Raw genomic sequence first — 72,089 nt, 5'->3', positions numbered from 1 at the left:
GCCATTGCCATTTCCTCATATAGCTCTATAAAGAGTGTATGTGTCTTTAAATTAGTATATCAGAGACTTTCTTTCTTGCTTAAAAGATTGTAATAAAATACTGACATGTGATCCTAACTGAACTGGGAAAAATATTGTAAGCTGTTATTAGCAATGTAGAACTCCTAGAGAGAATTTGATGGTAGTCTAAGAATATTAGAATAAAGTTTTTCTAGTTCCGCATGTTAGGGAATCGTTATCCCTCTTCCTCTTCAGATATTTAAGAATAAGATTATTTTGATACTTAAGCAGCCTGATTCAGTTAGATGTTTTAGTTTTTTTGTTTTAGTTTTTGTTTGAGAGGGAATCTCGCTCTGTTGCCCAGGCTGGAGTGCAACAGTGTGATCTTGGCTCACTGCAACTTCCGCCTCCTGGGTTCAAGCGATTCTCCTGCCTCAGCCTCCTGAGTAGCTGGGATTACAGGTGCCTGCCACCACACCCAGCTAATTTTTGTATTTTTAGTAGAGATGGCGTTTCACCACGTTGGTCAGGCTGGTCTTGAACTCCTGACCTCAGGGAATCCATCCACCTCGGTCTCCCAAAGCGCTGGGATTATAGGTGTGAGCCACCATGCCTGACCAGATGTTCTAGTTTTAAATGTTGAGTTACTTAGTGTCTGTTTCCAAGCTAATTCTGGGTTCAGGGCTCTTAACAGAAGACAAATTGATAAGTCCATAGTTTATAGTTCAGGAACACATTGGTTTGAAGATAAGTAACTTCACAAAGCTAGTTAGAGAGACAGCCCACTTTGACACCAGTTCTTTTGGTCTCCTGTTTATAATGTGATGCTTAGGCACAAAGATAGGCAGAATTTTAGAGGTGAAAGGAGCCTAGTGATAAAAATTCAGTTTTGCAAGCAAGAACACTTGAGGGCTATGGAAGTATGGAATAGATTAGTGGCTTAATTTTAAATGGTAGATTCTTCATTAGTTCATTGCAGATGTTGCTGGCGTATGATTTCCTATTACATGGTTCCTGCTTTTTATTATATATGTATTTTATTAGAGGGAAACTGTCAAACATGGTAGTAGTGATAGAACAGTCTTAATTTCTGAGTTAGGAAAATAGTCACTAAACTTTTGAGAGATAACTTTTGAGTCACAACTGTCCGGAGCCATGAGGCCCGGAATTAGCCGACCTCTGTTGCTTGATCTCCGCAAAGCGGAGACAAGAGGGCACATTCCCGGGTTCTTTATTTACAAACACTTCCCGCGCGCGCCCAAAGCTTTTCCCGCGCGCGCCTAAGTTTCTCCCGCGCGCGCCTAAGTTTCTCCCGCGCGCGCCAAAACCTTTCCCGCGCGCGCCAAAACCTTTCCCGCGCGCGCCAACCTTTCCCGCGCGCGCCAACCTTTCCCGCGCCCGCGCAAACATTTTCCCGCCCAGGAAGATATGCAGCCCAGGGCGCAGGTGCGATCCCGCGCCCGGGAAAAGTACAAACCCACGGCGCATGCGCGATTGTAATTTGAGAAGACCGGCCCCCCATCACCGCCCTGGCCCAACCTCTTCCCCTGCCAGCCTATATAAGGCATGACCCTACACTCAATAAACGAGACTTGATCAGGCTGTTTGTCTTGTCTCCATTTCTTGTGTTTTCTTGTCTCCTCCATTCCCACTCCCCCTTCCAGGGCCCGTTCGACTGTCCTGCAGGTCGGGACACACAACTACATTAAATTTTTAAGAGAGGACTTTTAAGTCACAACTACCTGTGCTAATTTGTTAAAGCCCCAAAGCAGTTTTAAAAATCACAGTGTAACTTTTAAGCTCATGTCTACATGCCTGACTCTTCTAAGCATCTTTTTCTTTTTCTTTTTCTTTTTTTTTTTTTTTCTTGAGACAGAGTCTGGCTCTGTCGCCCAGGCTGGAGTTCAGTGGTGCGATCCACCTCCCGGATTCCAGCGATTCTCCTGCCTCAGCCTCTCGAGTAGCTGGGACTAAAGGCACCTGCCACCATGTCCGGCTAATTTTTGTATTTTTAGTAGAGACGGGGTTTCACCATGTTGGCCAGGTTGGTCTGGAACTCCTGACCTTGTGATCTGCCCTACTTGGCCTCCCATATTGCTGGGATTACAGGTGTGAACCAACACGCTTGACCCTGAGCATCTTTTTCTTACCAGTTTGCTTTAACAGTTTGACAGTCTGACTTGGCTTATGACTCTGGGCAAATCATTTAATCCTTTGTGCCCCATTTTGGGCTCATTTTACTCATTTAAAAATTAAGATGCCTAGAGATAGATAATCTCTAATGTTTCTTTTGGTTTTAAGGTTTTTGGCACTTTTTGAGTGGGTGATTTAGATTTGGATTTGGCCTCATGCTTAATCAAGATCTTACAAAGTCTATGTGAGTGTTACTGACTAAGGAATTTTCTTGAAACATCTAAAATGATTGAGCCTTGCAGGTGTCTGCCTATAGAGACTGCACCCCCTCCCATGTAGGTTACATCTTTACATACAGGATATACTTCATTCAGATGATCATAATTTCATTAACATTTTATAAATAAAGTAACTTGTAGGTTTTTTTTTTTTTAGTCCCACTCATGAGTTTTTTGGATAAGAGAACTGAAGAGTATCTTAAATGACTTTCTTTGAGCATGATCTGCGATGAGATAAACAGTTTGCCCCAATTCTTACACCTGCAGGTAAATTCGAGAGACACACAGGCTTGCATATGCCTAACTTTAACTAAAGTTGCTTTTCTTACATACTCTGCATACTACATACTCTTAATTAGTTTTCTATTGTATTATTTTTCATTATTTTTTAAATGTTGGGTCACAGCTTAAACTTCTCCCTTGCCGTTCATTTGATTGTTAACAGACCATAACAGCTGTTTGGTGGCTTAGCCAAACAACCTGAAAACACATGGGGCCATGATGGGGCTAAAAGGAAAGATTGACCTTGGAAAGCTAAGATTTTATTCTTATCAGTGGTTCATATACAGCAGGGTTTCTTAATGTCAGCTTTACTGACATTTTCTTGTAAGAAACTGTCCTGTATGTAGTATGATTAGTGGCATCTCTGACCTCTATCAAGTACCATATCTCTACCCCCAGTTGTGACAATGAAAAATGTCTTCAGACATTGCTAGTTTCTTTGTATTCTTTGTAGTCTTTTCCCACTTAAATTGATGTCAAAAATTATCTGTCCCAACTGGTGGCTCACGCCTGTGATCCCGGCACTTTGGGAGGCCAAGGTGGGCAGATCACCTGAGGTCGGGAGTTCAAGACCCCTCTGACTAACATGGAGAAACCCTGTCTCTACTAAAAATACAAAATTAGCCCGGCCTGGTGGCACATGCCTGTAATCCCAGCTACTCGGGAGGCTAAGGCAGGAGAATCACTTGAACTTGGGAGGCGGAGGTTGTGGTGAGCCAAGATTGTGCCATTGCACTCCAGCCTGGGCAACAAGAGCGACACTCCATCTCCAAAAAAAAAAGAGAGACAGAAAGAAAATCTGCCCAGTTTACCTTTTTTTTTTTTTTTTTGAGCCAATGTCTCACTCTCACCCAGGATGGAGTACAGTAGTGCAATCTTGGCTCACTGCAACCTCTGCCTCCTGGGTTCAAGTGATTCTCCCGCCTCAGCCTCCTGAGTAGCTGATACTACAGGCACACACCACCACGCCTGGCTAATTTTTGTATTTTTAGTAGAGATGGAGTTTTACCATGTTGGCCAGGCTGGTCTGGAACTCCTGACCTCAGGTGATCCGCTCACCTTAGCCTCCCAAAGTGCTGGGATTACAGGTGTGAGCCACTGCACCTGGCTTCATTCTTAATGATTATATAACACTCCCTATAGAGGTGTACAGTGATATACTCAGCCGTTCCCCTTTGGGATATATAATTGCTTTCAGTTACCTTGATAGTAAACATTATTGTATTGGTGCTCTTGTTTCTATGGGATCAAACCTTGAAAAGTGGATCAGAGAGCATGAGAATTTTTAATTAGATAATTTTCCAAAAAATAAACTTTTCTGGTTTCTGCTTTTCTTTGTTCTTTAAGAATGCCTCCCAATGCAGTGATTATGCTAAAGTCTTTAACACACTTCAGATTTATTTTTGTGTGTAGTGCGAGATAGGAAATAGATAGATAGTGCCTCTCCCTCCCAAATGCGTAGTTGTTTGTATCAATATCAGTAATTGAATACAACATTCTTTCCTCTGAGAATTGAGACGTCATCTTTGCGTATTACATTACTGTGTATACTTGGATGTATATGTTGTATTTTGTGGTCTGCTGATCTCTTTGTCTAGTCTGGTTCAAATACCATCCGTATCTATTGATTCTACTTGTTGTATAATGGCAATTTTAATAATTGGTTGGGCAGAGTCTTCCTTAATATTCTCTTTCGGTTGGGCATGGTGGCTCACACCTGTAATCCCAGCACTTTGGGAGGTGGAGGCAGGTGGAGCATCTGAGGTCATGAGTTCGAGACCAACCTGGCCAACATGGTGAAATCCCATCTCTAGTAAAAATACAAAAAATTAGCTGGGCTTGGCAGCACATGCCTGTAGTCCCAGCTACTTGCGAGGCTGAAGCAGGAGAATGACTTGAACCCGGGAGGTGGAGGTTGCAGTGAGCCGAGATCACACCACCGCACTACAGCCTGGACAACAGAGTGAGAGTCCGTCTCTAAAAATTATCTTTCAGTGTTTTCTTGGCAATGTTTGAACACTCATTCACATGAACTCAAATTACTGTGTCAAATTTATCATCACATATTCTATACCCTTCTTTAAAACCACTTAAGAAATGCATCAGACGTAAAATAACTGCTCCAAATTAAATTAATAATTTAAGGGAAAAAACTACAGTTATGATAGGTAGTTATCACAACTGAGAATATGACATGTTCTTTGTATTTCCATCTTGTTATTTGTTTCACTATAGTTTTAATTATTTTCATGTTCTCTTCAGTTATGCATTGAGTGCTGATAAGCTAGTGGCACTGCTGTTTTCGTAGTGCTCTTTCTACCTATTACTACTGCTTCGTGTCTAGGACATAGCTTTTTACTTCCTGACTGTGCACTTTTATTCATGCTCTATTCGCTGCTTGACCTGCTTTCCCCACCTCCCACCCCAACCTTATTTCTCTCCTTCCTTCAGAACTCAGCACAAATACTGGTGTTTCTTTTCTTGTCCACAGTGTTCTTTACCAGTAGTATTTCTGAATAGTGTATATTTGACAGTCAGATACTCTTTTTATGTGTTTCAGCATCTTTTCACAGAACCTTAGTGAATTCAGAGTGTCATCTCCCACCTTCCTCCACTTTGACGTATTTTTGAGAAAATTGATTTGGCAGTAACACTTGTAAATTTGTGTATTCCAACTGTTAACAGAAACTCTGGCCCAGAGCACCTATGTCAAGTCTTGGCTCTGCTTGTTAGTAGTGTGACCTTAGACAAGTTACTTAACCTTATTGTCTTAGTTTCCCTATTATAAAATGGGGCAATAATGATCCTAATACACACTTGACAGGGTTTTAATGAGGATTTTATGTGAATTAATATCTGTAATGTGCCAGAGCAGCGTTGTGCATGGAGTAAACACTTCATTTGTAATTCCTGTAATTTCTGTTACTTGATTCTCATGAGGAAACACTAGTAAAATGAGGTAAAACATAAACCTTTTTATATGACCACTGTGCTTTCTCTTATTAGACCAGTTAAAAATCTGAACTTTTAGCATAACTATATTACCCTTATTCAAGCACATAAAAGATTTTTCCTACATGCTAGGTGTTTTTGAAGGTGAGTATTGCCAGAAAGCTTTTTAACAACTTAAGATGAACTGTTACTGTGGTCACTTGCTCCTGTCAGTAGTCCTAAATTTAGGATGAGTTTATCATCATCACTGTTCTGCGTTTGAGGCACTACCACAGAATAATCTCCCATTGAAGCAGTCTCCCTAGTCACCCTGCCATCCCTCCACATGCACTTTGCTGTGCATGTTGGAACTTGATTCAGAACAAAAAGTACTTGGGTCTCCAGTTCCTGTTTCTCAAGTGTGTTTAAGGAGTATGCATTTTTCAAAACAAATATTTGTCATTAGATGTAAGGGCGTAGAGTACCTTGTGGTAACTGAGTTAGTTCATCCAGGTATAGTAGTCAGAAGCTGGCTGGTAAGAGCAGCAGCAACTTCCCATTTACTGAGCACTTATAATGGAATGCTAGACTTTAAAAATGTTATGTCATTGAAATCACACAGCAACCCTGGGAGTGATGTCTTCCAATTTTTAGGAGGGTAAAAATGTCCACCTTTGTGCTCTCAGTCATTCTTTACCGCAAACTAGCTTAACCTTTGAGGTCTATGTCATTAAAAATTATTTCTTAAAGTTTTTTTTTTGGCGGGGCAGGGGAGGACTTGTTGAGGGAGGCAAATTTATGTAATACATAGTGATGAACATGACAGAATATTTTTCAATTTGATGTGGCAGAATCAAAATCTGTCAGTAAAACTTAACTATCTTACGTGTATCATATAATTCACGATTCTGTTAGTAAGTGGTTTGCAAAAGCATAGAAATTGAGATGTGAGAATTTTGTGTTTTACCATGTGTAAAAGCGGAAATGTTTTTACTCTGGAACATCTATAGTACCCTCAGCAAGTTTCCATTCAAGTTGTGAATGGTTGGGATTAGACTGGGTACAGTGGCTCACGCCTGTAATGCCAGCACTTTGGAAGGCTGAGGCAGGAGAATCACCTAAGCCTAGGAGTTTGAGACCAGCCTGGACAACATTGTGAGACTCCATTTCTATGAAAAATAAAATTAGCTGGGCGTGGTGACACACATCTGAGATCACAGCTACTGCAGAGACTGAGGGTGAGAGTGGTTGCTTGAGCTCAGGTGATTGAGGCTGTAGTGAGCTGTGATTGCACCACTGCCCTTTAGCCCGGGTGACAGTGCAGATCCTATCTCCAAAGAAAGAAAAATGCTCAAATACCTTGTTGGTAGTTTTCACTTTGTAATATAGCTTTATTTTCCCTGGTTTGTGTATACTTGGACTAAGAGTGTGGACTGTAATTTCTTGACTCCTGCTTTCAGCATTAGAGGCCAGAGTTAGTTTATGAGGTCTGTTGGCACCAAATGAGAAAAGGGGTTAGCTTCAGTCTGGAATTACTTTGGTTTTAATCTTTTGCAAGGAAAAGTTAGAATCATAGTTCCAGCTTGTTATTCTCATTCCCTCTCTCTTCCTGCTTCCTTCCTTCCCTTTGAACAAATGTTTGAGTACCTGCCATTTGCTAGGCATTGTTCCAAGCACCCAGAGATATTATGGTGAACAAGACAAAAATCTCTGTTTTCCAGAGATGGTTCTAGTGGGGGAAACAGACAGTAAGAAAGATAGATAATTAAAAACAATTTTCACGAAGGTTCTATTAATAAAGCCAGGAAATGGGAAAGAAAGGTGTGTAGGGGGTGTTTGGAGAGGGGTTGCAATTTTATAGGATAGTTAAGGGAAGGCCTTAATAAAGTGTCATGTAAGGAAATGACCTGAAGAAAGTGAAGATAGTTGCCTTAATAAAAGGTCCTGTGGGTGACAGCTTGCCTAACATGTTCAGCAAACAACAGTGACCGGATTGGAATGAGCCAGGAGAACAGGAGATGAGGCCAGAGAGGTAGCAGGGATCGGGTGATAGAGGCTCTCTGAGGCCTTATAGGGTCATTGTCAGGACTTGGGTTTTCAGAGATGGTAAACAACTAGACTGGGTTTTTGGGTAGAGGAGAGACATGACTGAACTTATCCTTTTATACAATATTAGGCTGGCTGTTATGTTCATGATAATATCCTGAAAGTGGTCAAGGGTGAGAGCTAGAAGCCCGTTTAGGAGGCTCTTGGACTCATCTAGAAAGATTCAACCAAAGTACTAACAATGAAGTGGCAAGAAGTGGTTGAATACTGGATATATTTGAAGACAGTGCCAATAAGATTTGCCGATTGATTGAATGTCAGGTATATGTGTTTCTGTGTCTGTGTTTATGAGAGAGACAGCGAGAGGTGGTAGGGGGTTGAAATTAAGGATTACATGGAGGTTTTTGACCTGAACAGATTCATTCTAGTTGAAGCAGGTTTGGGATGGCATATAGGAGTTGGGGAGGGGAAAGTATCAGCTTCGTTTTGGTCATGTAAAGTTTGAGACATTTTTTAGACTTTCAAATAGAAGTGTTGAGTAGGCAGGTAGAAATAGGAATCTGGAGTTGAGGGGAGTGATTTCAGCTAGAGAGGAATTTGGGAGTCAGAAACATAGTTGGATACTTTAAGCCATGAGTTTGCGTGAGATCACCTAGGAAGGAAGTGTAAGAAAGAAGATTCAGTGATTTCACGCATGCAGTCTTACAAGGAATTCAAAAAGACAATAGAAAAGCCAGGTTAGTATGTCTTGAAAGAGTAGTGAAGAAAGTGTTTGAAGGAGGGAGTAACCACCTGTATTAGATACTGCTTATGGATCAAGCAAGGGTGGTAAGGACTGAAACGTGGACATTGGATTTAGTACAGTGGAGGTCATTGGTGACCTTGAGTAGCAGTTTTGCTGCAACGGTGGATTGAAAGCCTGTGTTGAAGAAATAATGAGAAGAGACAAATTAGACATAATGAGTATTTGCCGTCAAAGGAAATTGAGAAATGGGGCAATAACATTTCCTCTGGCTTCCTGTTATAGCAGACCTCCCAATCCATCTTCTTTGCTATTGCTACAGTGCTTCCCTGGTATTGAAGCAAATACTTCCCTTCCATGTGGGCAGGGAATGAGCCTGTCTGAGATGCTCTTTATTGCTCTCTTGGAAGCCAGGAAATGCCAGACTTGGGTTACCTTCTTTCGGTTGGATAGTGTTTATTAGATGCCTTTGTCACTGTGTTGTTCCTTTAGTCCTGGGGCCCTTAACTAGTTTGCCTTCCCTTTTCTACCTTTCAGAGTTTTCCTTTGATCAACTCTTGTGTTATTTGCAGGATTTATAATTGTGCTTAGAACAGGGATGAGCTGGGAGAAAGAATGGAGTCTACACCACCTGGCCTGTACCAGGGCTTCTTCTGTTTGTTCACTTGTTTGTTTGTTTTGTTCCTATATCTCCTCAATTCTTTTTTACCACATTTATTTTCAAGAACTAATGAGTTTATTAACAAATGAATTTTTGGTTCAACTTGTTTTCTTGAAGATGTGTTCTGTTGCTAAACCTCAGTGTCTTTAAGGACTATTTCTGAAAATATGGTCTCGGCCGGGCACATTGGCTCACACCTGTATTCCCAGCACTTTGGGAGACTGAGGTGGGTGGATCACCTGAAGTCAGGAGTTTGAGACCAGCCTGGCCAACATGGTACAACCCCATCTCTACTAAAAACACAAAAAACTAGGCATGGTAGTGGGCACCTGTAATCCCAGCTACTCGAGAGGCTGAGGCAAGAGAATCGCTTGAACCTGGGAGGCGGAGATTGCAGTGAGCCGAGCTCGCGCCACTGTACTCCAGCCTGGATGAAAGAGCGAAACTCCGTCTCAAAAACAAAAAACAGCAAAAAAAAAAAAAAAAAAAAAAAAAGTATGGTTTCGTACATATCTTACATAAGAACTAAGAGGCTTTTTCTTCATAAAGGTACATGAGACTTAACTCTCTCAGGCAATTCTTACACTTACTAAAGTTAGAGCATTATTCCTGGAGATTGTGCGTTGGAACTTTTTTGATTTCTCAATAGCTGACTGGGGGCTCAATGATAATAGCTAGCTAAGTGGTGGGGCGAGGATTTGGAACAGTGTTCACTGACTCCAAATACCATGCTGTTTTCCAATAAACTGTATTTTCAAAGTGAGAAAGAAGATGTTTTTCTATTGATTTAGTATTAAAATTCTCTCGTTCTTCTAGAGATAGCCAGAGGCAAATTCTTGCTATGGAATATGTGGGGCTGGTAGGGATGAAAGGGAGACTTTGTCTAAATACATTGTACTTTTCTAATCCTTCACTCTTCTGGTTGTTGTTGTTGTTGTTTTGGTGACAAGGTCTTGCTGTGCTGCCCAGGCTGGAGTGCAGTGGCACAATCTCGACTTATTGCAGCCTTGACCTCCCAGGCTCAAGCAGTCCTCTCTCCTCAGCCTACTGAGTAGCTGGAGCCCTAGGCTTGCATTACCATTCCTGGCTAATTTTTGTATTTTTTTTTTTGTAGAGACGAGGTTTCACCTGTTGCCCAGATTGGTCTCAAACTCTTGAACTCAAGCAATCTTTTTGGGTTTTTGTTTTGTTTTGTTTTGTCTGTTTGTTTTGAGACAGGGTTTCGCTCTTATCACCCAGGCTGGAGTGCAATGGCGTGATCTTGCTCACTTCAGCCACTGCCTCCTGGGTTCAAGCAATTCTCCTGCCTCAGCCTCCTAAGTAGCTGGAATTACAGGCACCCACCACCATTCCTTACTAATTTTCATATTTTTATTAGAGGTGGGGTTTCACCATGTTGGTCAGGCTGGTTTTGAACTCCTGACCTCAAGTCATCTGCCTGCCTCAGCCTCCCAAAGTGCTGGGATTACAGGCATGAGCCACCATGCCTGGCCTCAAGCGGTCTTTTTGAAAGAGAAATTAGTATCACATATATAATTTGAACATTCTAACCTCAATTTGACTTCTGAAAGGAAGAAAAGTAGACAGAAAATTAATTCACTCTGGAGGAGCTACTCTGGAATGGCAGGCAGTACTTTGAATAACTGAGAGCCTTTCACTATTTGTCATTTGCTTTATTCTTGAAACATAACAGTTTTATTCTCTAAAAAAGACACAGTAGGCCGTGCGCAGTTGCTCACACCTGTAATCCCAGCACTTTGGGAAGCCGAGGAGGGTGGATCACCTGAGGTCAGGAGTTTGAGACCAGCCTGTCCAAATGAAACCTCATTTCTATTAAAAATACAAAAGATTAGCGAGGCGTGGTGGTGGGCATCTGTAAGTAATCCCAGCTACTTGGAAGGCTGAGGCAAGAGAATCGCTTGAACCAGGGAGGCGGAGGTTGCAGTGAGCCGAGATCGTGCCATTGCACTTCAGCCTGGGTGACAAGAGCGAAACTTCATCTAAACAAAAATTTAAAAAATAAAAGACGGCCGGGCGCGGTGGCTCAAGCCTGTAATCCCAGCACTTTGGGAGGCCGAGACGGGCGGATCACGAGGTCAGGAGATCGAGACCATCCTGGCTAACACTGTGAAACCCCGTCTCCACTAAAAAATAGAAAAAAACTAGCCGGGCGAGGTGGCGGGCGCCTGTAGTCCCAGCTACTCGGGAGGCTGAGGCAGGAGAATGGCGTGAACCCGGGAGGCAGAGCTTGCAGTGAGCTGAGATCTGGCCACTGCACTCCAGCCTGGGCGACAGAGTGAGACTCCGTCTCAAAAAAAAAAAAAAAAATAAAAAAAAATAAAAAAATAAAAAAAAGTAACTAGCCTAGTATTTTGCTCAAAATTTTCATGCTCAAATTCCATGTTCAGTCCTACAGCCAGTCAAGAACTGTAAGCCGTTTCCATACTTCTTTGTCATGCCATTTTGTTCTCCGTTAGAACACTTCAGTTAAGTGTTTTTAAAATACAAACATTTGAGAATTAAACAGGATAAGGCATCAGCTAAATCTAATTTTGTTTATATTTTTTTGCAAATTTACTTGTAAACTACATGTGCGCAGACATCTTTAAAATTTGTTGTACAGTTAAAACACATGTAGTTCCTGTAAGGAGGGATGGATAATCTAGTTGGAGACCAGTTATATGTATGACATGACTTGGAAGTAATAGCACATAAAAATAACAAAATTAGAAGATCCAACTAAGCTTGAAGAGGGCAAACAGTGAATTGTGATGTATGATGCACAAGGAAAATCTTCCCTGGAGAGACGTAGGTTTTAGTGTTATAAAATGCTTCTGGGTATTTTCAGGTTGGAAATTTGCATAGGGTATGACAAACAATTACATTTCTTTCATTGTGCTAGGCAGGGTATATAATATGTATATGTTTACTGTGTTTGATGAAAAATCTGACTGATGGGTATTGAAAGGAGTTTAAAGTACCTTAAATGATTTTTAAGAGATTGAGTGTATTTTAAAACATATCTCAGTCTTAATCTTAAACATGTAAAAATTTAATGTACAAAAAATAATTTATCAGCTGACCTACAGAAAATGAAATGTATCAGACTACTAAAGGTTGTTTATTTATTTATTTTTGAGACAGAGTCTCACTCTGTCGCCCAGGCTAGAGTGCAGTGGTGTGATCTTGGCTCACTGCAGCCTCCGCCTCCTGGGTTCAAGCAATTCTCCTGCCTCAGCCTCCCATGTAGCTGGAACTGCAAGCCCATGCCACCACGCCTGGCCAATTTTTTTGTATTTTTAGTAGAGACGGGGGTTTCACCATATTGGTCAGGCTGGTCTCGAACTCCTGACCTCAAATGATCTACCCACCTCAGCCTCCCAAAGTGCTGAGATTACAGGCATGAGCCACCACGCCCAGCCTAGAGGTGTCAATTTATCAAGTTCAAAAGTATGGGCTTCGTGTTAAAGGCACAGTCAGTAAAATCCACAATGTAGGAAATTCTAGAGGACAGATAGTACTGTCTCTTCCACAGATTGTGAGGAAAGAAAAGGAGGAGGAAAGAGCATGTTACAAGCTTGAGATGTGTTAACCACATGAATTTTGTGGATCTTATTTGACTCTGATTTGGAGAAAACTGAGACATTACGGGAAATTTCACCAGCAACTGGATATTTAACATTAAGGAGTTACTGTTTTTTAGATAATAAAATATTTCTGTGTATATTCTTAAAGACCTTACATTTTAGAAACACATACTGAAATATTTAGAGGTAATGATGTGATGTTGGGAATTGACTTAAAAATAATTCATAGACGTGGGAGATAGATGTTATAGATGAGGTGGGATTTGCCAGAAGTTGATAGTTGAAATTAGTTGATGGTTATGTGGGAGTTTATTATCTTTTAGCTTGTATTTGTAAATTCTCATTTGAACAGGGTCTGAGATAAATAAAAGAGCATGAGGGAAGATGAGGATTACTTATATTGTTTTATGATTAACATGGATTGCCAGGTTCTGTGTGACCTGGCCCTGCCTACCTGTATCCATTGTCAAGTTGAGTGCATTCTTCTTGTTCACTGTTGGAGCTCTCACCATGAACCCATTGTATACATGTCGTTTCTTCTTTGTGACACCCTGCAGTTCCACCTAGTGTCTTCTGCTCCACATCCCCAACCACTATCAGTTTGTGCATCCAAGTCCTAATTTATGCTTTGGAGGTCTGTTTAAATGTTTATATCACAAGTCTTTCTAGATCCCCCAGTCCAAATCTGATATAGTTAGGATCTCTTATCTTATATTTTATATGATTATTAACATCTGTCTGCCCCATTAAATTGTGAACTCGAGCCACAGTTCTTGTTTTTGCATCTCTAACCTAGTCCGATTCTTGGTAACTAATGGTTGCTTAAATATTTGTTAAATGGAAGGAAGAAGTGAGTTCATGGTGGGCTAAATGCTTGGCTGAAATAAACTACCAAAAATACACAAATTTCATTTCTATATTAGAGATAATCTGGTTGAAGCAGTAAGACAAAAGTGCTGTGTTCAATTTCAAAGGTCTGTCAGGATGAATTGGAAGTTTAGATAGAATTGGCTCTGGGGCTGGGTGGGGTGGCTCACACCTGTAATCCCAGCACTTTGGGAGGCTGAGGCAGGTGGATCACTCGAGGTCAGGAGTTCGAGACCAGCCCGGCCAATGTGGCAAAACCCCGTCTCTACTAAAAATACAAAAATTAGCCAGGCGTGGTGACAGGCACCTGTAATCCCAGCTATTCAGGAGGCTGAGGCAGGAGAATCACTTGAACCCGAAAGGCAGAGATTGCAGTGAGCCTAGATGGTGCACCTGCACTCCAGCCCGAGTGACAGAGAGTGACTCCATCTCACAAAAAAGAAAAGTATTGGCTCAGGTACATCTGTTCCACATTATTGCAGATATCCGTAGAAAGCTGACACAACCTAGGTCATGTGACAGATAAGAATGGGTTAGACGAAGTGTGTATCTGAGTTTTTTCTTGGGTTTTACTTTACAACTAAACTGTGGGATATTTAACTCTGGACAGTTCAGTTCTCTTTTTTCCTTCTTGTGCTTTATTACCTCCATCCTTTTAAATTTGGGGGTAATGTCACTGATAATGCAATGTCTATTCTAATAGACTACATTGATTTTTCTGTTTAGAGTGGAACTTTTAGAAAAAGTTCAAAGCTCAAGAAACTCTCAGAATATGGCTTGTTGTTTCAGTTACCAAACTGAAAACACTTCTGTTTCCTGAATTTATCTCTGAGAGATTTTTCTTTAATCTTATTCTATTTTCCTTCCTTTTTTGTACCTTTTTGATATGGAATTTAAATCCATTGGTATAATAACTAAATTGTGTTTTTTGTTTGTTTGTTTTTTGAGACAGTCTTGCTCTGTACCCCAGGCTGGAGTGCAGTGGCACGATCTCCACTCACTGCAACTTCTGCCTCCCGGGTTCAAGCGATTCTCCTGCCTCAGCCTCCTGAGTAGCTGGGTACCTGAGTAGCACACTACCAGGCCCGGCTAATTTTTATTTTTATTGTTTTTGTATTTTTAGTAGAGACGGGGTTTCACTATGTTGGTCAAGCTGGTCTAGAACTCCTTACTTCGTGATCTGCCCACCTCGGCCTCCCAAAGTGCTGGGATTATAGGCCTGAGCTACCATGCCCGGCTGACTAAATTGTTATTCTTATGTAATATACATATTTTAGGTTGCAGTTAGGATTACATCATTGTATGGCTATCACAACTTTGTGAAGCAGATATTGTTCTTATTTCCAGAGATCCGTTTACATGTTTAGGATCATACAAAGTAAGTAAAAGTGAGAACTTGTCTTCTAATCTTTCCTCTGTTTCACACTGTTTTGAGCTAAGTAGTGAGTATTTGTGAGTGGTTTTTTGTTGTTTTTTCATGTGACTCAGCAATTTCAAGATTTCTCATTGCTGTCCCACAGTGACCCTAACTCTTACCCTGCAAACTGTTAATCTGGCAATTGTATGCTCTGGGATGATCTCAATTTTTATTTGAATCTTTTGGTTTTTAAAAGTTATCTAAATAACCTGGAGATTTCAGAACTTAGATGTCTCAGGATTTCCTGCACACTTGGAAGTAGCACATAAATCCTTTGTCAATTTATCTACCAGTTTGAATGTAGCACTGTGTAGCCCGCTGTGAACCGGCATTTTACTTTAGTTGGCTAGTAGAACCTTTGTTTCATTAAAAGGAAAGAATTCAGATGGGACTGAAATCAGAATCAAAGTTGAAGTTTCCACCATTCAGATTTTTCTGGCATATTTGTTGCCTTAATGAGATTTTTAAAAAATTTATGTTAATACATCAGGGAAGAGAAGCATAATCCACCAGCCCTGTTCTATTGGATTTACATACAAATTTCCCATCTTGAAATAGAATTAGGTGACTTAGTTAGACGCACTAGGCCTGGTAGTCAACATGTGGTGTTCCATGTGGTTCAGTGTCTAGCTTTTGGTGTCACTTTTAGATAATAAGTACAAAAGAGTTGATCTGTTGATAATCCCCTTTAAACCCATTGATTATTAATAACTTTAACTAAAAACAAAAATTAATTTTTAGCCAACATATAAGTTGAACCCTGAATTTGTAAGGGGGGGGGGAAGTACGTTTACTGTATGGTTTCAGTGTGTGTTTATAAAGGGCTTTTTTTTTTTTTTTTTGGAGATGGAGTCTTGCTCTGTTGCACAGGCTGGAGAGCAGTAGCTTGTGATCTGGGCCCACGGCAGCCTCCACCTCCTGGGTTCAAGCAATTCTCCTGCCTCAGCCTCCCATGTAGCTGGGATTACAGGCGTGCGCCACCATGCCTGGCTAATTTTTGTATTTTTCGTAGAGATGGGGTTTCACCATAGATTTCACCAATGAGAAATCTTAAAATTGCTGAGTCACACACACACAGAAACACTCACAAGTACTCACTACATAGCTCAAAAGCAGTGTGAAACAAACACAGGAATGATCTATATTCTTTAGAGTCAACAGAGCATTTTAAATTCTCTGTGGTAATAGTGTAACTGTGTAAAAAGAACTATTAAAGTATAAGTTCATAGCTAATGAAATATTTTTATACAACATGTATTTCTTATGTAAACCAATACTAGCACATAACTGGTTAACATTAAGGTGTACTATTCATGTGGTGTCACAAAAGCAAATATTGATACTGCATTTAGGTAACCAAAAAGTGATTCATCGTGTAACATTTTAATGAATTTTTGTATAGCACATGCAGTCAAAGCCACTTTTACCAATAAAAAGTTTATAAAAGCAGGGAGCAAAATATGAGTTGAAAAGAATTCCCATGCAGGTGATAACTACAGTACATACAGTGCATATTTTTGTATGGACTGGGATAAAGCACACAGGAAAGTCAAACGTTCTAAGGCATTCTAGTGTCCTACTCAGACACATAGTTAAAACAGTTACTTCACTAATAGCACAGAAACAAGCAACAGGAATGAGCTGACTTATCAATGTTAGAATCCACGTGATTTTCTTCATTATTGATAATGACTGTATCAGAAACCAAGTCCTCATTGTATTTAAAGTATCATTCTACAGCCTCAGTCCTGCGTTCTTTCCTGCAGTCTGTACAGCATAACATTAAACATGTCCCTAATAGTCAATCAGTGTCCCTTGTTTTAAGCTGTAAATTGTCAGAGTGATAAATTTACACTTTGAATGTTGAGGAGGAAGTCTATCTTTACCTCTGATAAGCTGAGTTTGTATGGCTAATTTCTGTTTTCCTATCTGGGGTAGTGTAACATAAGAAGAAATATATATATGGTCTCTGGCCCCAGTTCCTAACACAAAGCTCCTAAAACACTTGGAAATTCCTGAATGATGGGGGTGCTAGGAGCATTGTCTTCTTTTTTTAAAAAAAATGTATCATTTTTCTTTTCTCCCAGGGTTTTTTTTCTTTAAAAAACAAAAAAACTTTTAGGTTACGGGGACACATGTGCACGTTCGTTATATAGGTAAACTTGTGTCACGGCAGTTTATTGTAGATTATTTCACCACCCAGCTACTAAGCCTAGTCCCCAGTAGTTTTTTCTGCTCCTCTCCCTCCTCCCACCCTCCACCCTCCACCCTCAGGTACGGCCTAGTGTGTGTTGGTCCCTTCTTTGTATTTATGAGTTCTCATCATTTTGCTCACACTTGTAAGAACATGCAGTGTTTGGTTTTCTGTTCCTTAGTTTGCTGAGAATAATGGCCTCCATCCGTGTTCCTGCGAAAGACATGATCTTGCTGTTTTTTTATGGTTGCACATCTTTTATTCTAACATTTGGTCCTTGAACCTGGTTCCTGACACAGACCTCCTAAATCCCTTGGAATATTCTGTGTGATAGAAGCGTCCTTTGTTCTCATGAGGTGACTCTTGGTGGGCTCTTTATTTGGGTCTGGTCACCAGAAAGACCTAACTATGGGTGGAAGCTTTGTGCTTTCAGCCCCATTCCCCAGCCTCTGGGGTAGGGAATGGAGCTGGAGCTCAATCACGCCTGCATGACAAAGCTTCCAGAAAACTCCTTGAAAGGCAGGCCTTGGAGAGCTTCCGGGTTGGCGAACGCATCCATACGCCGGGAGGGTGGTGCACCCCAACTCCACAAGGACCTTTCCAGACCTCACCCTGTGTATCTCTTCATCTGGCTGTTCATTTGTGTCCTTTAAAATATCCTTTGTAATAAATCAGCAATAGTAAGAAAACTGTTTTCGTGAGTTCCATGAGCTGTTCTAGCAAATGTTCAAACCTGAGGAGGGAGCTGTTGGGACAGCTGCATAGGTGATGCTTGGCCTTGCACCTGGGGTCTGATGTGGGGGCGGTCCTGTGTGACTGAGCCCTTAACCTGTGGAGTCTGATGTTTACGCTGCTTAGGGCTTCTCTGCCTTTGCAGTGTCCTGTCTAGGAGGCCTTTCTAGGAGGCCTTTCCTTCCTCTTGTCAGCTCAGAAAACTTTTCTTCCACTTCCCTTCTTCTAACTCCTTTCCAGCCAACCAAGAGCAGAACCAGGGCTGGCTCCACTGCCACCGTGCCATCCCACACTATCTCCTCAGGGATGCTGTCCTAGTCAACTCTTTCCCAGCAGCAGGCACAGCATCTGGCACGTTCCATCTTTTTCATGGACTCTCCCCAGGTGGCCTGACCTTCCCTCCTCTGAACCGCTGCATTTCCTGTCTGCATCATGTTTGCTCTAATCAGATATCGCCTTATTTCATCATCTTTTAAAAATGCTAGCCGGGCGCGGTGGCTCAAGCCTGTAATCCCAGCACTTTGGGAGGCTGAGATGGGCGGATCACGAGGTCAGGAGATCGAGACCATCCTGGCTAACACGGTGAAACCCTGTCTCTACTAAAAAATACAAAAAAAAAAAAAAAAACTAGCCGGGCGAGGTGGCGGGCGCCTGTAGTCCCAGCTACTCAGAAGGCTGAGGAAGGAGAATGGCGTAAACCCGGGAGGCGGAGCTTGTAGTGAGCTGAGATCCGGCCACTGCACTCCAGCCTGGGCGACAGAGTGAGACTTCGTCTCAAAAAATAAATAAATAAATAAATAAATAAATAAATAAATAAATAAATAAATAAATAAAAATGCTTTATTTCTCTGGCAGGTTTCATTGGAATCAGATTTTTCATTGATTTAGTAGCTGTTGGCCTTGTGTCTACCTCTCTCTTGCACTCAGGTCTCACTTAAGACCTGGCTGACTGAGCTGTGATTTGCCATCAGTGAGATGGAGACAGAGGTAGCCCTAGGCAGTCATGTTTTGTTCCACGTGACGCTGGGCAGCCCCCCACTCCCAGGCTACAGGCAGGGATGGGCACCAGCTTGGGAGAGACAGTTTATCCACAGGCTGGCTCAGCAGAAACTCTGGACTTACACAAAACTGCTCAATTGAGGACAAACTGGGGGCAAGGTAGAATCTTATTTTGGGAATTTTTAGGAATATGGTGGAAGCATTTGGGCATAATAAGAATTATAGCTGGCATGGTGGTACACGCCTGTAGACCCCCAGCTACTCTGGAGGCTGAGGTAGGATCTTTTGAGCCCAAGAGCTTGAGGCTGCAGTGAGCTATGAATGCACCACTGCAGTCCAGCCTGAGTGACAGATCAACGCTCTCTGAAAAAAAAAGTACACATTTGAGATTCATAAATTTTTTTTGCTATATAAAAAAATTATAAGCATCAAAGTGTGAAATTATGTAAATATGACAAAATAGGAACCTGGAAGTGCTTGGAATCTAGACTTTGGGAGCCCAGCACTGCAAGGATCTCTAGTCTTGGCTTTTTTTTTTGAGATGGACTCTCGCTCTGTTGCCCAGGCTGGTGTGCAGTGGCCCAATCTGAGCTCACTGCAGCCTCCGCCTCCAGGGTTCAAGCAATTCTCCCTCCCTCAGCTTCCTGAGTAACTGGGATTACAGGCATGCATCACCACCCCCAGCTAATTTTTGTATTTTTTCAGTAGAGACAGGGTTTTTCCATGTTGTCCAGGGTGGTCTTGAACCCCTTACCTCAGGTGGTTCACCTACCTCAGCCTCCCAAAGTGCTGGGGTTACAGGCATGAGCCACTGCACCCGGCCTGTCAGATGATGATTTTTTTTTTTTTTTTTTTTTTTTTTTTTTGAGACAGTCTCGCTCTGTCGCCCAGGCTGGAGTGCAGTGGCGTGATCTTGGCTCACTGCAAACTCTACCTCCCGGGTTCACGCCATTGTCCTGCCTCAGCCTCCTGAGTAGCTGGGACTACAGGCTCCCACCACCATGCCCGGCTAAGTTTTTTTTGTATTTTTAGTGGGGACGGGGTTTCACCGTGTTAGCCAGGATGGTCTAGATCTCCTGACCTCATGATCCACCCGCCTCGGCCTCCCAAAGTGTCAGGTGATTTTAAAACTATTCTTCCATGAATTGCTGGGCTAATTGATATGACTGTAAAATGCCTAACCCAGGGTTTAGCATCAAGTAAGCAAATTGTAAATGTTAGCTGCTGCTCTGCCTATGACTATTTAGTCTTGTGCTTTAAACTCAAATATTTGTTGGCCCACTTAAGTCACTACACAGAGAAAGATGCTTTTCATTCTCAGTAAGGAACTTTGGGAGGTAACTGGGGCAGGCAGCAAGACAACAGGTGTCTTTTGTCCAGCATCAGCAAACTCATTGGAACTGATGGGTGGCTCACTTTGCTCAGAACCCCGACCAGCACGCACACGGGGCTGCTTCCCAGTCACACTGCTCCTGGGAAGGTTGGGGGCAGCTGTTCTGCAGTTAGCGCCATTCTTTACCTCCTGTTACCAACTGCCTGAGTGCATTTGTGTTCAATGTTCCCTAACCTACCAAATGTGATTAGTGACTTTTTCTTTGAAGGTGGAGTGGAGGAATCCTTGCGCCTTCTGCAGCATTCTACTGCTGTTATGGAACAGTGCAGCTATGGATGTGCATCAGCGGGGGATGGGAAGAGGCTAGGGCAGTACATGTGAATGGAGAGGTAGCCCCACCAGTGTGTTTTCTGAAATACAGTCCCGCAGAGGGCAGTCTTGGGAAATGACTGCTCTCACATACTCTTCCTGACCCTACCCCTCCAGCACCTCCCTGCTATCCAAGGGTTGGGATTTTTAAAAAGAAAAACAAATTTTTAAAAAACCAAGTGAATCGGCCGGGCGCGGTGGCTCAAGCCTGTAATCCCAGCACTTTGGGAGGCCGAGACGGGCGGATCATGAGGTCAGGAGATCGAGACCATCCTGGCTAATACGGTGAAACCCCGTCTCTACTAAAAAAAAAAAATACAAAAAACTAGCCGGGCGACGAGGCGGGCGCCTGTAGTCCCAGCTACTCGGGAGGCTGAGACAGGAGAATGGCGTGAACCCGGGAGGTGGAGCTTGCAGTGAGCTGAGAGCCGGCCACTGCACTCCAGCCTGGGCGGCAGAGCAAGACTCAGTCTCAAAAAAAAAAAAAAAAAACCAAGTGAATCTTTTGCCATCTTGTAAGGGTGAAAAGCCCCCCACCAAGTCTGGATGAACATTCATGCGTGGGCTTGAGGGCTTGGGAAAAAGACGGAGCTTGGCCCCACAGTGCAGGCAGGCCCAGTGATCCTATGAGAGGGGCCAGGAGGTGGGAGTTCGCCTGTGGGCAGGAGGTCAAGTATGTGGTATTATATGACTGCTGCTTGATGAACCAAGGGAGAGGGCACCCAGAACAAGAGAACAACAGTATTTAACTGTAAAATCTCTACCCCTGAGGATATGTTTTCAGGTCTGGGTGACTAGTAAGACTGGGAAACAAGGGAGGGAATGAAGGCCCTGTGCTTCCTCGGCCCGCTGCCTCTGTGGATGTGTGGACCGCTGGCTTCAGTCCTGCTTTTCTTTCTGATGACCCTTGTTGTTTTTTATCCTATGTATTTTTGCAGGAGGCCTGAGGCGGGCTGGGGTCACTCTTTCTTCTCCTATGACTGGGCTTCACTCTCCTCCCCAGTCTCTGTTGGGGCTTCGCTGTCCCTGGGGTAAGAATAATAATGCCAAGGTTTTGATTCTTGAAAGGAGCAGTTAACCTTCTCACCCCCTCCTCATTTTAGTTGGGAACTGTGAGGGCCCATCATTTACCCAGCGTCCCTGCTGAGGATCTCCTCTTCATTAGATGACTTCCTGTGCAGCTTCTCTACCTGGTTATTTACTCTTGGGGCACTGAGAGGTTTGTACATATCTTTAAGCCACAGCGGCTGTCTGAATAGGAAAGATCCATCCTAGAAGATAGAAAGGGAAGTATTAATTTTGCATGTCCTCTGCTTTCCCTGGCCACAGCAATGAATCCTCCAAAGTACCTGAGTCTCACTTGGCGAACAGCATCTCCTACATGGCAGAAATCTGAAAATGCCCCTGGGGAGACACATGCACAAGACAGTGAGTGAGCTGCCATTTCCCACGTCTCTCACAATGTACTTCTCTGGTCTTATTAGGACTAAATGAGTACCTCAGTCCACAATCACAGTGAGAAGAACCAGCGCAGACCACATACCTGGGGTCCTGAAAATAATCCCATGCATGTGGGACTTTCAGAAACTCTCCATGTCTGTTCAGAAGGGCCCCACAATATACTGGGGGGACTTTGTATGCGGCTCAGCATGGAGCATGGGCAGGATGTTCAGTCCCAGTCACCCCCTTGGCCAAGTGCCCCTGTACAGTCAACAAACTGCACAGCCATGCTGGGCAGAAGCATTTTATATCAGTCCCCTTCGGACTTAGTCTCACAGGCATCATTTGATGGCGGGTGGGAGATGGAGTGGTTCTTTTCTTTCTAGATACTTTATTCTATAAGTTGGATCACCTCAAGCAAATGCCTGAGTGCAGGTAGCCAAGTTATCTATCTCACAGTCTTCATACGGGTGACTGCGGCTGGTGAGTGAGTGAGCTGTGAAATCAGTTTAAAGGACAACATGTTCTTTTTGAATCTGAATAAAATAGAAAAAGCCAGAGTGCATTGTGTGACCATGGGGCAAGACACTCTCCCTTTCTCTTTCTCAGTTTTCCTGTCATAAAATGACGAAATACTGTCTAAGGTCTCTTGTAGTTAAAATTCCTTTTTTTGTTTTTTTGTTTGAGACAGTTTTGCTCTTGCTCCCCAGGCTGGGTGCAATGGTGCGATCTTGGCTCACTGCAACCTCCACCTCCTGGGTTCAAGCAATTCTCCTGCCTCAGCCTCCTGAGTAGCTGGGATTACTAATAGGCCTGCGCCACCACACCCAGCTAATTTTGTATTTTCAGTGGAGATTAGTAGAGATGGGGTTTCACCATGTTGATGAGGCTGGTCTTGAACTCCTAACCTCAAGTGATCCACCTCGGCCTCCCAAAGTGCTGGGATTACAGGTGTGAGCCACCCTGCCTGGCCTTTCTAGTTAAAATTCTGTGAGGTTTGCATAAAAGGTATAGAGTGGGGCCCAAAAACCAGTAAGATGAGAAGATAGTGTTTCCTCACTTCTAGGATCCAGGAGAAAAAAAAAAGAAAATTGAAAAAATAGTGTTTCCTGCCACTTTAGAGGAAGGACTCACATATTCTACCTTCCATCAGCCTTGAAGGAGACGAGTGCCGTCACTCCCACACCCGGTGGCCTTCCCTACCCCTTCCCCAGAGCCTCCAAGAAGACCCTGGCCTGGCCTGATGCCCACCATCAGCAGGAACAGGCACCAAAACCTTTCCCCTTCCTGTCCCTCCCCACCTCCCCAAAGGGCTGGGGACAACAGATGTGTCCTTGTTCCATCCGGCTCAGCTTTTGGCTGGGGAGCTAATTTCACTGGAGCCAGGCTAAGCATTAGGGTAACTAAGTATTTGTCCTGTCTTGGGCAGTTTCCTCACTGAAAAATAAGGGCAGAGTTCTAAGCTCTCCTCTAATTCTAAAATTCTAATTAAAACGTCGTGAGACTAGTGATGGCGCATGCCTGTAATCCCAGCTACTCGGGAGGCTGAGACAGGAGAATCGCTTGAAACTGGGAAGTGGAGGTTGCGGTGAGCCGAGATCGTGCCACTGCACTCCAGCCTGGCAACAAGAGGGAAACTCCATCTCAAAAGAAAAAAAAAATCACCAAACTAATATTTACCTTGAGAATCCTTCTTCATCTTCTTTCAATGACCTCTGGTGACAATAAATCTGTTTTGGAAGAAAACGCAATTAAGATTATCTGTCACAACAACCATCATCTCCAAATCTGTATTCATTCCTTTTATTCATTTTAAGTCTCATCTGCCTGAGGAGATAACTTGTTTGAAGACAGGAATTGTATGCTGTTTTAACAGAGCTTTGATTCTTCCACAGTTCAGTCATCCTTGCTATCTTGCGGGGGACTGGTTCTAGGATACCGCCCCGACACCATACCAGAATCTGTGGATGCTCGATCCCTTACACATAATGGTGCAGTATTTGCATATAACCAACACACATCCCCCCTATATTTACTTAGCGACAGGATCGCCCTCTGTTGCTCAGGCTGGAGTGCAGTGTCACAATCACAGCTCACTGCAGCCTCAACCTCCTGGGCTCCAGTGATCCACACACCTCAGCCTCTTGAGTGGCTGGGACTACAGGTGTATACCACCACACCTATTTTTTTTTTTTTTTTTTTTTTTTAAGTAAAGACAAAGTCTCACTATGCTGCCCAGGTTGGTCTCCCAATGTGCTGGGATTATAAGTGTGAGCCACCATGGCTGGCCCCATGTACTTTAAGTCATCACTAATAAAATGTGTAGATATTGTACAGCGGTGATAGCTGTTATATTGTACTTTCTATTTGTATTTTTATTGTTTTTTTTCCTTCAAATATTCAGCCTCATCTAGTTGAATCTGAAGATGTGGACATGGCTGATGAAGAGGCTGACTGTATCTAACTTAGGGTCTTGCAGGCAGCTAGCACTTAATACATTTTATTGACTGTTTTAGATAACATTCAACAGATAATTTCTAATAAAAACTCTTAAAAGTAGGAGAAAAAGAAAACCTCAGTCCTTCCTCTGAAGTGGCAGGAAAACCAGCCTGGGCAACAGAGCAAGACCTTGTCTCTACAAACAAATTGTTTAAATTAGCTGCCTGCCTGTAGCCACTCAGGAAGCTGAGGCAGGAGGACCCCTTAAGCCCAGGAGATTGAGGTTACAGTGAGCTAGATCACACCACTGCTATCCAGCCAGGGTGACAACAAGGCCCTAAGAAGAAGAAAAAAAAAAAAAAAAAAAAAAAAAAAAAAAAAAAAAAAAAGGGAAAAGAAAGGAAAAAGGAAAGGGGAAAGGAAGGAAAGAGTAGAAGTATTGGAAACGAACAGACAAAACTATCATTATTTGCATATTAGATGAGAAATGTTAGCTAAAGAAGCCTAAGAGAATCAACTAAGATTTTACTGGAAGTAATGAGAATTCAATAGGAAAGATCCCATTTACAATGGCAATACAAATGTATGAAGTATTTAGAAACAAAAATACAAAGATCTTTTATCTAACAAAAGATGTGTAAGATCTATATATGGAAACACTAAAACTCCTCTGAAAGACATTAACAAGAAATGAATACAAGACGTGAGATAGCACATTCCTAGAATGTCGTACAGATGTCAATTCTCAAATTAATCTACAAATTTAATGTAATCCTGTTCAAATCCCAAGATAGTTTTTGGTGGCAGCTGTTTGTGAGACAGGGTCTCGCTGTTGTCCAGGCTAGAGTGCAGTGGTATGATCACAGCTCACTGCATCCTCAACCTCCCAGGCTCAAGCAATCCTCCCACTTCAGCCTCTGAAGTCTCTCATATGGTATCCAAGAAATGGTGACAAATCTCACAAAGGGACTAGGCTCAGGAGGGCTGGAATATTCAGGGAAGGTGTCAAGAAGAAAGATGAACCTGAGTTGGCTTTTGAGAGATTCACAGGATTCCCACAGGCAGAGTGAAATAAGGGCATTTTAGATGGACAAACACACAAAAGCAGAAATGCGGATGGTGTGACTGGGGTATGGTGAGGGGCTGATCTGGCTGGAATGGAGGGCTGCCACAATAATGAAAATGGTAAATGAGGCAAGTAAGGTTGGATTGGTAGCATAGTGTCAAGGTTGCCAGTTTATTAAATCACTCTTCCAATATGCTAGCAGTGGCCTCTTGAGGATCATGTAATCGAACAAAAGGCAAACAGAGGCAAGCTCCAGGAATGGGCACTGTGAACAGGACTCGCCCCAGAGTAGCCAGATGTAGGCTTTAGAAATGTTGATGCAAGTTGAGCATCTCTGATCCAAGGGGGAATGTCTCACATGGTGTCCAAGAAATGGTGACACATCTCACTGAGGGCCTAGGCTCAGGAGGGCTGGAGTATGAGATGCTCCCCCTCCCCTGTGAACTTAAAAATGTGGCCATCAACTTTTTTAAAAGATGGCTACCCTGTAGTGCTTTAACTGGACCTATTTAGACAACGCCTTACACAGTGGAAAAGGATGACACTGTGTGAATCTAATAAGTCTACAAGACAATACTTCTCTCTTTTGGCTGTCTCCTTCCTCTCCAGGGTGATGACAACTCCGTGAGGGTGGAGATTATACGTCTCTCATCATTTCAGCAACAAGGAAATAAATTAGTGGCAGAGTAAGGGGTGATTTGGTGAGTACATCCAATTGTTGACATCGTTTTGGGTGGGAGAAATTTTGCTATTATATCAACTTCTTAAAATAGTCTAGTGGGATTAACTTGGTTTCAATTCACAGAGACCTCCTGGAAGCGAGGATCCTTTAAAATCCTGGAATATACACTGCAGTAAAAGAACAAAGCGTACCTCAGCCTTAACCGACTGAAGGAGAGTGTCAAGTAGCAGCAGGTGGGAAAGCAGCTTCGGTTTTGAGTTTGTGGGCTCTGAATCCACACAAAGACAAGACTGCATTCTGAATTAATTGTTGTCCTTACCTGAATGAGGCAGAAAATTATAATGAAAGTCGCTAGTACTGCGGTCACAAATAATGCCAAGATGAGTTTGGTGTTATATCCAGACCATGGAACTTCTTTTGTGAGCTAAAAAAAAAAAAAAAGAAAAAAGAAAGAAAGAACAATTAAAAAAAAAAAATGAGAACTAACTATTCAAAACCCCAGTATTCCAGGTGAGTAGCTTACTGGTTCTTGTTTTATTTTTTTGAGACAGTCTCACTCTGTCACCTAGTCTGGAGTACAGTGATGCGAACACAGTTCACTAGACTCGACTTCCCTGGGCTCAGGTGATCCTCCCACCTCAGCCTCCCAAATAGCTGGGACTACAGGCATGTGTCATCACCCCAGCTAATTTTTTTATTTTTGTGGAGACAGGGTTTCACTATGTTGGCCAACCTGGTCTCAAACTCCTGACCTCAAGTGATCCACCCACCTCGGCCTCCCAAAGTGCTGGGATTACAGGCGTGAGCCACCCCACCTCACCTACAGTTCATCTTGTGTACTAATCTATTTCACTCTCTAAATGAGCAAAGTGGGAGATCACAGTCATGGCCAAAGTTACGTGGCCAAGACAGGCTGTGGCCTGGGCATCCCAGGTTCTCCTGTGTGGGCACTTTCCTGGCATACGCTAAATGACAGGAAATCCGGGTCTCATGTTTCTGTGTGTTCCTCACCTCACTCAACCTCTGCTCTTGCTGTTCACTCTGGGCTTCCGTGCTCTCATCGATATAGTTCTCAGTTTTCCACTGTTCCGTATCCCATTCTGCCTTGGACGCCTTTACATCCTGCTGCTCACTGAGAAGCTTCATGAGGAGGCCTGTCCTGGAGATGAGCTTGGCACAGGTCACTTGCACACGGGTGTCAGAGCAGTCCATCTTCAAGGTCCGGATAACATGAGAAATGAGCCTTCTCACATTGTTGTTGGGGATGAGGGACCGTAGCTGCTCGGTTAGCTGAATTTCAAACTGATCACCTGCAGACGCGACCAACGGGTAATCGAAGCTTTTGGGTTCGGAGGACAGGTCAGTGCCCACGTTGTTGTATTCCCATTGTGTTGGATTGGTTTGTTTAACAGATGGCCCTAAGTTGAACGCAGTCCCAGTGGAATCTGCCTCAGGAGGAGGATTGTAGTTTGTCTTTTCAGAGATGGTGCCTTCTGGCATAATAGTGTTTTCCATAAAAATGTTTTCTTCAAAGGCATTTCTTGCAGTTGTGTCTTTCACATTCGTGCTTTCTGTAAAACGTTTTGAAGGAGCAAATCCTTCCAGAAAAGGATTTTCCTGAGGACTCTGGTCTCCTGATGATGAAAAAGCCCCTTGTGAAGGGGAATTTATGAGGCTCTTCGCTGCAGAGAACGGCGGCCTGTTTGCGAGCATCAGTCTATCGAGATAACTTTTCTTTCTGAACTTTCGACTCTTTTTGGCCTTGGGTGTTCTGTGGGCCAGGCGGGAGCGAGTTTTACGATAGCGGTAGTTTTTTCTGGAATGTACGATTGGTTTGGCAGCCTTCATATTTTTAACTCGAGCCTTTGCATTTTCTAAAATGAAAAGGGCGTGGGTTAAGTCTTTTGATCTGTCTCTGACCTGAGGTAGGGCTTTTGCAGGGGTGGAGACAGAAGGCTCGCCCATGGAGAAGGGTTTCAGCACAGAGGAGACTGCTGCGTTAAGCTGTTGGGTGAACGAAGGCTTGTAGATGGTGTTTTCCACTAACTTCTCATGCCCCTGCTCTATGTGAGGCTGTTCCAGCTCCCCTGGGACTGGGCTCCAGAGCCTTTTATCTTGGGCAGCATTCTCCACAAATGCCTGCACACCCTCTTCCCTCCTGGTACTCTGCTTTCCCACCTCTTTGAAGCGCCTTTTCTGGATGCTCCTTGGGCCCATGAGGACTCTGTTCACTCTCTGCAGGTTGTTGCCTATACTTTGAATCTTTGCCAGGCTGTTTTCCTGTGGTTGGACAGTTTCTAATTTCTTTTTAAATATTTGCCGTTTAAATTTGTTACCTAGAGAGCTGGTCTGCATAAGCATGGCAGTTTTTTCTTCCCTTTTTACTTCATCGATTTTTTTCTGTATTTCTGCATCTAACGTATTTTCCAGCAAGTACAGCTTTCTCAATTTACTTTCATAAATTTCGTAAGTTGGGTTGTTGGATGCAGGTTGAAGAGAGGGGCTCTGTATATTGTTTTTCAAAATACTCAGGGGCCTGTCTCCATCTTGTACATTTGAAGAAAGCTGTTTAGTGAACGGTAACAACGCTGATTTCACATCTAGATTTACCACTGAGAAATAAGGCAAGATGTAACTTAGTGCACTGATAACTTCATTCTCGTCACTGGTGTCTAGCTGCTCACTCCCAAAGCCTGACAAGTTGATGCCACTGCCGTCTGAGGGCGCCTCCGGCTCAATAGTCAGCTCAGTGCTCGTGTGCTTCCACCGGGCCTGTAATACCTTCATGAACGCTCCTTCTGGATTCCCTACAGATGCTTCTTCAGCTGTGAAAAAAGAAGAGACTGCTTTGATCATGAAAGATGATGGGACGGCATGCATCAGTCCACAGCTGTACGCCCCAGTCACACAGAGTATGAATCAGCAAACATTCGAGTGCCATTCAGAGAGGAGAAACACACACCCAATCCTAAACCTACGAAATGGCAACAACAAAAGGAGAAAAAGACATCTTTTGAAAACATGGCCACCTACTTGGAACATTGCATAATGCGACACAGAGTAACTCTGCCTAGGATTATTTATTGATCCCCAGGGGCCAGTTGCCCAATGCTCAGTCAAAGCCCAAGGTGGAAGACAAGTGCTTCCCTGATGAGCTGGCCTCTCTGCAGACTGCTCCATACCCTGTGCTGTCCTGCCTCACATGCAGAGAGAGCACAAGGCTCCCTCTCTCCTTGTGCTCAGTGTGCCCGTGTTCTTGCTACCATCACAGCTGAATGCAATGGAAGGCGGTCCTCTGAGAGGAGCAGGGTGGAGATGCTAATGTGGAGAGCCCCTCCCATTGCTGATAGATCCTCATCTGGCACGTGCTCCACTCACCCACCCCATTCTCTGCTCCCACATACTGTAGCCCCATCACAGAAAATGTGACATGGGAAAAAACACTGTGTCCACCCTAGTTCTTAAATTTGGGCAGGTATTTGGGGTATAGGTTGAGTTTTTTAATTTGCCAGATTATATGCCTATGTTGTTGAATGTACAATGAATCTATGGTATTATAGCAGTTTCTGGATAAACATTACTTGAGATCCTATAATGCAGAAGGGAAAAAGCAACTTTTATCAGTTGCCTACTTTGATTTCATTTTATCTCTAATATTCTGGATTGGGAACCATCCAAAGCTTCTGTTTGCATGAAGGTCAAGTGTGCCAGTGTGCAGCTGGCTTTCTTTTCCAGAATTAAAAGTATTTTGGGTGGTGCTGAGGGTCAGAGGAAGTAGTAAATATTGTGAGAAAGGAGAAACATGGGCTTGGAGAGAACCCAGAATTGAAGACAGAAGACCTGGCACAAGGTACAGCACTTAGCACCTCTGGTCTTGTTTTTCCTCATCTGTAAAAGGAGATTACCAATGCTTTTCTGCCCACCTCTTCAGGAGAAGGGAATAATTGGTTTAAAAAAAAAAGTTTTTAAAAATAAGCACCACTGACTTTGTGTAGCCAAGCACTATTAATTAACCACCCCATATCACTGGTAGATGCCTGTATTCAAGCTATCTGGACATGAAAGCAGTCACATTTTAGAAGTTATGAAGTTGGTGCTAATAAACCTAATCTACAGAAAAACTCCTGAAAGCACTTGAGCATTTGTTCTGTGAAGAGAAAGGTTTGAATTCAGAGCAAGTTCAGCGTTGGATGGTCTAAGCATGGAAAAAGCCCTCCATTCCATTAGAAGAGCCAGGCAGCAATATGGAACCAGAAGCTCTCAGGCTTCAAATAAAACAGCATCACTTGTACTCTAAAACTATAAAACCAAAATCCCAAAACTGGATCTACATCTGTCCTGCAAGGCCGAGAGTACTCGAGACCTCATGGATATAAAACCAGCTTAGAAACTACATTGCACTGTATGAAGAAATTATCACTGGGGGCAAAGCACCAAGCAGACAGCACAGTACACAGTGTGTGGATATTAATGTTGCTCCCTAGCTGTCCCATTCCTTTGTTTTGGTCCTTTGTGCATATGGAAGAGTTCTGTTATTAAATTTAGTAATAATAACTGAGAACCTGACTCTCAGCAAGGGAATAGTTCAGAAGTTGAGGGAGTTTAACTCTGAATGAGTAAATAAAAATAAAGCAATAATATCAATAGCTTAAAATTTTATCATTATAAATAAAAAGTTTAAAAACAAATACTTAAAATAATGTAATAATTGTTCACCAGGCAATTTGGACTCACGACAATGTATGGTGTTTGTCAGACATGCACTGTTGCAATGCAGCTTGACTGTCTTGCAGACAGCCTCAATGCTGTTTTTAAATTGGCAGAGGCAGCAGGCCATATGGCTAGGTAAGATCCTATAGATGAAAACAAAGAACAATAAATTAGTGGTAAAGAGGTTACTTGAGTAGGTAAAGGAGGCAGGCCAATGCTTTCACAGGGGTGGGTCAAAAGGTGTTATTGAAGCTTATGGATGGACAGTTGGGTAGGAACCAGAAGGCCAATAGGAAGGAGGGCAAAGGTGCCCAACCAAAGGGTAAGCATGGCAGTGAGTATGGTATGCCTAGAATAAAGGTGGTTGGGATTAGAATTGGGTGACACTGATCAGTAGTTTAATTCAGAAGTATCTCTTCCCAACTCAAAAGTCTCACTTTTGGCCGGGCGCAGTGGCTCAAGCCTGTAATCCCAGCACTTTGGGAGGGCGAGATGGGCAGATCACGAGGTCAGGAGATCGAGACCATCCTGGCTAACACGGTGAAACCCCGTCTCTACTAAAAAATACAAAAACTAGCTGGGCGTGGTGGCCGGCGCCTGTAGTCCCAGCTACTCAGGAGGCTGAGGCAGGAGAATGGCGTGAACCCGGGAGGCGGAGCTTGCAGTGAGCTGAGATCCGGCCACTGTACTCCAGCCTGGGTGACAGCGAGACTCCGTCTCAAAAAAAAAAAAAAAAAAAAAAGTCTCACTTTTGGCTGAAACTACACAGGAAGAAGGTAGACTTCTAAGAAGAGTCTGAGTAAGTCCCCAACTTCTGGAGTCCCTGTCTCAATTCCTCTTGGGAGTGGGAAATATTATATATTACTCTGGGCGTTAAAAATAGTTTAACCTGGATTGTGGGGTTAAAAAATAACAGATTGCATTAGTCAAATCTGGACAATTCCATCATTCAAAAGAATAACAACAATAAGTTACAACATAGTTAATATAAAGAAGAATCCATGAAGAGTGCTATTCAGAAAGAAAGAGGGGGAGTTTTTCTTCAACAAAATAGTGCCAGCTAGTAAATGTAGAAGGAATGACAGAATTTTACCAAGTGTCACTTTGCAACCACCAGTGTAATAAAAATTCGTTCAGACAAGGATTATCATTGATGCACATTTGGGTGAAAAGACATTTGAGAACAGGATCTTCACTGAACTCAAGGTACCAACCCACAGATTATTTATTACCAAGGGGAAAATTCGTATTTTTTTTTTATGAGACAAGGTCTCACTCTGTTGCCCGGCTGAAATACAGTGGCAAAATTATAGCTCATTGAAACCTCACCCCCGCTGGGTTCAAGTGATCCTCCAAATTCAGCCCCCTGAGTAGCTGGGAGTATAGGCTTACACCAGCATGACCAGCTAATTTTTTTTTTCATTTTTTTGTATTTTTGTATTTTTAGTAGTGACGGTTTCACCATGTTGCTCAGGCTGGTGTAGAACTCCTGGACTCAAGCAATCCTCCCATCTCGGCCTTCTGAAGTGCTGGGATTACAAGTGTGAGCCACTACACCTAGCAAAATAATTACAATGGAGAGATCTGGAAGATCACCTTAATCAAGTGATCAAACGTAGTATTACAGGCCACCTGTGGTTACGAGGCAGGAAGGATACATCACCTATGCAGTATTTTTCCAAAAAACCTGAACTTGAATCTCATCATGAGGAAACTGACAAATATACATTGTGGGACAATCTACAAGACAACTATCTTTGACTCTTAAAAAATGCCAATGTCATGAAAGATGAAAGAAAGTAGAGGAATGTTTTAGATTAAAGGAAATGAAGACATGACACGCAGTGCCTGATCTTCGACTGGATTCTATACTATTCTTTCATCTTTCTGGCATGTTTGAATTTTTATTCAAAATGTAAATTTGGGAAGAAGAGATAACCAAGACAATTAATTGATTTATTGTTATGGCTTATTGGGGGCAGTTTCAGAGAGATAAAAACAATCCCTGTAACTGGAATAAAAGGTTAATCTTAGGGAGTATAGCACGGACATTAAGAATACAGATTCCACAGCCAGACTAGGCTTAAATCCCAGCTCTGCTAATAATGTGAATTTGGGCAAATTGCTTAATCACTGTTTCTCGGCCTTGTCATATGAATTTTGAGGAATAAATAAATCAATACCTGAAAAATGCCTGGCACACAGGGAGTGCTCAATAGCAGTTAACTACTATAATTATTATTATTATTATTATTTTTTGAGACGGAGTCTCGCTGTGTCTCCCAGACTGGAGTGCAGTGGCACGATCTCAGCTCACTGCAAGCTCCACCTCCCGGGTTCACGCCATTCTCCTGCCTCAGCCTCCCGAGTAGCTGGGACTACAGGTGCCCGCCACCACACTTGGCTAATTTTTTTTGTATTTTTAGTAGAGACGGGGTTTCACCGTGTTAGCCAGGATGGTCTCGATCTCCTGACCTTGTGATCCACCGCCTCGGCCTCCCAAAGTGCTGGGATTACAGGCGTGAGCCACCATGCCCGGCCAACTACTATAATTATTATGTTGCAGTGGTTATGGGGGGCCTTTTCTGAGTCCTCCAAAAGGATGGCTTTATTAGGGCCACATTAACACTGTGGAGACAGAAGAGTGTTTCGTGGATACATGAAGTCTATGAGTTGGGGGTAAAAAGTATATAGAGTTTTAGATTAAAACTTCATCCAATAAGTTGGCCTGACACATCTTTCAAACCTACAGAGGAATAATCACAAGTGACTGGTATTATTCCTTTGGGTCCAGTGGAAGCCTCTGATCTTCATGTGAAATGGACCCAGAACCGTAACCCAGCATTTTATTATACAGCAACCTTAACTCTGATACAAAGGTGTTTCTTTTGTTTGTTTTGAGGCCGGGTCTCGCTCTGTTACACAGGCTGAGTGTAACGCTGCAATCTCAGTTCACTGCAGCCTCTGCCTCCTGTGCTCAACTGATCCTCCCACCTCAGCCTCCTGAGTAGCTAGAAGTACAGGATGGCTGGAAAGCATTTTTGAATGGTATAATGAACACCTGTATAACTTTCATCTAGAATCAACAGTTGCTAATACTTTACCACATTTGCTCTCCACGTGTTCTAGACAAGCCATGTGAGAGTCAGTTGCAGACATAATGACCCTTCACCATTAAATACTTCAGTGTGCAGCCCCTAAGAACCAAGGCATTCTCCTACATAACTAGAATACTATTATCACACAATGGAACTTAATATTATCATTGTTTACTATGTAGTCCATATACACATTTTTACAATGTCCCAATCATAACATGGCTTAAAAAAAATTCAGAATCCAATCAAACATCAGACATTGCACTTACTGCATGATTCTTTACTCTCCTTCAATCCTGAACTGTTCCCAGTATTGTTTTAAGTATACTGACAAACCTTTGAGACTGTAAATGACCTGAGGTGCATGTTATCCTTACTTGAGAATAATTTTTCAATATGCATTAAAGATCATTACACATGAGCCAAGACTCAAATGCACTGGCCTACTTACTTTGTATATAAATGTGTAAACTCCTGAAGACTTCCAATAATGAACTCCCATAAGGCAGTTAGTTCAATGTCTTTATGGCCTTAGTGACAAATGGTTGCAGAGAATGAGAGCTTTTTCCTATCTCCTAATAGTCAAGAAAAAAGCAGACAGATCCTCACTCTGTTAGAGAACGAACCAAGTGAGAAAGCTGGTCGATGAAGAGGACTTCATCCAGAGAAGAAGGGATCTAGCTGACAGGGAAGATGCTGCAGGAGACTGAGGGAAGTGAGGCTAGAGCAGTAAAACAGATCTGACAACATGGTGAAGATAAGAAAGTGACCTGACAAAATTGAATGGAACAGAGTGCGAAATCAAGGGCCCTTTCCATGCTAATCTTCTATAATGCCCTCAACCAGCCTTAGCATAACTGAGTTTCTATTTAGCTTGCCATATTGTGGGGTGATGGCACTATTTAAGTTGCAGTAATTGTGTAACAAATTCACAATAGGGCCCTGCAGGCATACACACACACACACACACACACACACACACACACTTTTTTTAAAAAAACAGGGTCTCGCTTTGTCACCCAGGCTGGAGTGCAGTGGTGCCATCTTGGCTCACTGCAACCTCCACCTCCTGGTTCAAGTGATCCTCCTGACTCAGGTTCCCTAGTAGCTGGGACTACAGGTGTGTGCCACCACACCTGGCTGATATATATATATGTATATCCTGCAAAGAAGGCCAGGCACAGTGCCTCATGCCTGTAATCTCAGCACTCTGAGAGGGTGAGGCAGGAGGATCACTTGATACCAAGAGTTCGAGACCAGCCTGGGCAACATTAGTGAGACCTCGTTTCTACAAAAAAATAAAAAATAAAATTGCAAGAAAAAAGATACCTCACATCATATATGCAAATTAACTCAAAATGGATCATAGACTTAAATGTATACAATTTCTGGGAGAAGACATAGGAGAAAATCATTTTGTTGTTGGATTAAACAACAGGTTCTTAAAGATTTCTTAGGTAAAAAACAAAAAATCACAAGCCGTTTAAGAAAAAATTGGTAACTTAAAGCTGATCAAAATTAAAAACTTCTGCTCTTCAGAAAACATTTTTATTTTTTACTTTTTTTTTTTGAGACAGAGTCCCACTCTGTCGCCCAGGCTGGAGTGCAGTGGTGCAATCTCGGCTCATTGCAACCTCCACCTCCTAGGTTCAAGCACTTCTCGTGCCTCAGCCTCCAGAGTAGCTGGGATTACAGGTGTGGGCCACCACACCTGGCTAATTTGTGTATTTTTAGTAGAGATGGGGTTTCCACACAACTGGAACACTTACTTAGCAATAAAAAGGAGTGAACAGCTGTCCCTCAGTGTCTGCAGGGGATTGGCTCCAGGACCCCCTGCAGATACCAAAGTCCACAGATGTTGAAGTCTTTTATATGAAATGACATAATGTTTGTATATAGCCTCAGGTATACTTTAAATACCTAATACAGGGTAAATGGTATGTAAATAATTATACTGTATTTTAACTTTTCTACTGTTTTTATTGTTGTATTGTTGTTTTATATATTTTATTTTTTCCAAATATTCTCCATCCATGGTTAGTTGAATCCATGCATGAGCAACCTGCAGATATGGAGGGCCAGCTGTAGTGATGGGTGCAACAACGTGGATGGTAGCAGAATCTCAAAAAAAACTTATGCTGAGTGAGACCAGGCGAGGTGGATCACATCTGTAATCCTACCACTTGGGGAGGCCGAGGCAGGCGGATCACTTGAGGTCAGGAGTTCGAAACCAGCCTGGCCAACATGGTGAAACCTTGTCTCTACTAAAAATACAAAAATTAGCCAGGAGTGGTGGCATGCGCCTGTAATCCCATCTACTCGGGAGGCTGAGGCAGGAAAATCACTTGAACCTGGGAGGCGGAGGTTGCAGTGAGCCTAGGTCATGCTGCTGCACTGCAGCCTGGGTGACAGAGTGAGACTCTATGTCTCAAAAAAAAAAAAAATGCTCTGTGAAAGACGCCAAACACAAGAGGCGACATGCTGTATGATTTCATTTATAAGACATTCCGGAAAAGGCAAAAGTATAGGAACAGAAATCAGATTAGTAGCTAACAGGGGCTGATGGTGGGAGGAGGGGATTGACTACAAAGGGACACGAGGGGCCTTTTTGAGGCATCAGAAATGCTTTATATTGGGAATGTGGTGGTGGTTATGTAACTATACATCTGTCAGCCTCATCAAACTGTACATTTAAAAAGGGTGAATGTTAGTATATGAAAATTACAACTCAATAAACCTGACTTAAGAAAATAATAAAACAAACCGAAAGAACCAACTAAGTGAAAATAAATCTAAGAAGAGTATAACTTACAGTTTTTCCAGTTCAACAGTCATCGTGAGAATGTTCTTAAGTGTTGTAAGTGGAACTTGCGTTTTTCCCATGTCTCTGAAGAAGAAAGCCGAAACATTCATGATATGAACCCCAATAAAAAATTGTGTACTTAAAAAGGCATTTCAAGGACATGTGATTGCTTCAATTTTAGTTTCTCCATAAAACAAGCCAGCTCAAGAGTTTATTTGCTGTAGAATTCCAGGGAGGTCTTATTAAAGAAATGTAAGTTGATTTGCATCATCAAATTCATGATATTCAAGAGCAGAACTTACACCTTTTTCTTTTTTAACCATTATCTTCTCATTTTCAAATTGCATTCACCATTTTATTTACTCTTTTCTTCGTTTTTAGAATAATGAACACCTTTTCCCCTTTGCTTTCTTGGCAAATTAATATTCTTCCATGTGTCTACATGTTTCAAATCTATATGGGTTCTTCAACACTCTTCTCTTCCCTTGCTGGCTTGACAATTATACATCCTCTTTAATTTTTTTCTTTGCCAATAACTTTTTTTCAATAACCCAGTTAAAATTTAAATTATGACATTTTAGCCTAAATGCAAAATACTTAAGCTTTGATAAAAATTTAAAAAGCATAAATCATCTCATGACTCATGAGAGTGCTATAGTACTTACAGATATTTTAATGCTGGCAATTTAAAGAGATACGGATCTTCAACAGTTGTCAGAGGATTGCGATCGAGAATTCTGAAAAATGGAATGGAATTAAAATAACCTGAATTTTTAGTGTGTGAAAGAAACTGCATGAAAAGTTTATATTCATTTTTTGCTATAGAACTTGTAGATAAAAAAGAAAAAAGTGTTTTCTGTTTATACCTAATAAATCACCATTAGACTCTGTAAAGCCCTATTCCTCTGGGAACTACCCAGGTCTCTAGAAGTAGAGGAGAGAACAAGGGGAAGAACTACAAGGAAAAAAAAAAGTGTATAGCAAAGAAAAAATATGCCACGGAAGTTTTCAGGTCAAAAACCCTACAAGTGACTATGTTAGTAGGAAGCCCTGACTGTGTAGGAAACAGTATTTCTAGTGTCCTCCATAATTCAAGTTGTTCATCTTTTTTTTTTTTTGAGGGGGGATGGAGTCAAGCTCTTGTTGCCCAGGCTGGAGTGCAATGGCTCGATTTCAGCTCGCTACAACCTCCGCCTCCGAGGTTCAAGCGATTCTCCTGTCCTGCCTCAGCCTTCTGAGTAGCTGGGATTACAGGCGCCCGCCACCACGCCCAGCTAATTTTTGTATTTTTAATAGAGACGGGGTTTCACCATATTCACCAGGCTGGTTTTGAACTCCTGACCTCAGGTGATCTACCTGCCTCAGCCTCCCAAACTGTTAGGATTATAGGCGTGAGTCACTGCAGCTGGCTGCTTGTCTTTTATCTTTACAAAGTTTTTAAAATTTATGGTTTAATTTGCACAGTTAAAAAAACATAGGACCAATTCTTTTGCTTTATAGCCAAAGAAAAAGGAATAAATCTAACAGGAGGAACTGGTCAAAACCCTACTCCCACTTTCTTCTTGTATGACATCACAGCCTTTCTTACATTGCATGTAATTACCTGTCTACTTGTCAGTCTCCCGGACTATGAGCTCCTTGAGGGCAGAGACCACATTTTTTTTTTTTTTGATACGGAGTCTCACTCTGTTGCTCAGGCTGGAGGGCAGTGGCACAATCTCGGCTCACTGCAGTCTCCACCTCCCCGGTTCAAGCAATTCTCTTGCCTCAGCCTCCCGAGTAGCTGGGATTACAGGTGCCCGCCACCATGCCCTGTCATCCCTGTGCCTGGCATGATGTCTGAAATGTATTAGGCATTTAACAAGTGTTTATTGAATAAACAAATGACATTTTGTTTATATGTCAATAAAATGAATAAACTGATTTTGATGCAAATTATTATTCCAAAATGCTGGAATCGATTTTCTGTTTAATTCTTTAAAGTGAACAAGAAAAAGAAAAGAAACAGGAAGAAATAAAAGAAAATCTGCTTTTAGGTTAACCAAAGAATCATCATTGTACTTCTGCAGAAATTATACAAATAATTATTACAGTGAGTATCTACTGGGTTGCCAGGTATTTGGGATCAGCATTTCACATTTAATCCTCACAATAACCTTATGTAGTAGACATTATTATTGCCCTATTTTTACATGAGGAAACTGAGGCACAGAGAGGTTATATAACTTGTCCTAGGTCACCCAGCTATTAAGCAGCAAAGCTGTAATTTGAACTCATGTGTTTAATCTGTATGAGAAAAGGGTTTACTTTAACCTTACATTTTTTTCTAATTTTTATTTTCGTTCTTCATTCTTTTTCATTCTCTTTTTCCTTCCCTCCTCCTTAATTCTTTCTATTTTCTTTCCTTCCTTTCTCCTCTCTCCTCCCCTCCCCACCCAAACAGGGTCTCGCTCCATTGACCAGGCTGGAGTGCAGTGGTGTGATCTTGGCTCACTGCAACCTCCGCTTCCCAAGCTCAGGTAATCCTCCTTCCTCAGTCTCCCAAACAGCTGGGACTATAGGCACGCACCACCACGCCTGGCTAATTTTTGTGTTTTTAGTAGAGATGGGAGTTTCACCATGTTGGCCAGGCTGGTCTTGAACTCCTGATCTCAAGTGATCCGCCTGCCTTGGCCTCCCAAAGTGCTGGTGTGAGCCACTGGGCCCAGCCTTAATGTTGAGAAGACTAAATACAGAAATGCCTTTCAACCTTCTTCTACTCCTCTGGGAGGACCTCTATGAGAATTACAATTTCTCATTAGCAGTTCACGGCCATGCTTGCCTGTAGTTCCAGCTATTCGGGAGGCTGAGGCAGGAGAACTGCTTGAACCCGGGAGGCGGAGGTTGCAGTGAGCCGAGATCAAGCCACTGCACTCCAGCCTGGGTGATACAGCAAAAAAAAGAGAATTACAGTTTCTCTTTTTAAGTCTTTCCCCTAATCATTTCCCATGATTAATAGTTAATTAGTCTACGGTCAATTAGACTTTTTTTTTAAGGGACACATTCTCTGTCACTGTGTTGCCCAGGCTGGAGAGCAGTGGCTATTCACAGGCACGATCCCACTAGTGATCAGCACGGGAGTTCTGACCTGCTCCATTCCCGAACGGGGCTGGTACACCCCTTTGTAGGCAACCCGGTGGTCTCCTGTTCCCAGGAGGTCACCATACTGATGCTGAACTTAGTGAGGACACCTAAGCAGCATAGCATGCTACAGCCCAGAATTCCTGGACTCAAATGGATCCTTCTTCCTTTGCCTCCTGAGATCTGGGAATACAGGCATGTGCCCTGTGAGCCTTTAGAGATTTAAAACCATGCTGTAAGTGACAGGTCAGGGAAGACCTACTAAGTTCATAAACTCTCACACCTGACTGATCTTGAGGTTCTGCACAAGCAAGAAGTGAAAGCTAAGGCATGGCTGTAAACTATCTGGCTGAGTGCTGAAGGTATGCCCCAACATGTACACAGAGCCCCTTGGCAAAAACTAGGAGACTTACCAGTTCCAGGAATTTAAGTAAACCTCCATTTAATCATTAGCTGATCGGTAAGCTAACCAAGAAGAGACTTCAGTGGGCACACATGATATATAACGCAAGACTTGACCGAAGAAGTTCAGAAGTCACTAAATAGCAACTACTAGCACAAGCAGCAGTAACACGAAATCCTGGGAGCATGGATCTGATTTTCAGAATTGCTACATTATATTATTTAAAATACTCAATTTTCAACAAAAATTTATGAAAGATGCAAGATAACAAAGTATGGTCCATACACGTGGTGGAGGCGAGAAATAAGCAGAAATTGTCCCTGAGAAAGACCAGATGTTAGACTTACTAGACAAAAAAAAAATTTTTTTTTGTAGAGGTGGGGACTTGCTCAGTTGCCCAGGCTGGTCTTGAACTCCTGGCCTCAACCTCAGCCTCCTAAAGTGCTGGGATTATAGGCACAAGCCACCATGCCTGGCCTAGAGAAAGATTTAATTGAGCTATTTAAAATATATTCAAAGAGATAAGAGAAACCATTCAGTTCTGTAGACTAGAGAACTAAAGGAAAGTATGAAAGCAATGTCTCATCAAATAGAGAATATCAATAAAGAGATGGAAACCATAAAAAGAAGCCAAATAGAAATTCTAGAGTTGAAAAGTATGGTAACTGAAATGGAAAAATTACCAGAAGTTCTCAATGGCACATTACAGCAGGCAGAAGAAAAAATTGGGAACTTGAAGGTCAATTTAGATTATTTACTCTGAGGAAGAGAAACAAACATGAATGAAAGTGAATGGAATCTCAGAGACCTGTTTGTGGAACACAGCATCAACCTTACTAACATACACATAATGAGAGTCCCAGAAGGAGAAGAAAAACAGAAAAAAGGAGAAAGAACATTTGAAGAAATAATGGCCCCAAACTTCCCAAATGGTATGAAAGACACTCTGCGTATTCAAGAAGCTCAAGAAAGTACAAGTAGGAAAAACTCAGGGATCCACATCTTAACATACTATAATCAAACTGACAGAAGCCAAAGACAGAATATCTTGAAAGCAGCAAGGGAAAAGCAACTCATCACATACAAGGGATCCTCAGTAAGATTAATAGCTGATTTCTCTTCAAAAACAATGGAGGTGCTGGGCATGGTTGCTCACACCTGTAATCCCAGTACTTTGGGAGGCTTGAGGTTCAAGAATTGCTTGAAGTCAGGAGTTGGATACCAGCACGGGCAATATAGTAAAACCCTGTCTCTACAAAAAATTTTTTAAAAAGCTGGCTGTGGTGGCGTATGCCTGTACTCCCAGCTACCCAGGAGGCTGAGGTGACAGGATTGCTTGAGCCTGGGAGGTGGAAGCGGTGAGTGGCTGCACCACTGCACTCCAGCCTGGGTAACAGAGCAAGACCCTGTCTGAAAACAAAACAAAACAACCACACACAACAGTGGAGAACAAAAGGCAATGAAATGGCATATTCAAAGTGCTGAAGAAACTGTCAAACAATAATTCTATACCTGGCAAAACTACCTTTGAAATGGAAGAGAAATTAAGATATTCTAGATAAATAAAAACTGAGACTCTGTGGCTAAAAGACCTGTCCTATAAGAAGTACTAACGTGAATCTGCACAAAGAAATAAAAAGCACTGGCTGGGTGCAGTGGCTGAGCCTGTAATCCCAGCACTTTGGGAGGCTGAGGCTGGAGGATCACTTGAGGTCAAGAGTTTGAGACCAGCCTGGGAAACATGGTGAAACCCTGGCTCTACTGAAAAAACAAAAATTAGCCAGGCGTGGTGTTACGTGCCTGCAGTCCCAGCTACTCAGGAGGCTGAGGCACTAGAATCGCTTGAACCTGGGAGGCAGAGGTTGCAGTGGGTCAAGACTGTGCCACTGCACTCCAGCCTGGGCAACAGAGCGAGACTCTGTCCCAAAATAAAGAAAAAAAATAAGAAAAAGATACTTCCATAATGCAATAATTATAAATCTAGTTGAACATAAAGTGTATAAAGATGTAATGTGTGACAATAACAGGATAAAGGAGGGGGTGAGAGTGGAGCCTTAGAGAAGCAAAGTTTTTATATACTATTGAAACAAAGTTGGTATTAATCTGAACTACAATGTTATAAAGTTAAGATGTAGCTGAGACCACAGGTGCGCACCACCACACTCGGCTAATTGTAAAAAAAATTTTAGAGATAGGGTCTCACTATATTGCCCAGGCTGGTCTTGAACTCCTGGTCTCAAGCAATCCTCCTTCCTTGGCCTCCCAAAGTACTGGGATTATAGGTATGCACCACTGCCTCTGGCCACAAACATTTTGTTTTTTTATTTTTCATTTTTCAAGACAGGGTTTCACTTTGTTTCCCAGGCTGGAGTGCAGTGGCACAATCATGGCTCACTGCAGCCCCGACCTCCCGGCATCAAGTGATCCTCCTGCCTTAGCCACCTGAGTAGTTGTGACTACAGGCGTGTGCCACCACGCTCAGCTAATTTTTAAATTTTTTTGTAGAGATGAGGTCTCAGTATGTTGCCCCGGCTGGCCTTGAAATCCTAGGCTGAAGCAATCCTCCCACCACAGCCTCCCAAAATGCTAGGATGACAGGCGTGAGCCACTGCACTGCACAAATACAGAAGACCAAATTATTAAAATTAGGAATGAAAGAGGGAACATTACTATTGTTCTTAGAGACATAACAAGGATTATAATATGAATAAAAAGGATTATATATATAAAGAATATATGATAATAATTAGATAATCTGGATGAAATAGACACATTACCATAAAGATATAAACTACTGAAACTGACTTGAAAAAAAACAAAATCTGAATAGACACGCCTACGTCAAGTAAAGAGATTGAGGTAGTAATCAAAAAACTGTCCACAAAGAAAAGCTGAAGACCAGCAGGCAGCTTCACTGGTCAATCTATCAAATACTTAAAGAAGAATTAACACAGATCCTTCATAAAGTCTTTCAAAATATAGATAAGGAGAGAACATTTCCTAACTTATTCTATGAGGGTGATATTATCCTGGTATCTAAACTAAAGACATCACACACACAAAATTACAGACCAGTATTTCTTATGAATGTAGATGGAAAAATGCTTGACAAAATCTGGCAAACCAAATTTCAACAGAGTATTCTGTATTCATGGATCAGATAATAATAGCACGATTCTCCAAACTGATCTATGGTTTCACTACAATTTTTTTTTTGACTTAAAGTTTTCATTTATTCTCCGGGCATGGTGACTCACACCTGTAATCCCAGTGCTTTGGGAGGCTGAAGCAAGCAGATCATCTGAGGTCAAGAGTTCGAGACCAGCCTGATCAACATGCTGAAACCCCATCTCCATTAGAGTCTTGCTCTATCGCCCAGGCTTGAGTGCAGTGGCGTGACCTTGGCTTACTGCAACCTCCACCTCCCGGGTTCAAGCGATTCTCCTGCCTCAGCCTCCCAAGTAGCTGGGATTATGGGCACCCGCCACCAGACCCGCTAATTTTTGTACTTTTAGTAGACACAGGGTTTCACCATGTTGGCCAGGCTGGTCTCTTAACTCCTGACCTCAGGCCATCCGCCTGCCTCGGCCTCCCAAAGTGGTGGTATTACAGGCGTGAACCACTGTGCCCTGCTAACACATCCTCTTTCTAAAAAGCTGGATATATTGCAAAGCATTGGAATAGGAATAACATAGCATTTAGGTTGGGCATTTAGATTGATTACATGTCTTTGCTATTGTCAGCACAATTCTTATCAAAATCCCAGCTGGCTTCTTTCCAGAAAGTGACAAGCTAGTTCTAAAATTCTATGGCAATTTAAGGCACCCAAAATAGCAAAATAATCTTGCAAAATAACAAAGTGGAAAGACTCAAATGTCCCAATTTCAAAACCCAAATCAAATCTACAGCAATCACAGTGTGATACTGGAATGTGGACAGACAAATAAATCAACAGAATAGAATTGACAACCCAGAAATAAACCCTCGCATTTATGGCAAACTGATTTTTGACAAGGGTGCTAAAACAATTCAATGTGGATAATTTTTTTTTAAATGGTGGTGGAACAACTGAACATCTATGTGGCAAAATACTGAAGGTGGAACCCCTACACCTCACATGATTATAAAAATTAATGCAAAATATGTCAAATACCTAAATGTAAGAGCCAAAATGATAAGAGTCTTAGATGAAAACATGGGAGTAAATCTCATGACCCTAAATTAGACAACAGTTTTTTCTTCTCCGAACTGGATTTTTTTTTGTTCAAAACAATTTTGTCTTTTGAATTTAATGAAGTATTACTAGCTGAAGGCAGCCTGACACGGTGAAAGGAATGTCAGACTGATGAAAGGTACACAGCCGGATTTAAAACCAAACCCTGAACTTTCTTAAAGAAGAATAAGACATTTTATACACAAACATGACCCCAAAAGTACAACCAACCAAAGGAAAAATAGATAAATTAGATTTTATGAAAATTAAAAACTTTTGTGCATCAAAGGACACTGTCAAGAAAGTCACAGAACTCACAGGATGAGAGAAAATACAGGCAAATTCTGTTAAGGTCTAATATCCAGAGTGTCCCAAAGATATACCGAATTCTTGTAATTCAATAAAAAGACAAACGGGGAGAGAATTTGAATATTTCTTCAAAGAAGATATATAAATGGCCAATATGCACATAAAAAATGTTCAGTGTCGTAAATCATTAGGGAAATATCCATCAAAAACCACAGCGAGATATGAGATACTACTTTACACTCACTGGGATGGCTATAATGAGAAGAGATAAAAAATGACAGTGTTGACAAAAGACACGGAGAAACTGAAACCCTCAAATGTTGCAGGTGGAAGTGTAAAATGGAGCAGCCACTGTGGAAAACAGTTTGACAGGTCCTCAAAAAGTTAAATATAAGAGTAGCCATATGATCTAGCAATTCTGCTAGGGATGCACCCTAGAATTAAAAACATGTCCACACAAAAACAAGTACATGCATGTCCATAGCAACATTATTCATAAAAGCCAGAATAAAGTAGAAACAACCCAAATGTCCACTAAGCGATGAATGGATGAAGTGATATAGTGATGGCTCCATACAATGGAATATCACTCAGCCTTGCAAAGGAATGATACATGCTGCAGCGTGGGAGGACCTTAGAAACAACATGCTTTGTGAAAAGAAACCAGACACAGAAGGCCACATACTGTATGATTCATTTATATGAAAGATCTAGAATAGGCAAATCCACAGGGACTCAAAGTAGATTAGTACTTACCTGGGCCTGAGGGAAGACAGCAATGGGGAGTGACGGCTAATGGGTACCATGTTTCTTTTCGGGATGATGAAAATGTTCTGGGGTTAGATAATGGTGATTGTTTGCCATACAACCTTGTGAATATACTAACCACCACTGAATTCTCCACTTTATAATACTGCCTTGATGGTATGTGGATCATGTCTCAATTTAACACAAAGAAGCATGTTGTATTGTATAGAACACCAGGTGCCAGAAGACCAAACATGCTGGCAGATGGAAAAAAGAAGTGAAGACTCACTCTCCCTTGACCATGGTCAGAGTGAGTCAGTGGCGAGGCTGGGAGCCACACAGTCGTCCTGCCTTGTGATCCCCCTCCTCTTACTATTTCAGATGGTATTTTAGTGCCATTAACTTGTTCTGTAACACTAATATTCAATAAGATGATGTTACAAAGAGAAAGAAAGAATGTGAGTGCCACATGACTGGTTAAGTATGGATTCTCAAACTAGGGCTTTAAATACCCTTCGTACTTTTTTTTGGCATGAAAACCTGTAAGACCACTGGTGGGCTTTGTGCAAGTCGGCTACCCCCTCCTTCTCTATCTTCCCCTGCCCACTTTCCTCCCGGCTATTAAAAATGAATGTAGGCTGGGCACAGCAACTCAAGCCTGTAATCTCAGCACTTTGGGAGGCCGAAGTAGAAGGATAGCTTGAGCCCAGGAGTTTGAGACTAGCCTGGATAACATAGTGAGACCCTGTTTCTATTAAAAAAAAAAAATAATAATAATAATAATAACTACAAAGCAATATGTACCCAAAACAACTTAGCCAAGTTTGTTATCTTTCCACCAAAATAATCTCACTCTCCAACCTTCCGTCTTTCTTGACAGCTCATCCATAGCCTTAAGCTCAGCATTACCTCTGAACTAGGAAGCTCTTCTCAAACTGACATTAGGATGTTTGCATTTGTCCCTGAAGAAATCAAACTATAGGGTCACTCGATATTCTCCTATATTTCTCCTGTTCTAAGGCATTCTTTTCTTGACTAAGGTGGTGCCCGGGCCATGGGGAGACTGAGTGGGAACCAGCTTAACAGCTCAAGTTTGAGGACTCTACAGCAACTGTTTTCCACAAACCAAATGATACGAATGTTTTTACTTATTTATATTTACGTTTCCACTTTTAAAAAGTCTTTTAGTAGAGATCAGGGTCTCACTTTGTTGCCCAGGCTGATCTTGAACTCCTGGGGCTCAAGCAATCCGCCCATCTTGGCCTCCTAAAGTGCTGGGATTACGGGCGTGAGCCACAGTGCCTGGCCTTAACTGTCTTTAGCTTCACAGTAGATGATCATTTCCATTTCCGGTTCAAGTCTTTCATTTTATACATTAAACTAAGGTGCACTGACTCCCAGTCCATCGCCTTTTGGTATCTTTATGGGAGTTAAATGTGGCAAGCTTTTTTTGGTCTCAAAGACAGTCTCAGAGTCAAAGTTTAAGAAGTATTGCTCTAAATAATTTTTTAAAATATGCCTTATTAGGTGAGGAAAACTGAAATATTTTTGTATAAGCCTTTTGCTGTAGAACAATGGGACAGAATAATGGTAGCTCACAAAATAAGGGAACATTTCTTGCCTGTTTTTTATTTTTATTTTTATTTTTTTTCTCCAAATTCCTCTGTTTAGGTCCAGACAGATGGGCTACGTTTCCTTTCTATTAACTGAGGAGACAGAGATGAAAGGACTGGAGCATGTCATCACTGTCTTAAATGTACTGAAACCCTAACAACGTTAGCTGAAAAAATGTCCAAAGCGGCCATGAAAACAAATTTAAATGACAAACTCCAAAATGATCTATGCTAGAATCCCAAGGCAGTCAGGGAAAACTGGTTCCATGGAGGAAGGTAGTCAAAGAAATAAGCAGATGACCTAGACCCTCATCCAATATGTGTGATGTACTTGGGGAGAAAGTAACCTCTTTACTCATCTACATAGGTTCATGAGTCATGAAAACACATGTCCCCACACCAAGCTGGTCAATACAAGACCTCGAACTGCATCACGTAAACCCTTTCTCAGGAGCAAAGTCTAGAGAATCTGAAATGGTGAGCTTTTTTTTTTTTTTTTTTTTTTGAGACGAAGTCTCACTCTGTTGCCCAGGCTGGAGTGCAATGGTGTGATCTTGGCTCACTGCCACCTTCACCTCCTGGATTCAAGTGATTCTCCTGCCTCAGCCTTCAGAGTAGCTGGGATTATAGTTGCCCATCCCCATGCCCGGTTAGTTTTTGTATTTTTAGAAGAGACGGGGTTTTACCATGTTGGCCAGGCTGGTCTTGAACTCCTGAGCTCAAGTGATCCACCCACCTCGGCCTCCCAAAGTGCTGGGATTACAGGCGTGAGCCACCATGCTGAGCTGTGAGCCTATATCTTAATCAAAGTCCTGAGAATAACCTTGAAGAAGACTCCCTGAAAATGAGGAACAATAGAAGCAGCAAGGGACGTGGAATCTGGCAGACCTGGGTTTGAATTCTGGCTCTGTCACTTTCTGGTAAAGTGACTTGAGTAATGAACATGAGCCTTTCTGGGTAGCATTTACATCACAAGGCAGTTTGAGGAAGCAATGAAAGAGCATGTGTATAGTGCCTAGCAATGCACTGGACACAGTGCCGGTGCTCAGCCATCATGTCACACCAGCACTGACCAGTGAGCATGAACCCTGGGGATGCCCAGAGCTGGTACAGCCAGGAGCTCTGGAAGCATGGCATTCTCAGAGGGAAACGGAGCTCACTGCTCTAAAAGTCCTATTCAAGTTAGAAAGTAAGATACAATGCGCACAAAGCCAAACTGTCATCATTCAGCTCCTATTACAGGGGAACTAAGAGCTGCTTTGAAAATTACTTGCAAAGCTTGTAAGTGGTTCTGCCACTTATTAGCCATGTGAACCTAAGCAAATTACCTAGCGTCTCTGAGTTTCAACTTCCTCATCTGCAAAACAGAAATGATAATAATAACCGCATCGCAAGAGTTGTTGGAAAAATGAAAGTGAGATATCATAGGAGGTAACACATATGGAGCATTTACCATATGCCAAGCACTGTTCTAAGAACTTCGGACATGTTATCTCACCTGTGTAAGTATTTAGGCGCCTACAACCTAAACAGGACCTAGTAAATGTAAGTACTGAAAAAATGCTATGGGGCAGAGGAAGAAATGCTAACTAAGCTTCTGTGAGAACAGAAGACAGCTTGTTACACAGGTAAGAAGAATAAGCTGCAGCTGAGAAGAAAAGTATAAGAGTTGCTACGTGTGACAATCTCAAGACTTTTCAACCATTACAAATTTAAACAGCCACCCTAAATCACCCCAAAGGACAGACCCCAGTTGTTCTTTTCATCTGTAATGTTTACGCCTCTCTGAATCAGAGAAGCAGCTGCCAGGGTTCCAATACATACCAAAGCATGATGACAATACCCTCAACTGTGCACACTTCTGTGCATCTACCGCTATATAAAGGAAGCTGATGTCAGTAGACTGGGGAGCACAACAAGGCATGTTTGTGACCGAAGCTCAATTTGCCATCACAGGGTGGCCACACCTACCTCACTAATATTCTAATAGTGGGATAAATAATTCAATAGGGATAAAGCCTGGATTTTGCTCGTATTCTCTCTTAGGGCTTACATTCTTGGCATGATATTGATGCGCCACAGACAAGCCAATATGTGAGTGTGCTCCATCTGAATAAAGTATAGCCTTTCTACACTGCAAAGTCATCCAGTTTCTAATATTATTATTAGAACCAATGAAGTGACTAAGAGAATTTTTAAAAATAAGCCATTGGTCTCGACCTGTGTATGGGAATGAAGGAGAAACACTTTAAAGGCAGGGAAAAAATATAAACTTACTTAACATTTAGAATTATCAACCATTGCTGCTTTTCCATAAACCATTTCATTCATGATTTCATCTGTAAGAAGTAAGATTATTGCCCCCACTCAGAGGGGGTCTTTGATAGTTAGCTGCCTGGTCCTTCTTGCTTGGATGCCCTGCAAATAAATGTCCTCCTTTCCCCAATGCAAAACCTCGATATGGTTGTTTGGCTTTACTGCGCTTAGGCCAGCAGAACCCAGTTAAGTCCACTAATAAGCTCTTGGTTTGTCTTTGAGATGGATTTCAGATTCAACATAGACTGACCCTATCACACAGCTAACTTGGCCAGTCAGTATTTGTCCATTAACATAGAGGCTTCATTCAAGAGATTTACTATACTGTAACTATTGGAACCCAGGGATGATTTCAGGATTTTGTGGGGCCTGAACCTTATCTAGTAAAAACATAAATTGCGAATACAAAAATTTCCAGGGGCCCTCCCAGGACCTTGGAAGGGCCTATGCAAGTGAGAAGCCCTGAAGCTTAGGCTCTCTTCAATTCATCATCGAGCAACCACAGCTGGGGCCTCTTCTTTTTGTTTTTTACAAACTTATGTAGTGCCGGGAAAATATTGTTTCAACTTACAAACACCACAAAATGGTGTCATACTGGTCATAAAATTACTGGCACCTTCCCTTGGCAATTTGCCTTTGGAAAGAAATGCAATGGGCCTATAAGTCACATGTGCCAAATATGACTCTGCAGTGTAGCTTTGTTTACCAGAAAGATCTGACCCCAAACAAAGGAGCCCAGCCCCTAACACACTTGGTGTGTTGAGACCCTTGTGCCAATCTCTGAAAGTAACTGTGACTTAGTTCGAAGGGTTCAGCTCTATTCGGTTTACATGAAATCAGTATTAATTTCCAGTATCAGCTGGCTCTGATTTTTTCATCACCATGAAGCAAATGCCTTTTTCTGTTAAGATGAACACAGAAACTCGAGATAAGCAAGTTAAGTGTCTCCTCAAGTCTTTCTTACCCACCACCCATTCCTGCTTTGTCCTCCCCTTGTCACCCTGCTGTACAGATCCCCACATGGCTCTCATATGTTTTCCCATCAGCATCTGCTTCCTTCTTGAGGAATGAAAGTCCCTTGGGGACAAAGTTCTCATCTTGGTGTGTCTTTGAGATGGATTTTTTACCCCCGGCGCTTAATAGAGTACCTGGCACAAATGGACATGGCACTCAGGGAATGTTTTTGAGTGAATTCATTAATTTTTATCAACTGTGATTCCAGTGCTTTCCTGGCATTTCCCACATAATTGTAGTGAAGCTGGCTAGATGATGATGATGATGATGATGATGATGATGATGATGATGATGATGATGATGATGATCTGAGACAGAGTCTCACTCTGTTGCCCTGGCTGCAGTGCAATAGGGCGATCTCGGCTACTGCAACCTCTGCCTCCTGGTTTCGAGTGATTCTCCTGCCTCAGCCTCCTGAGTAGCTAGGATTACAGGTGCCCAACACCATGCACAACTAATTTTTGTATTTTTAGTAGAGACAGGGTTTCACCATGTTGGTCAGGCTGGTCTTGAACCCCTGATCTCAGGTGATCCACTCACCTCAGCCTTCCAAAGTGCTGGAATTACAGGCATGAGCCACCGTTCCTGGCCACCAGATTTTTATGAGGGACTCCCAGTGTTATCAAGTGCTTAGTAAAGGTGGTGAGTTTAAGCCATTTGTATTGATGCTCCCTAAACCTGTTGGTGGAGGGACCTAATGAGCCTGTTCTCTGTTGTGAGGGCAAAAGAGAAACAGACCCTCAGTGTCCTTTTCCTAAGTTAGGCATCAGCAAATTAATGAGGACAGAGAGGAGCATCTGCAGAAACTGCTGCTCTAGTTTAGACACATCCTGAATGCCCCCCTCTACCTCAAAATGAACTGTGTGAAACTAGATTTCTGAACTACAAGAGAGGTGGAAAGTCTTTTCTAAAGTCAGATGTCGAGGAGAATCTTCACCTTGAGTCTAAAGTCCCCTTCAGGCCATTGAATATACCCACTCTGATTTGCTGGGTATGTTCTACAGAGAAATCACAGAATTTTTGCACTTATGGTAGAAGAGTAGTCAAGAACGTATATGGGATTAAGATACAGTGATGTGGCCGGGCACGGTGGCTCACGCCTGTAATCCCAGCACTTTGGGAGGCCAAGGAGGGCGGATCACAAGGTCAGGAGATCAAGACCACGGAGAAACCCCATCTCTCCTAAAAATACAAAAAATTAGCCAGGCGCGGTGGCTGGCGCCTGTAGTCCCAGCTACTAGGGAGGCTGAGGCAGGAGAATGGCGTGAACCCAGGAGGCGGAGCTTGCAGTGAGCCGAGATCGCGCCACTGCACTCCAGCCCAGTGGACAGAGCAAGACTCCGTCTCAAAAAAAAAAAAAGATACAGTGATGTATTTTCTTCACAAAAAAGTTTTTGCACGATAGCTTAACATAAAAAGCATCTTGGCTAGACATGGTGGCTCACACCTGTAACCCCAGCACTTTGGAAGGCTGAGGTGGGCGGATCACCTGAGATCACAGGAGTTCAAGACCAGCCTGGTGGGGAGGTTGGAGTGCAGTGGCACAATCTCGGCTCACTGCAACTTCCACCTCCCGGGTTCAATCATTCTTGTGCCTCGGACTCCCGATAGCTGGGATCACAGGCGCCTGCCACCACGACCTGCTAATTTTTATATTTTTAGTAGACATGGTTTCGCCATGTTGGCCAGGCTGGTCTCAAACTCCTGATCTCAAGTGATCCTCCCACCTCGGCCTCCCAAGGTACTGGGATTACAGGTGTGAGCCGCCACGCCCGGCCCTACACTTTGGATTTAACTTTGATTCCTGCTCATATGCAGAGTTTCTAACTGCTTCAATGGCTGCAACATTTAGCTGCAAGGAAGGAAGCTTAACACAAAGTCCTCCAGGGAGCAAAAAACTGCACCACCACACCTGGCTAATTTTCTTGTATTTCTAGTAGTGACGGGGTTTCACTATGTTGCCCAGGCTGGTGTTGAATTCCTGACCTCAGGTGATCTGCCCGCCTTGGCTCCCAAAGTTCTGGGATTACAGGCCTGAGCCCAGCAACAAGACTAATTTGAGGGTCACTTCTTTGAAGCCTTTTCTTGCCCATGCTATAGGTCAGAACTAGGACAAGCAGAGCAGGTCATATATAACCTATGTAAGTCTCTTGGCCTCTTTGTACCTTAGTCTCCCCATTTGAGAAAAATGAATGGATCTTAAGACATACTTTTCAGAGTTCATAATATGCTTATACAGAGCTAACCAATAATTGTATGAGTTTTTATACATAAATAGTTCTTTACATGTATTCATCTTCTATTTCACTTACAACTTGTGTAAAAACTGCATTCCGTGCCAGGCCTGAAATGTTCCAAAGCTCAGTTCTGTGAGTAAATTGCAACCAAGATTTCTAAAAGAAAAAAGAAAAAAACACACACACATAAGCCAAAGGAAAAAAAAAATCATTTCAGAACATTTACCCTTTGCCATGATTCTAATTTATATAGGATGGAACATAACCTCAATCCTTCCTGTATGCACTAAGGAAATCTCACTGTGGAAGATTCTGGCTTATGATTTATACTTTAACATTGCACATGTGGTGCATTAGCTACAAAGCAGTGAACGCTCAGTAAATACCTGTGTGAAGTGATCTTTAGTTCTCTAGAACAGGATTTCACAACTTCAGTGCCATTGACATTTTGGACTCTATAACTCTTTGCCATGGGGGTTTGTTTTATACCTTAGAGGATGTTGAGCAGCATCTCTGGCCTTTGCCCACCAGATGCCAGGAGCACACCCACAGTTTTGTCAACCAAAACTGTCTCCGGACATTACCAAATGCCACCTGAGTAGAAAATCACATCAGCTGAGAACCACTGCTCTCTGATAATTCACTAAGATCTGTGCAGTAATTCTCACACTAATCCTTGCTAGAGACAAAAAGGATTTGCTCTATAATTTTAGTAGCTTTCTACTGGTAAAACTTTAATCATATTTCAAAATGAATAGCAAAGAGGTTTATAATTAAGTTTTATAAAAATTCCAAATGTAATAAACTTTTATTTGTAACTTACATAAACTGCAAAAATGGTAGTGGTTCAAATGTACGTCTTTCAATAGACTGTATTTTATTGCAGGATAAATCTCTAGGAAAAGGAAAAGGAAAATATCACCTTGATTAGTTATTAAATGTTGATTAGTATGAATAACAGCAATAGCGTAGAATAATACAGAATACACATTTTTCATCTCAACTCTAAACGTCTGGACTTGTATTTGAACTTTCCAGAGCCCCTAACCCTGCCCATACCTCTCCTAGAGTCTCACATTCATGGTTTTAATAAATATACAACTTAATCGATTTTGGAACTAATTTTTCCTGAGAGCAGTAGACTTGATTAGATGCCCTTTTGTAGTCTCATCAAATCCTAGATTATGAGCTCAAAGTTTTTATCTCTATATATAATTTCTAATATTAAAAAAAATAGTCGGGCCGGGCGTGCTGGCTCACGTCTGTAATCCCAGCACTTTGGGAGGTCGAGGCTGGCGGATCCTGAGGTCAGGAGATTGAGACCATCCTGGCTAACATGGTGAAACCCCATCTCTACTAAAAAATACAAAAAATCAGCTGGGTCTGATGGCGGGCGCCTGTAGTCCCAGCTGCTCGGGAGGCTGAGGTAGGAGAAAGGCGTGAACCCGGGAGGTGGAGCTTGCAGTGAGCTGAGACTGCACCACTGCACTCCAGCCTGGGCAGCAGAGCAAGATTCCATATCAAAAAAAAAAAAAAATAGCCTCACATTTATACACCTTCCTAGTTTAGGTCTGTTTTCCTAAGCCAGTTCAATATCAGAAGAAATAAAAGACATACTTTCACATCATTTGAAAGGAAATTACCCCTTTACCTAATACATAACTTTGAACTAATTCAAATCATATTAATACAATTAATTTCTATCATAATAGAAATTCATTTTTGGTTTTATATTGCTTTAATATTTCATGAAAGCAATTTCTTCAGTTACACAGTGATGGGACTGGTCCCTCCCTCTTTACCTGGATGGTGTAAGGTTGTCTGGCTGATGTCTCCATCTCTAGTCTCTCCCTTCCTAAACTATCCTGCACACAGTCATCAGATAAACTCTCCACAAGTGGTTTGCAAAGACCAGCATTTCCTGGGAAATTATTGAAGATGCAAATTCTTGGTCCCACTCTAGACCAACTGAATCAGTAACTATGAGGGTGGAGTCCGGAACTGAGTTCTAACCTGCCCTCTCATGGACTGTGATGTAGATCTATCTACAGCACTGCTGCAGTAACACGGTTCTCCATGATGGCTCCTTAGCTTGGCTTTCAAAGCCCTAGAAGATCTGGCTCCAATTTCCTACTCTCCCTCCTTGTACTCTACAGGTACTCATGGCACTCCTCGAACACGTTCCTGTGTTTTGCCCTTCTCCCATTTTCCTTTTGCAAGTTTAGATTATTTTCCCCAAGATGTCTGTCCGATGTTACACAATAGCCCTTCAAAATCCTATTCAAATGGCATTGTTCTAGTAACATCCTCCTGGGTCCAGATTGAAGGCATTTTCTCCTCTTCTATGCCCCAGAAATAATTTATCCCTCCTAGTGCCTACATCCATTTCTTCTTTTTAATGTAGTTATTTTTTATCCCATTTCTTCTGAGCATAAACTTCTTGCAAGCATGGACTAGGTCTTGCTCATCTGCATTGCCCACCATGTTTAAAACTGACACATGGAAATAAAGCAAATTCAAGTATTTGTAAAATAAATGAATAGCTGGGGGAGTAGAAGGAAAATGACTATTTTAAAGGAAATGTAGTTTTATTATTTCACGGCCTCTGTAGCACTTTGGCATCCACTTGAGGGTCTTTACACCCACTTTCCTTAAGCCTTCTACATTTGAAAGAATCTGCACAAAGAGCATCACTAATGAGCTTAACAAGGATTAATGACATACACACCTCTATGGACAAAGGATAAGAATCAAGCTTTCATAGCAATGAACATAGTATCTTCTTGTCTCTAAACAGACAGAAATACTATGTGGGTATCCCTTTCTTGGTAACATGGCTGGGGAGATAGTTATTTTGTAATTAGTGAAGAGTCAGGAGCATTTCTGGTATGCTTCTTAGTGTAAGCATTTCTAGCTCTACCACTTAACCACCATTTTAAACGTCTATTTTCATATAACAAGTCCGGAAATGAAATCCTTAATACCAGTCTATTCTCTTGGAAGCTTAATATTCTTGACAATATTATTTATATAATTCAGCTAATTTTTAATATTTAAATATTAATTTAATTCCCATTAAATTACCAAAAAATTTTGGATTAATGATGTTCAAATGAATGTAGATGGTCTATATCTTCTCCTTTAGGCAATGATCTGAAGTTAACTTTAATTCCTTTCATCCTACTAAACCAACTTTTTCAAATCTTTTTTTTGTGAAGGTCAGACAGTAAATATTTTAGGCTTTGTGGGCCACATATGATCTCTCTCACATATTTCTCTTTTTTTCTTTTCTTTTTCTTTCACAGTCTTTAAAAAATGCAAAAATCTTAACTTACTGGGCTATTTAAAAATAGACCATACATTAGATTTTATTGGTTGTACACTGAATAGAAGAAGATGGTGTGTGAACACTTATAAAACAAGGTTCACACGGGTGTCAGTCACTGCTCAGATCTTCTTACCATGTGAAATTTTTTTCTGTCTGTATTTCGTCTATGTAATTAAAAAACTGAAAATGCATAGGAGGTAGCTAATGCTAGAGATGGGCTGAGACCCTATACAAACTTAACAGAATTGCAGAATTTTGTTGCTGGAAGAAATCTTAGAGATTATCTAATTTGAACCCCTTATTTGTTTTACAGATGATATGACTAAAAACTCATAAATGTGATTAACTTACAAATACTGGAGGGATAGCAGGCCTTCAAATGAATCCTTATGTAATTCAGTCAAATAATTTTCATTGAGAATTCTGGAAAATGAACAAGTTATTTCTAGATTAAAATGCAAAGTACAACTATTTGCCGCACAAGACGATGTCCTGCATGTGGGAGAAAGTAGGGTCATGGTTATTTCAAGATGGTGGTATCTGCTCTGCTTTCATTCAACCTTTTTCTTACATTTTCCTTTTTGTGTCCATCTCTGTCCTCCACCACCACCACCACCACACACACACACACACACACACACACACACACACACACACACGCAAGCACACCTCTACCCACTCTTTTCACCAAACTGTATATTTCATGCCTCCTCTCTAGATCACAAAGTCCCTGTTAGAATCCAACTCTGGGTGGCACCAAGATCAGCAGAACCTCCATTTCCTCTTTTCCCAAACCTTATTATGAAAGCCCCACATGGAACCATGTCAGGGCTGCAAGTGAAGCCATTCAATCTTTTTCCCCCATCAAAAAAATGTCAGGGCCGGGCTCGGTGGCTCAAGCCTGTAATCCCAGCACTTTGGGAGGCCGAGACGGGCGGATCACGAGGTCAGGAGATCGAGACCATCCTGGCTAACACAGTGAAACCCCGTCTCTACTAAAAAAATACAAAAAACTAGCCGGGCGTGGTGGCGGGCGCCTGTAGTCCCAGCTACTTGGGAGGCTGAGGCAGGAGAATGGCGGGAACCCGGGAGGCGGAGCTTGCAGTGAGCTGAGATCCGGTCACTGCACTCCAGCCTGGGCGACAGAGCGAGACTCCGTCTCAAAAAAAAAAAAAAAAAAAAAAAAAAAAAAAAAAAAAAAAAAAATGTCAGAACTACAATGTGCATGAAGTGCACAGGTCATCAATGTTCATATTTAATTTAATTTAATTTAATTTAATTTAATTTAATTTCTGAGACAGGGTCTCTCTCACTCTGCTCCCAGACTGGTCTCAGACTCCTGGCTCAAGTGATCCTCCTGTCTCTGCCTCTCAAAGTGTTGTCATTGCAGATATGAGCCACCTCACCTGGCCAAATATTCAGTTTAATAATTATAAAGCAAATGTCCATGTAATTATCATTACAAAAGATCATTGCTAGCATCCCAGAAGCCCCAGCATGCACCTTCCCATCATATCCCTCTATCTAACCCTAAAAGGTAACCACTATCCTGACCTTTGTAATAATTTTCTTTTTTTAAAATGTAGTTCTGGCCTGGCATGGTGGCTCACACCTGTAATCCCAGCGCTTTGGGAGGCCGAGGTCGGCGGATCACCTGAGGTCAGGAGTTTGACACCAGCCTAGCCAACATGGTGAAACCCTGTCTCTACTAAAAATACAAAAATTAGCTAGACATGATGGCGGGCACCTGTAATTCCAGCTACCTGGAAGGCTGAGACAGGAGAATCGCCTGAACCCGGGAGGTGGAGGTTGCAGTGAGCCAAGATCGCGCCATTGCACTCCATCCTGGGCAACAAGAACAAAATTCCATCTGAAAAAATAAAGCAATTCTCCTGCCTCAGCTTCCCAAGTAGATGGGATTACAGGCACCGACCACCACGCCTGGCTAATTTTTGTATTTTTAGTAGAGACGGGGTTTTGCCCTATAGGCCAGGCTGGTCTCAAACTCCTGACCTCAGGTGATCCGCCGACTTCGGCCTCCCAAGGTGCTGGGATTACAGGCATGACCCACCGTGCCTAGCATGTGTTTTATTTTTAATTTAGAACTCATGCATGACTTGTCTATATACGTTGAACTAATGATGCGGCACACAAACTGTTGTGAAAAATGCCAGTTACCTCGAATGTAAGCATTTTTTCCAAAATCGTTTGTATCTAAACCAATTCTATCTACAAATCAGTGAGAAAATGATAAAATGATTCAGAAGGAAAATGAACAAAGGCCAGAAAACTCAGAGAAGAAACACAAATGTTCAATAAACATATAAAGATATTTAATTAAATTCATGAGTAATCAGAAAAATTCAAATTTAGATGGAATCCCTTTTATTCATCCATAATTTCAACAACAAGTTGGAAAATACCCAGTGGTGAAAGGTATGAGGATATGAATGCTGTCATCTTCTGCTGACAATAGAGTAAGTTGGGACATTTTTGAGGGCAATTAAAATTTTATATCTACATAGTGGTCTTCACCCTAACAATTCCATTTCTAGATATCTATTCTACAGCAATACTTGCCCATGTTCACAAAGAAGCATGTACAGGGATTTCATTTCAGCAATGTATGTAAAAATAAAACTAAACATTCATCAATGGGGGAATTATTAAATAAACTATGATGCATCTAGACTATGGATGATGCAGGAGTTTAAATGAATGGGGTGACCCTCTGAGTACTGGGAAGGAAACAAATCTAAGGCATGTCACGAAGTGAAAGAATCAAGTTGCAAGATGTTACCACTTATGTAAAAAAAATTTTTTTTAACCACACATCTATTTTGCTTTATGTAAATATGTATGTAGGCAAATGGGAAAAAGTCTGGAAGGATGTACACTAAATGCAGAGTAGCATTACCTCAGGGATGAGGGAGTAGGGCACAAGGAGGGTTTTTGTTATACCTGTTACTACATTTTTATACATTAAAAATAGAATCATGGACCAGGGGTGGTGGCTCATGCCTGTAATATGAGCACTTTAAGAGGTCAAGGTGGGAGGATCTCTTGAGCCCAGGAGTTCAAGATCAGACTAAGCAACATAGGAAGACCCTGTCTCTACAAAACAAATACAAAATTAGGTGGGCGTGGTGGCATGCACCTGTGGTCCCAGCTACTTGGGAGGCTGAGGTGGGAGGATCACTTGTGCCTAGGAGGTGAAGGCTGCAGTGAGATGTGATTGTGCCACTGCACTCCAGCCTGGGGACAAATTAAGACCCTGTCTCTGAAAAAAAAAAAAAAAAGAGGACAAAAAGGAATATAACCATGTATTACTTGTGTGATAAAAAATAAATTTAAATTGCCTCTTATTTTAAAGAGAGCCTACCAAATTTAATTTTTAAATAACCATAGGCTTGCCATCAACAGTGGCTGACTTCGGGTATGAAGGAGAAATTTCTCAGACCTCAAAATTCTGGACCAAGAAGGCTATTACAATGCAGTTAGTTTTTTGTCATATTTGGAGAGAATATACTCACAGTTTCTCGGTCCAAATGTATGCTTTCCATACATTTCCATCAATGTACGAAATATAGTTTCCTTGGAAATTTCTGTGAAGAAACACAGTTTATATCCTTGAATAGGTAGGACAAGAATGAACAGGATAAATAAAAGAATCATGGCAACCTTGTTGGGGATATTCAGTCACAGAAAATAACACCCGCTTTCTTATTTCCAGAGCTATCAGCTTCCCAGTTTGCACAATTCATCAAGAAACAATGCGGGGCCACTGGCACAAATGATAAGGCATCTCCCAGAAGCTTAACTTCCTATCCATCCCATCTCTTGGACAGACAGTGCCAGTTAAATTACTTTGAATGTAAGTATTTTATCCAAAAGCACTTATGTGTCTAAACAAACTACTACAAATCAACATAAAAATGGTAAATAATTCAACAGAAAAAATGGGCAAAAGCTTATCGTTATCAGTAAATAAGCAGAAAGAGACCCTATACCAGGTAGCACCAAAGCTTTGCCCTCTGCTGAAACATCCTAGGCTTTTTCTTTCCACTCTTATGACAACGGATCTGATCTGGCCCCTTCACACTTCACTCCTACGTTTTGCGAGACCTTTCTATTCTGTCTCCCTGAATTAAGCTTTTCCTTTTGGGCACTCTACATATGGATTCTAAAATAATCCTTTGCATGTCTACACTTGAACATAAAGCAAAAAACAAAATAAAATAATCCTCCTGTTTTAATCATTTAATCTCTCTAGCTTGGAAACTTTCAATGGCTTTCCATACCTCACTGTGTAACTTTCAAACTCCTATACCTGATAGTCAAGGTTTTACATAGTCATATCTTCACTGCTCCCTCACCTAATTCTTTGCAGCCAGATTGGTCTACTAAATTCTAAGCACGCCTGTAGCCATGCCTTTGCCTAGACTGTACTCTTATTTTTTTTTCTATTTAACAAATCATAGTTATTCTTTAAGATCCAAGTAAAATTTTAGCTTATCCATGTAGCTTTCCCTGATCTCCACACCTCAAGGATCACAGATTCTGGCAAATTCTAGCATCTATGGTCTGCATTATCTTTTAGTACTTAATTACATAGACCTCCCTTTTTATGCCTATTCTCTTTCTTCCCTCCTATCATTTTCATGTTCTGGAGATAGTAGCATACTTGACCCTGGGTTTGACACAAAACGAGTGCTACATATAGAAAGCTAGGGACAACGATGAGTTCTGCACAAAACTAAAGGACTCTCGAGTAATCATGTTAACAGCCAACACTCCTACATAGGCTAGGCACTGATGAAGTGTTTCATATATTCACTCACCTAAATTTCACAACAATCCTATGAAATGGTAACTGGCATAATCCCCAGTTGAAAGGTGAGGAAATTGAGTCACAGAGCAGAATAACTTGCTCTGGGTCACCAAGCTAATAAACAGACCTGGGTTCAACCCCAGGCAGCCTGGCTCTGGAATCAACTCTTAACTACTTAGAGCCTCATCACTGAGATTGGGAGAGGGACAGGATGCTGTAAAGAGGGTGAAACAAAAATGGGAGGAGAGCAGCGGTTAAGCAATGATATGATGGAGCTAAATAAAAATGGATGAGAAAACGAGTAAAAGGCTAGAGTAAAAGTAAAAGACTGGAGAAGGGGCCTAACATTAAAGGAGAATGAGGAGAAAGAATTGACAAGCAAAGGTGAACGCAGAAAGTCAGTTGTCAGTATGGCTTGGGGAGATAAAGAAAGCCCAGGAAGGCCTCCAGGAAAAGGCTGCCACATCAGGCAGGACACAGAGGACAATTGGGGAAAGGTGATCCTTACAAGATGGTGAAGGTGCCATTGTAGGTGTTGGGCTCTGGCACAGGAACTTGGCGGAGCCTCTGCTTTGGGCTGAGATCAGCACATGACAGCATCTCATCTCCACAGGTACAGAGCTCACATATGTTGGTGCTTGTGGAGGCCTTCCGTTCCTCTGATGCAGTTAAAGTCTTATTTGGGGCGTGACTTTCAGACTGAACCAATGAATCTTGAGTAGGTTCTAGTTCAGTACTTGGACTTCTGACTTCAGTCAGTTTTCGATGCAGAGTCTGAACCTGGTCTGGATGTGGAAGTGTCACCTTAGGATGCTTTGGAGGAACTACAGTCAGCTTCAGGGGTGTAGAATGTCCAACCTCCATAGGGGGTTCTGAAGTGATGGTAAGTCCCAGGTCCAAAGGTTGAAATGTGGCTTGAGTCAGGTGTGAATGCTGAGTCTGACCTTTGTCTGAAGGTGAAAGTGTCACCTCAGGGTGTTCTGGAGGAGGAGCTGTAGTCTTCAGGGCTGTAGAAGGTTCAAACTCTGTCGTGGATTCTGGAGTGTTGGTAAGCCCCAGGTCCAAAGGTGGAACTGTGGCTTGAGTCAGGTGTGAATACTGAGTCTGAACCTGGTCTGGATGTGGAAGTGTCACCTTAGGATGCTCTGGAGGAGCTATAGTCTTCTTCAGGGCTGTAGAAGGTACAACCTCCATAGTGGGTTCTGGAGTGATGGTAAGTCCCAGATCCAAAGGTTGAACTGTGACACTGGGTGACATTGGATGCTGAGCTTCATCCTGACCTGGTGTTGGAATTGCTACCTCTTGATATACTCGAAGTTGGGGTACAACTTTCTTAGGAGGCTGAGTTGGGGTCTCCTGCACTGTTGGAGAAAGCTCAACCTCTGTTGTGGATTCTGGAGTGCTGGTAAACCCCAGGTCCAAAGGTTGAACTGTGGCTTGAGTCAGGTGTGAATGATGAGTCCGAACCTGGTCTAGATGTGGAAGTGTCACCTTAAGTTGCTTTGGAAGAATGAAAGTCTTCAGAGATATAGAATGTCCAACAACCTCCATAGTGGGTTCTGGAGTGATGGTAAGCCCCAGGTCCAAAGGTTGAACTGTGGCTTGATTCAGGTTTGACTGCTCTGGAAGTTGAGCTACAACTACGTTAGGGAGCTCTGGAGTCTGAGCTGGGGCCTCCTGCTGGGTTAGAGAAGACTCACCCTCCTCAGCAGTCTGTGGATGCTCAGCTGCAGCCTCCTCCTGGGTTGGAGAGGGGTTCTCATTATTAACAGGTTCCGGAGATTGAAATGAAGTCTCCTGTCGAATTGCTAAAGGTCCAGCCTCTTCCAGTGACTCTGGAGGCAGAGGTGGGCCCCCGTGCTGGATGGCGGGAGATTCTACATCATTACCTGGCCCTGAGAGCTGAGCTGTAGCCTCCTGGGGGATTGGAGAAGTTCCCACCTCTGCACTAGGCTCTGTTACTAAGGTGAGCTGCACATCTGGAGGCTTAACAGAGACACTGGGCAAATCTGAATGCTGAGTTTCATGGTGACCTGGAGGTGAAACTGTGACTTCATGATGTTCTAGAGGCTGAGCTGGGGCCTCCTGCTGGGTTGGAGAAGATTTAGCCTCCCCAGAAGACTCAGAAGGCTGAGCTGGCTGATCCTGCTCACTGAGGGCAAGTTCAGGCTCTACAGGAGGACCTGGAGGCTCAGGTAGGGCCTCCTCTTGGATAGCAGAAGGTTCCATCTCTTCTGGAGGCTGAGCTGGGGTCTCCTGCTGGGTCTGAGAAGATTCAACCTCAGAAGACTCAGAAGGCTGAGCTGGCTGCTCCTGCTCACTGATGGAAAGTTCGTGCTCTATAGGAGGACCTGGAGGCTCAGTTGGGGCCTCCTGTTGGGTTGCAGAAGGTTCCGCCTCCTCTGGAAATTGAATTGGGGCCTCCTGCTGGGCTTGGGAAGATTCTATCTCATTGATAGGCTTGGAAGTTATGGTAACCTCCACATCTGCAGGTTTAACTGTAATGGTGGGCAAGTTATAACGATCCTCACCTGGAGGCTGAACTGTCGCCTCACGATTCGGTAGAGTTAGACTCTCCATAGAGGATGCTGGAGGCAGAGCTGGGGCCTCCTGCTGGGTTGAAGAAAGTTCTTCCTCCTCAGGGAGCTGTGGAAGCTGCGCTGGGGCTCCTTGCCAGAGTGAAGAGGACTGGATGTCTTCAAGCATCTCTGGATTTTGAGTTTCAGGCTCTAGATGGAATTGAGAAAGTCCAACTTGCTCAGGGGGCCCTGGAGGCTCATCTGAGTTCACCTGGAGTTCTGGAGGCAGGCTGCCGGGATACAGTGTGTCCATACTCAAATATTCATCCCGCAAAGTCTGTTTCTGACGCTGAGGTTTGGATAATCGGTGTGGAATTCCAACAATCTCAGCAAGGCTCCAACGCTGAGCTACATCTTTCTTCAGGTTCTTGGGTGAAACAATAAATGTGGTTGGTTTTGAAACCTTGCTGTTTAGCGGAACAAGTATTTCATCTGCCTGATGACCTGCAGCCTGATCTAGATCTGCAGTTGGAACCTTACTTTTGAGGCGAGGAAGCTGAACTGGGGTCTGGTTCTCATCCCCGTCCAGCAGTGGGACCACCTCTGGGAGCCTTTCTTGCAGAGTCGACTTGTTATGTAAATCCTGATGTGCAGCCAAGAACTGCTCTGGCCCCAGGGGCAGCTCTTCAGTTGAATCCATGTCCAGGAATGGAACCAAATTTTCAGTCGATTCCCGGGGTGGGGCTGACACCTGCAAGGAAGCAGAGGGCCCCAGGTAATCAAAGTCCCCCAGGTCTGCCGGAGGAGTGGGCGCATGGGGAGATTCCCATGGGAGATGGGAGGAGCGGGAAGACCGCGGCTCAGGCGGCCCCAGGGGGTTAGAGGTCAGCTGGAGTGGGTCCTTCACCCACTCCAGAGGCTGAGCCTCCTTGACTAGTAGACACAATAGTTGCCATGTGAGGAGGGGCCATGGGCCCCAGAAACGCAGCTGGGACATGATACAGGCTGGCGCCGCGCACTGAGAGAGAGCCATTCTGGCAGCCCTGAGAGGCTCCTGCCTCTTGTAAGCGTGCGCCCCACCCTGTGTTTATGACACCTTTATTATGCCACAGATCTGTTCCATGTAACCAGGGCACTCATGTCACAATCCCGCCCAAGCAGCCTTCCCACCCCACCTGGCTGGAACACCCCTCCCCTCCCCTTAGTGAGGAAGGATTTGGTCCATAGACCCAGGTGGTCCCAGGACTCCAGCAGCCTGTGGTGGTGTGGTGGGGTGGGGTGGGGGTGCGGCAGAGCTTCCCAAGGAAGTCACAGGACCTCGCCTCTGGACATTCAGAAGTGCTAGTCCAGTTCTGGTAGCCTGAATTCTTCCTCCTTCAAGGTGAAATTCGAGAATACTCTTCCTTCCAGGGAGAGCAACTGAGATGCAAAATGGGCGCCAGTTAGGGTGGCAGGCACCATGCACATTACAGTCATTTAGGCTGAACTGTCATCCTGCCTTGACTCAACACAGCCATTACCCTAGAAGTTACAGCGCCACCCTTCAGAGGTCTACCCTGTGTGCACACATGGAGAAGAGGCTTAGGTTGTTAAAATCAACATGTTAGATAATTTCCTGAAATGCGACTGTAACTAGAACACAGCTGACTTCCTCCACAGCCATTCTTACCTATTTTATTACTGTCTGGCACAATTACCAGCATGTAAACTCCAAGATGTTTCATCTTATTCCAGTGCCTAGCATAGGCATAGGGTGCATAGTGATGGTTTTAAAATGGAAGGAAGGCCGTGCACAGTGGCTCACACCCATAATCCCAGAACTCTGGGAGGCCAAGGTGAGTGGATCACTGGGGTCAGAAGTTCGAGACCAGACTGACTAACGTGGTAAAACTCCATCTGTACTAAAAATACAAAATTAGCCAGGTGTGGTAGTGCATACCTGTAATCTCAGCTACTCAGGAGGCTGAAGCAGGACAATCACTTGAACCTGGGAGGCAGAGGTTGCAGTGAGCCGAGATCGCAACATTGCATTCCAGCCTGGGCAACAGGAGAGAAACTCTGTCTCAAAAAAAATAAACTAAAATTGAAGAGATTCCAAGATTCGCATCATTTAGGGATGGATCTATTGTTATAATCAGATTCCTGAAATCAGTGCTGACTTCCTCTAATATGTCACAGGAAGCTAGACTTCTTAAAGCTCGAAGTTTCCTTGGTGGGTTTTATTTAAATTGAATTAAAATCATTATTTTACAGGGAAAACCTTCAAAACACTTTGCAACTTTGGGGTGAAAGTTAAATAAAACACTGTAGCCTCAAGTTAAGTTCCCACTGAAATGATACTTTTGCTCCTTTTTTTTTTTAATAAAAAAACATTCCATATGTAGTGAATGACTGTTTTGAGATTTAGAAACTTAATCCCTACTTAAGAGCTTTCATATGCAGTCATGCGTTTTTGCCATGTGAGGAGCTTGAGAAATGTGTCATTGGGTGATTTCACCATTGTGCTAACATCATGGCGTATATTTACACAAACCTAGGTGGTGTAGCCAACAGCACACCTAGGCTACGTGGTATGGCCTACGACTCCTAGGTTACAAACCTGTACTGTATGTTACTGTACTGAATACTAAAGGCAACTGTCACACTATGGCAAGTATTTGTGTATGTAAACCTGGAAAAGGTATAGTTAAAATACTGTATAAAAGATAAAAATGGGGGTCGGGTGCAGTGGCTCACGCCTGTAATCCCGGCACTTTGGGACACTGAGGTGGGTGGATCACCTGAGGTCAGAGGTTTGAGACCAGCCTGGCCAACATGGCAAAAACCAGTCTCTATGAAAAATACAAAAATTAGCTGAGTGTGGTGGTGCGTGCCTATAATCCCAGCTACTCAGAAGGCTGAGGTAGGAGAATCATTTGAACCCGGGAGGTGGAGGCTGCAGTGAGCTGAGATCGTGCCACTGCACTCCAGCCTGGGCAACAGAGTGAAACTCCATCTCAAAAAAATAATAATAATAATAATAATAATAATAATAATAATAAAATTAAAAAGGATAAAAATGGTATACCTGTATAGGAATAGCTCCATTATACTCTTACAGAACCACCATCATATATGTGGTCTATTGATGACCCAACCTTCGCTTTGTAGCACATGATTGTAAATGATTGACAGAAAGATCTTCAGCAAAATATTCCACCCAAGGTACATGAGAGATACTGAGATCCAAGTTGTGGGGAAAAGAAAGAGAGATCAGTCTGTTACTGTGTCTATATAGAAGGAAGCAGACATAGGAGACTCCATTTTGTTCTGTATTTGAGATGCTGTTAATCTGTGACCCTACCCCCAACCTTGTCCTTGCAAGAGACATGTGCTGTGGTGACTTAAGGTTTAAAGGATTTTGGGCTGTGCAGGATGTGTCTTTGTTAAACAAGTACCTGAAGGCAGCTTGCTGGTTAAAAATCCTGCCCGTCCCTGGGCAATAGAACATCTCGGCGTAAAACCCGATTGTGTGCTTTGTTTACTGAGCAAGGACAAAACCACCTTTAGGAATAAGGTGGGACTTGCTGGAGCAATGCTGCTAAAAGGTTTATGGAGAGTTTGCATATGCATCTCAAGGCACAGCATTTTCTTTTAAACTTATTCATGTTACAGGGATTTTTGTTCATATATCTTACTGCTGATTTCCTCCCTACAATGATCCTATTGTCCAGCCACTCCCTTATCTTTAAGATGGTAAAGATAATGATCAATAAATACTAAGGGAACTCAGAGACCGGTGCCGGCGTGGGTCCTCTGTAAGCTGAGCGCCGGTCCCCTGGGCCCCCCTTTTCTTTCTCCATACTTTGTCTCTGTGTCATTTTTTTCCTCAAGTCTCTCGTTCCACCTAACGAGAAACACCCACAGGTGTGGAGGGGCAGGCCACCCCTTCACAAGTAATAAGCCACATTTGAAAGGCATTATAGTTTTCAAAAGCTGTAGCACAATCAGTCTTAAGGCCACTTACATTCTCTCCACATCTCTGGGATCCTGTTTGAAGGGAGTTCTAAAAAGGCCTGTGTTCAAGCAGCCCAGCATGCCTTACTCTTGGGGCGGCGGGGAAACTAACCCCTCTCCTATGTCCACAACTGTAGTAATACAGTCCTCAGTTCTGCTCTCCAAACTTCAAATAAAGGGTCAGAGCCAAAGGTCAAGACTTTAGGAAAAGCCCCAGAAATACCCTGCACTCAAAAAGCAGTTTCAGAGTTTCACATTTTCGTGAGAATGAAGCAAATTATCCTCCAAATTCTGCTACTTATTTTGAATTATGCTTATACTGGATATGTTATCTGACCCTCGAGTTGTTTTTATGTTTTTTGGGTTTTTTTTTCTCAAAACGGAGTCTTGCTCTGTCACCCAGACAGGAGTGCAGTGGAATGATCTCGGCTCACTGAAACCTCTGCCTCCTGGGTTCAAGCGATTTTCCTGCCTCAGCTTCCCAAGTAGCGGGGATTACAAGCGCCTGCCACCACACCTGGCAAATTTTTTGTATTTTTAGTAGAGCCACAGTTTCAACATGTTGGCCAGGCTGGTCTTGAACTCCTGACCTCATGATCCGCCCACCTCCGCCTCCCAAAGTGCCAGGATTACAGGTGTGAGCCACCGCGCCCGGCCTGTTTGTTTTTTGAGATGGAGTTTCACTCTTGTTGCCCAGGCTGGAGTGCAATGGCGTGATCTCGACTCACTGCAACCTCCGCCTCCCAGGTTCAAGAGATTCTCCTGACTCAGCCTCCTGAGTAGCTGGGATTATATGCATGCGCCACCATTTCTCCATGTTGGTTAGGCTGGTCTTGAACTCCCAACCTCAGGAGATCCACCAGCCTCGGCCTCCCAAAGCACTGACATTACAGGTATGAGCCACTGCACCTGGCCCTGTTACTCCTGAGTTTTTATCTCCACATTATTTGAATTAAACTGTGTAGTTCTTCTTCCTATCTGACATCTACAATCTCTTCACTGGGTCTGTATGCCACAGCTGTTTTACCACTTTCTGAAATAAAGTTAGCAAGGATGAATTCAAAATCTTTTTCATTCTTAAACTTCCTGCATGTAATGGTAGTACCCCACAATGAGACATTCTTTTGGTTTCTAAAAGCAGAAAATAAGAGCATTTTCCTGGAAGTTTCCTCATCTCCTCACCATGCACTTCGATTTTTTTTTCTTTCTTTTTTTTTCCTTTTTTTTCTTTTTTTGGAGACAGGGTCTCACTCTGTCACCCAGGCTGGAGTACAGTGGCACTATCATAGCTCACTGTAGCCTGGAATTCCTGGGCTCAAGTCATCCTCCTGTTTCATCCTCCAGAATATCAGGGACTACACCATTGTGCCCAGCTAATTCTCTTTTTTAGAGAGATGATCCCGCTTTATTTTCCAGGCTGGTCTCGAACTCCTGGCTTGAAGTGATCCTTCTGTCTTGGCCTCCCAGACTGCTGAGATTTCAGGTGTGAGTCACCATGTCCGGTCTCACACCTCAGTTTTTAACATATGTATGAAATATCAACTGTGTTTGGGTCAAAGGACTTTATGATCTTACAGATAGGAACTAAGCAATAATAACCTAAGAAATAAAAAATGTGGAAACAAAAATGTTGAATCACAATATGATTAAATGGTAAGGCATCAGGTGGGGGGCTGAAGTAAGTTCAAATCCAAAATAGAGACCACTGAGCTAGTAGACACTTCACGTTAGAAGCACAGCTAGGTGTCTACTCACTGAGAACCAAAATGCCACCAGATACAATGAACAAACCCTCAGAGAGAGAGAACATTCGAACGTTTTATGGGAAGAAAATGGCCCATGTACTCTATAGACAATACAATTTCTTTCAAGGAAAACTACAGCTATAAGGGCTTTTGGTCTAAGAAGTTTTGAGTGTGTGCAAAGGATACCTCTGCATACTAGGGAGAGGGGGACAACCCACACATTTAGCTTCGTTATTAAAGGTTGTTACTCAGACTTGACAGTTGATGACCAAGGAAGTAAGACTTCCACTAGAAGGGCTGCCCAGGTTGGAAAGCTGAGAGCAATCATGGCCACCTCTAACAAGCAAATAAAAGTCTATAGTAACTTAATTAGGATCTCTCAGTCTCTAAGCCTTCAGAGCTGTGAAGCAGAAGAGCAACTCTGTTCAGGGACTCTTTGCTAAACACCATGTTTCCTTTGGGCATAGGCTATGACATCTGCACCACTGTAGAACTGAACAGGGAATACAAGCAATGCCATTCAACAGCACGACCACTTCCAAGACTCACAGCAAAGCAGTTGATTATTGTATAAGAATCATATTTGGCCAATACGTCAGTGGCAGAAATGAAAGCGGGAAGAGAATTCTCAATTCAGAAAACATAATCTAATAAACTCTTCAGCTGAGAGTTTATTTATTCAGAGAGAAAACAACAATGACAATAACAGCATATTCTATCTGCTTACCTTGTAAGTACAGTTCTGTGTTCTTACATTTGTCATCTCATTTTGTCTTACAATATCCCCCAGAAGCTTGACTGGCTTACTAACCCCAGTTTGCAGATAAAGACTGCAGCTTACAGATATTAAATATCTTCAAATCTCTCTAGCTATAAGACCCAAAATTGCATTAAAAAATCTAAGAGACAGAGTTAGGACTCAAATCCATGTGTCCAAGGCTTATAATCACTATTCTGTATGATGGGCATGCAATTAAAGAAGACCTGCCTCAAACATGTTCTGTGTGAACTGAGGCAAGTCCTTTCACATCTATAAACTAGGGACAATATTTGCTGTCATTTTTTCTACAAATGTCACAAAGAACAAATTTGAGCCTGTTGCTGTGAAATAATTTAGCAAATGAAAGCATACTAGGGAGTGTTTTAGATATTGATATTTTTATCCAATTAACTTTTCAAAATGAGTTTCTGTGCTCATTGAAACTGAAGTACTTCAACAACGACTGAGAAAGTTTTACCTAGAACCATGATCAACAGTTTCTGGAATGCATCTGACAAAGCCTTCTGAATATCAATCTGGACTATCTTCCCTCTCATAAAGAAGGACAACAGTCTTAAATCCAACCAAAACAAATGGATTTAAGATGCCTATCTGAGTGATAATTGCTACATGTTTAAAAAATAAAACTGCATCCACAATTCTTAGCTCATAATCTTCGTGATTAAAGGCAGACAGCACAAGGGTATGGTTAAATGGCTCTGTTATAGGTACATCCTGGCAGGGCCCATTTTTACTGCCTCCATCTAGTTGGGAAGTTCCTGAAGTACTAGAGGGAGATACAAGCCAAGAACCTGGAACATGTCTCACATCACCCAGAGATTTCAAATTAATCAGTTAAGGCTACACTCCTACAGACCCTACCCTCCTATGAATCAAGGGCTGGAATCACTTACCGAAAGAAGTTTTATTGGCTAGACACGAGGGCCCATGCCTATAATCCCAGCACTTTAGAAGGCCAAGGCAGGTAGAGGCCAGGGGTTCAAGAAAAGCCTGGCCAACGTGGTGAAACCCCATCTCTACTAAAAATACAAAAATTAGCCGAGTTTGGTGGCACACACCTGTGATCCCAGCTACTTGGGAGTCTGAGGCACAAGAATAGCTTGAACTGGGAGGCAGAGGTTGCAGTGAGCCCAGATCATTCCATTGCACTCCAGCCTGGGTGACAGAGTAAGACTATTCTCAAAAAGAGGCCGGGCACAGTGGTTCACATGTGTAATCCCAGTACTTTGAGAGGCCAAGATGTGCAGATCACTTGAGGTCAGGAGTTTGAGACCAGTCTGGGCAACATGGTGAAACCCTGTCTCTACTAAAAATTTTTTTAAAAATTAAAAAAAAAAAAAAAAAACTAAAAATTGGCTGTGTGTGGTGGTAGGCAGGAGGCAGGTGAACGGCTTGAACCACAGAGGTGGAGGTTGCAGTGAGCCAAGATCATACCGGTGCACTCCAGCCTGGGTGACAGAGTGAGACTCCATCTCAAAAAAAAAAAAAAAAAAAAAAAAATAGAAGAAGAAAAACACATAGGCACAGACTAGGGAAGGTTTAAAAACAAACAGATGCTGAGAGTATAATCTGGTTCAGTCTTTTAAATGGCACACACTGTAACCCAACAATCCAGTCCCGTTCCTAGAAACCTACCCTATAGAAACACCAGCTTAAGTGACTAAAGATACATCTCTAGCACATTTAGGACAGCACTGTCTGTAAAAGCAAAAAGGGCTTGAAATCTAGGCAAATAAATATCAGCAAATGCAGTTATGTGTTAATAAAAAAGGGGGCACTTCATGTCTTCACCTCACAGAGGGGTCCTAACCTTCTGAGCATGTAAATTTGTGACCCTTGCGATAAACAATCTCCACTGTTAGGTTTCTTCCGACACAGAGAAGATTCACAACTCTTGCCATTAAGGCAGTTAAGGACAACCAGCATACCTGGAAGAAAGTAATCTTCCCAGTTTACAGAGGATCAGAGATCTAATGCATTTCACCTGGATAATTCAGACTCAAAAGTTCAAATATGTATCTGAAATTACAGTAAAGTCACTTTAAAACTTTTTATTCTTTGCACAGCACTCTGAAAGCACAGTACTGTCATAAGGTGGAGAAATGAGT

The 72,089-nt window shown here is 42.5% G+C and overlaps 1 protein-coding gene and 1 long non-coding RNA gene across 3 annotated transcripts; one reads left to right on the top strand and one right to left on the bottom strand.

Annotated features, from left to right (window-relative positions):
* Positions 1–21,043: 21,043 nt before the first annotated feature.
* Positions 21,044–64,430, bottom strand: LOC104671892 (leucine-rich repeat-containing protein 37A2-like). The gene is given in 15 exon segments (XM_030922727.1): positions 21,044–21,597; positions 21,703–21,842; positions 21,921–21,975; positions 23,692–23,741; positions 26,518–26,622; positions 27,210–29,023; positions 30,933–31,051; positions 36,819–36,893; positions 37,475–37,546; positions 52,857–52,937; positions 53,605–53,676; positions 56,461–56,532; positions 59,643–59,714; positions 61,449–64,384; positions 64,386–64,430. Coding segments are annotated over 15 exon segments (5,760 nt in total). The 3' UTR covers positions 21,044–21,545.
* LOC115894751 lies at positions 21,900–49,355 on the top strand. 2 transcript variants are annotated; one of them, XR_004054913.1, is made up of 2 exons: positions 21,900–21,999; positions 47,582–49,355. It is a non-coding gene; the product is annotated as an uncharacterized LOC115894751 (long non-coding RNA). The 2 variants fall into 2 exon arrangements; XR_004054912.1 differs by lacking the exon at positions 21,900–21,999 and adding an exon at positions 39,248–39,328.
* Positions 64,431–72,089: the final 7,659 nt, after the last annotated feature.

Source organism: Rhinopithecus roxellana, chromosome 19, assembly GCF_007565055.1.
Source record: "Rhinopithecus roxellana isolate Shanxi Qingling chromosome 19, ASM756505v1, whole genome shotgun sequence".
Lineage (NCBI taxonomy): Eukaryota > Metazoa > Chordata > Mammalia > Primates > Cercopithecidae > Rhinopithecus > Rhinopithecus roxellana.
Note: the sequence above shows the minus strand (reverse complement) of the source record. Positions and strands in the feature narration are given on the sequence as shown.